The following is a 72,089-nucleotide window of genomic DNA, read 5'->3' as shown; positions in this document are numbered from 1 at the left end:
TCGTGGTGGAGCTTGGATAAAACTGTGCGTTGGCCTAACATATTGATTATTGTACCCTAGAGGTGTGATGTGTTGGTTATTTCTCCAACCGAAGTTGGGATTTTGTCTCCAAGGGGCGTTAGGTTCACTATTAATGGAACAAGCCTGTTCATAGGCTATAGGACAGTGGAAGTCGGGATGCTCAGGGCTCCAACAGAAACTACATGGATTTGAATTTACATTCATGACGGGGATAGGCTTTTGTTGAACAGAAACGGCCTCTACCTTTTTAGTGAGTGATTCGATTAGAGTTTTAAGCTCGGGATCGTGTTTGATTGCAAACATACCGGCGGCCTTAACGGTATTAGAAGAACTAGAGGAGCGGTGGATATTGTCACTACCCCAGTTGTTATTTAAGCTTTAGTTTGATCCTCTATAAATTTATAAGCCTCTGAGGCTCCTTTACTTAAGAAACTACCCCCATTCATTATGTCAAGGACTTCTTTATGGTGGTGTAGAAGTCCTTTGAAAAAGGCACGAACTAACGTGTCTTTCGCTAGGTTATGATGTGGACACTCTATAAGGAGATCGGTGAAACGATTCCAAGCCTCACGAAAATGATTCATGAGGATTTTGTCGAAAAGAAATGAATCTTGGAAAGCATCTCATCCGTCTTTAGGGGTAGGTAAAATGTTCCATAAATAGCTGAACAAGTTTAGCCCACGAGTCCAGTAATTAGGCTTTGGGCAGTTAACCAAGACGCCGCTTTATCGGCTAAGGTGAAAGGGAATACCCTCGGTTTAATTTGTTCCGCACCAACCGTAGGATGATGGAATGTTGTAAGGACTTGTTCAATCCTACGATGCGTGTGTTGATAAGGTTTTTCATGGTCTAAACCATGAAAAACGGGTAACAAATTAAAATATTTGGGGATTCGGAAATCCCCCAATCGGTCCGCTAGAACGATGCAAGATTTGGGGCTATCGCTCAAGGCTTTATAAAAGTCCGAGAGAGGAGTCTCTCCTTCGTCGGGCATTGAGTCAGGTAGAGTATGTGGAATAGTAGCTACAGGTGCAATGAGTGGTATACTAGATAGGCGTGCTTGTTGATGTTGCTGTGTAATTATGCTCGGTGTTTTTGTTCAACCAGATCTTAATCACATACAAGGCTAAGACCAAACTTAGCTAATTACATCAACACTCCAAACAATCCTGATATACTAGTATAAACCTCTAACAATAGATGTGAGGTGTGGAAGAAAGGAATACTTGATTGCGTCCTTGCTTCGCTTATGAATAGCATCTTGTTTACGCGTGTTCAGTGTATATAACAAGTTAGAACACTGAAAAACTTGAAAAATAGAAGTTCGAATCAAACCTGTGGAAATCATGCAAAATTCAGCTCAGGGCGCGGGTGCGCTCACTTTGGGCGTGGGTCGCGCTCAGTGTAAGTTTAAGTTACAGTGTTTGGGCGGGCTCGACTCAATAACACAGGCAAGTAAAATCCTTTTAAGCGCAGTCGCGCTCCGTACAATTTTTTTCTCGGAAGTTTTCAATGCTGAAACGGACAACCACAGTATGAATCAAACAAGAGTGGGTGAGTTTAATGGGACTTTAAGAAGAGTACTTATACTACGAAAACAATGCGAAAGTGAAACTAAGATGGCAGCGGCGCCATTTGATAAAACATAAAAATGAATAGTTTACCTACGAAATGAACTATAAAACTCAAAACGTAAGTAAACTAAAACTATTTTATGTGCCTAAGATTTATTAAAGATTTCTACTGTCAATCCTATGAGATATAGTGGAGTAGAGTGATTCGTTCCACTCCTAGTCCTTCCCAAGATGTTTGTGTTCTCTACACGTATAAGTAAACTTAACTAAAGTCTAATGAGAGATTTACGAAATGGCAACTAGACTACGATGCAACTACCCACAAGATGCAACTAGTCGACTATTAGAACAACTATGGGAATGCTACATCGATTCTATGATAAGGAGTTGAGGGGGATTGATTCCACCTTAACTCGACTTAATCCTACTAACGACGAATCGTCGTAATTCGAATTGAACTGCTTCTCAGAACAATCTGGTTACTCCTAATCCCTAATTACACATGGCATTTCTACCCATTCATAATTAGCATGTGAACGATTACACCCATTCTCATGGTGAACTAATCATTTCTAGAGTGGAAAGGAAAATTAATACGACTCTAACGATAACGGGATCAAGCTTTCATCAAGGCTTCTCAACCCCCTCAAATGGAGGTTTAGCCGAGAATCATCACGCTATCATTCCCAATGGAATTCAAACAAGACATGATATAAAGATTGAAACTTTGCTTGTTTAAACTCAATTCAAAACTACTAATGAAATAATTGAATTAAACTAATAATGACAATAATTAAATCTACGAATTGAAATTAAACAATTAATGGAAATGAAACTAGATTATGGAGAACACTATTTTATTAATCTAATGAATAATAAAACAATGATTCAAATACTAAATTAATAATCTAACTAATCTAGGTCTAGATATCTACGTAATAAGGGAATTTAGATCTAAACAATTGTAAATGACAAGAATCGAAATTGACAAACTAGCTATTTTATTTATCAAACTAATGAAGAACAATGATTATAAAGATTAATCTAAAACAATAATTGAATTTAAACTAAACTTAATTTTATTACATGAAAACTAGATCTAGAATTATCTATAGTTTTAGGTCTAACTAGCTACCATTAACAAAGAGTTAAGCTTTGGTTTTTATATTTTAAGATCCAAAAATCGTGTATGGGCTTGGAGCCATGTTTTGGGCTAGAGAATCAGGCCCAAAACCCAATTCTTTCAGTCCAAAAAGGCTTCTTCAGCTGCAGTTGGCTTCAACAGATTTTTTGTCCAGTTCTGCTCCTCTGATTGGATCAAGGCTTAGACCATTGGAAATCTTTTTCCGAGCCGGTCGTTTTGACATAAGGTAGGCCCTATTCCGAGGTCTGAGTCCAAAGATACGGCCTTTGGAAGTTCTGTTGACTTGTGTGCTATTTCTGCCCGCGTCGACTTTTCAGCTTTTGACCGGGCTTTAGAAAGGCTTTGTCTTCTTGAATCTTGGCCTTTAATCACGGAACTCCTTAGTAACCGACCTTTGCTCCTTTATCTCGCTAAAGTGGCACATTTCTGCACATAATGGACTTTGAAGCCTGAAATGCATAAAGACACGTAATCAGTGTTAACTCTTAATTATTACTCACATAATTGGTCTAAAAGTATGACTGTTACAGGGTTAAAACTACAGTTTTGGGCTCTTATCACCCCCAAGACAACATTATCTTCGTAATTAAAGCAAAAAATGGTGCAATACTCTTCCCAACTCCTCTAATCAAATTTATCAAAAACTCGAGGATACAGAATTCATACCTCTTCTCTTGCAATATCCAGATAACGTGCATACATGTCAAACCGATGTTGCTCACTTTCTCCTTCCTAATGACGTTTTTACCGATCCACTGAGCTACAACCAGTTGGTTGGTTCGTAGTGATGACTGTCGAGCACAATGATAATTCGGATTGTATTGACCCTCCATGAGAGTGTCTTTCATCAAAGCAGGAACTCCAGTATATTGGGATTTCTGCACGGTGGCTTCGAGGTGGCGTGCAGGCGTAATGCCTACAATCTTAGCCAACTTCTCTCTTGATAATTCTCTCCGCGTCCCGGCCACCTTAACAAAAATCATATGTCCATCCAACTCCCTCGTCCTATAAAATTGTCGGACCAAATCTTCGTGGTAGACATCATCTGTCGAGTACCACAACCTATTCCAATTCCTCCTAATCATCTCGTCACCATAAAATGGTGCGAAGCGGCCGGCCGTAAAAGCTTGTTCCGGTAAAATTCTTCGTCTTAGAGCCACTAAAAGTTTTGAAAGGATTTGAGGGTTTGTAGAAGGTGTAGGAAACAAGGTGAAACAACCCTACAAAAAAAACGATGGTGGTGGCGCGTGGGTGGCGTGGGAGTTCAAATTTTGTTGATATTTCAAATTTTTCTAATGTTTTTGGTGGTGGAAATTGGTGGGGGGAATGATTTGGAGAAGAAAATATGTTTTGGGAATGAACTTGGGCGTGGGCTAAGTTAGGTTTTTCTTTTTTTTTCTTTTTTTTATTTGGTTAGGGTTTAAAGCTTGTTAATGGCGGTGGTGGGAGATGGAATCATGAACTGTTGGTGATGAAGGAAAGGGACGCACGTGCGCGCGAGTTTGAGCCCAAGCCCAATTTGATTTTTCAATTTTTGTCGAGTTTTCGTGCAACTTCAAACTAAACTTGCCGCTTCGTTACCGGCCCGATTTTTGCGAATTAGCTATGGAAATAATTAGGAGAGAATTTCCAATCCAATGATGCATAAAACATTCTATTCTGACCGTGGATGACATATAAGAAGATGGAAAATGCCTCAAAGTGCGTACATGACGTAAGTTATGCTAATGAATGAAATCTAATTTCATAGAGAATATCAACTCGAGTCGGAATACGATGAAACGGTCTAAGCAACACAAATGACAAGTTGAACAATCCAGTACGGAAAACGAACACCCCACCCCCAAACAAATTTCAGACAACAGCGTTCAGAAAATTTGTTTTTAAAAGTGGTCTTTTAAAGTCAGATTCCTGAAACTTCCTAAATTACTATGTTTGTGATTTTAACAATTTTTATTTTTTTATGAAAAGTATTTAATATAAGAAAAACAAGAAAACAATAAATGCATAATTCACACCATAGAGGAACATGACTCAAAATCTGAGAAAACATGCAAGAGTGGAAAACGTGAATTATGTTTAACGTGGACTTAGGATCCGGTACTTACAACCACACACTCCATAGGGAGGGCCCGGTTATCTGAATGGTGTACTTACCAATATATGGACTTGTAAGGAAGTACACTAAAAAACAAAATGAGCCGTTTATAGTCAGATACTCGAGACTTTAATAAATAACTGGATATATATATATATATATATCCTATAGTTTTCCATATATCAACAACCTAAAGAGTTGTGGGTCTTCCCATAAATAAATAACATGGAATGCAACCCCAAACAGACTCAAACACCAAGATTTTCTACGACGCAACTTAGTGAAATGGAAACGAAGTCTAATATATCTAGAACGTAACCGCGCATACACCTTCTTTTTCATCTTTAAACGAGAGGGTGTCCAAGTGAATGATCGTGAGAAAATGGATGTTTGTGGAAGATATGGTGGATATGGATGAATTTTAGACATAAGGAATGGAAGAAATGAGAATGTGGGTTTGGCACAAAACTCATTCATGGTGTAGGTGGGAACTGTCTCAATTCTGAAAATAAAGGTGTCAAGTGCCTTTCCCTTGGAAATTATTTCTGTATTAAGTGGATTTAGAAAATCATTAAGCATCGAAGAAACAAGAGGGTCAAGCGCAAACTCTAGGTTCCGTTGAAAAGGTGGAAGGTGGGGAAAATTGGTGATAGAAGATGAATGAGTGTCAGCTAGAGCTCTTAGGTCTAGATCATTAGAAGCCTTTAGATATGCCAGACATTCCTCAATAGGTGGGTCAAAAGAATCACTGGGATATAGGGTGAAAAATTCATCTTCCGTCATAGCGTCAAGGGATAAATGGATGTTGGCAGGGTGGGACTCGCGAGGTGGCAGGGAAGAGTTGCAAAAGAGTTGAAGGAACTCTTCCTCAATTTCATCTACGTCCAAGGAGTCCTTGTCGAAGTTTGAGCTTCCAAAGGAAAGGAATTTGTGCATTTGATCATCCGGAAACGTGGTTTCGAAATAATCACGAGCTAAGCTCTCGATCATGCTAACCTCTCTATCGATATTCATATCAGGAAACTATTTGATTGTTTTAAAAACATTGACCTCAACGGAAATATGGCCAAAGGATAAGGACATCGACCCATCGCGGCAGTTTATAAGCGCGTTGGCAGTTGACAAGAAAGGGCGCCCTAAAATGATCAGAATAGAATCATTAGCGACTTCTGTATCGAGGATAACAAAATCCCCAGGATAGTAGAAATCCTGAACTTTAACCAGCACGTTTTCCACTACACCCTTAGGATACTTGATAGACCTATCAGCTAATTGCGACGTCATTGTTGTAGGTTGCATTTCCTGTAGACCTATTTGTTTATATAAATAATAAGGGAATAAGTTAACACTCACCCTGAGGTCTAATAAAGTAGTGGTCGTGTGAGTATCCCCTAAGGTGCATTGTACAGTAGGACGACCAGGGTCCTTGTACTTAACGATTCCATTGTGTTCTTTTAAAGTTGGAAAATGTTCAGTTAAAAAGGCGTCTTTAGGAATCTTTGTCTTACACCTAGTAGTGCACAACTCTTTAAGAAACTTAGCATGGTGAGGTAACTTTTTAATCGCTTCAAGAAAAGGTAAGTTTATCGTTAGATTTTTAAAAACTTCCCTAATCTTGTCAAAATTTGTATCCTTGTTTAACATAGCTAATTTATGAGGAAACGATGGTTTCTCTCTATATTTAGCATATGGATCAACATGATGTTTAACCTTACTTTTATGTTTCTTAGGCTGTGGTTTAACTGGTACCTCTACAGGGGCAGGATCTTCAGTTATTATTTTGGTATCTAGTTCGATATCCAATGTAGGGATTACTAGTGGGGTAACTATAGACATAGTTACTTTGTTATCAACCACTCTGCCAGAACGGAGATTGGTGATGGAATTTATCTCACCTATGTTTGCATTTTCGTTACTAGTATTACCGTTTACCTCAAAGACTGTGTTTAGTGTTTTAGGATTAGGTATCGCTTGTCTTGGAAACACACCTTTGGGTTGTACTTTCTCTTGAGCTAACTGCTGTAAGGAAAGTTGGATAGCTTGTAAAATCTGTTGTTGAGATTGCATAAAGGTATCGAAACGATATGGTTTTGGAGGAGTGTTAGCTATAGGTTGTGTGATAGGAACTATGTCACGTTGATTATTAATGGGTGGATTTTGATAGTTATTATTATTAACCGGAATGATACCTCTATTAGTGTTACAATTATTATAATTACCCTGACCTTGTCCTTGTCGTGGTTGAGCTTGGTTGTTATAATTATAATTACCCTGACCTTGCCTTGGTGGACCTTGGTTGTAATTGTTTGTTGGCCTAACATTTGGGTTAAACAACTTTGGAGATTGTTGATTATTTCGCCAACCGAAGTTGGGGTTTTGTCGCCAAGCTACGTTAAGTTCGCTATTAATGGAACAAACATTATCTTGTTGTGATTGTTGTTGTTCATAGACGAGAGGACAATAGGAGTCTGGATGCTCTGGACTCAAACAGAAATTACATGGATTGGTGTTGACATTCATGACGGGAATAGGTTGTTGTTGAACAGAAATAGCCTCTATCTTTTTAGTGAGAGATTGGATTAAATTTTAAAGTTCTGGATCGGGTTTCATCTCAAACATACCGGCGGCTTTAACTGTTGTAGAAGAACTAGCGGAACAAGAGATATCGTCACTACCCCCAGTTATTATTAGGCTTAGTTTGATCTTCTAAAAATTTATAAGACTCTGAGGTTCCCTTACTGAGGAAACTACCCCCATTCATTATGTCAAGCACCTCCTTGTGGTGGTGTAACAGTCCCTTGAAAAAGGCACGAACTAGCGTGTCTTTCGCGAGGTTATGGTGTGGACACTCTATAAGTAGATCGGTGAAACGATTCCAAGCCTTTGAAAATGATTCATGAGAATTCTGTCGAAAGAAATGAATCTTGGAAAGCATTTCATCGGTCTTCAGTGGTGGGTAAAAATGTTCCATAAACAGTTGAACAAGTTTAGCCCACGAGTCCACAGAATTAGGCGCTTGGGCAGTTAACCAAGACGCCACTTTATCGGCTAAAGTGAAAAGAAATATCCTTAGTTTAATTTGTTCAGCACCAACCATAAGATGGTGGAATGTAGTCAGGACTTGGTCAATCCTACGCATGTGCTGATAAGGCTTTTCATGGTCTAACCCATGAAAAATGGGTAACAAATTAAATATATTTGGGGGGATTCGGAAATCCCCCACTGGGTCTGATAGAACGATGCAAGATTTAGGGCTATCGTTCAAGGCTTTGTAAAAGTCATAGAGAGGAGACTCTATTTCTTCAGCCATTATTTCAGGTAGTGTGTGTGGTATATTAGCTAGAGGTGTAGTGAGTGGTATACTAGAAAGACGTGTTTTTTTACATTGCCGGTTAATTACGTTAGGCGTTTTTCTTCGGCCTAACCTTAATCTCATGCAAGGCTAAGCCAATCTTAATAAAGCACAACAACACTCCAAACAATCCTGATATGCTAGTATGAACCTCTAACAGGAGATGCGAGGTGTGGAAGAAAAGAGTATATGAATGCCTCCTTGCTTCGCTTATGAATAGCGTCTTGTTTACGTGTACTCAGTGTGTATAACAAGTTAGAACACTGAAAACTATGAAGAAATGGAAACTTGAAACAAACCTGTGGAAATCAGGCAGTTTCAGTAGAGGGCGCTGGTCGCGCTCAAAATAGGCCTAAGTAGGGTGCAGTCGCGCTCAGTCAGTTCGGAGTTTCCAGGTCGCGCTTTGAACTTAGCTTGCCTGTATGCTGGTCGCGACTCCGTGTAAATCATGAGGAAAAATTTCAAAGGTCTTTGAAATGGACAACCACAGTGAGAATCAAACAAGGGTGGGTGGGTTATGGGACTTTGGAAAACTAACAATTCAAAAGAAAACAATACTAAAGGGAACTAAGATGGCAGCGGCGCCATTTGATAAAACGATAAAATTGAATATAACTCTACTTATGAATAAACGATGAAGTCTCAAAACGTAAGTAAAACTATAACTATTTTACGTCTAATGTTATCAAAGTTTTTCTACTCTCGATACTATTGAAGTAGAGTTAGAATAGAAGATTCGTTCCACTCCTAGTTCTTTAGCATTCGATGTTTTCTACGACTATCAATCCTACCAAAGTCAATGAGAGTTTTACGAAGGGATTATACTACGATGTGAATTCTAACAACAAGATACTAACTATAATGATTCAACTACGAAATGCTACGAAATACTAAAGTTTGAATCTAAAATAAGAATTAGGGGGGAATTGAATCCACCTTGAATCCAATTTAATAAACTAACATAGATTGTTGTACTCCAATTCTTACATTCTTACAGTAAGAATTGGTCGTTCTAATCCCTAATTATACATGGCATATCTACCAATTCATAACTAGCATATGAGAAAGTCCAACCCATTCTCATGGCGAATCAACGACCTTCTAGAGTGGAATAGACTCTTACAACGATTCTACACTACACAATCAAGTTTTCATCAAGGTTTCATCAAACCCCTCTAATGGATGTTTAGCCTTGATTCATCAAACAATCATTTCCAATTGAGTTAACACTAGACATCATATAAAGATTCTAACTTTACTAATTTAACTAATAAATAGATTCAAATCTAAATTAACAACTAAGAAATTATTAACAAACAAGAATTGAAATTAGATCTAAGCAATTTTAAATAACAAAATCGAAATTATCAAGAACTAACTATTTTATTTATGTAATGAATGATAAACCATAATTCTAATAACTAATCTAAAACAAGGAATAAAACTAAGCAATGGAATGAAAACTAATTAATTAACTAATTCAAAACTCAAAAACTAGATCTAAAATATTCTCTAATGGCTACCTTCTATCCCAACCTAATTGATACTTAAGAGCTATGTCTTGTGTGTGGAAATAAAGGAGACCAGATCCACATTTTCGTGTATGGGCTGAGGGTCCATGTTTTGGGCTGGAAAATCGAGCCTAAAGCCCAATTTCTTCAGTTCACAGGGGCCTTTTCAGCTGGTTTTGACTTCAATAATTTTTTCGTCCACTTCTGCTCCTCTTATTGGGTCAAGATTTAGACCATTGGAAAGCTCTTTCTGAGACGGTCGTTTTGACATAAGGTACGCCCAATTCCGAGGCCTGAGTCCAAAGATACGGTCTTCGAAAGTTCTGTTAACTTTTGTGTGCTGTTTCTGCCCACATTGACTCTGATTTTTCAGCTTCTGATCGGACTTTACAAAGGCTATTTCTCCTTGAATCTTGGCCTTTAATCATAGAACTTCTTAGCAACCAACCCTTGCTCCTTTATATCGCCAAAGTGGCACATTTCTGCACATAATTGACTTCAATGCCTGAAATACATAAAAGCACGTAATTAGCATTAACTCTTATTTATTACTTGCATAATTAGTCTAAAATTATTATTGTTAAATTAAAACTACAGTTTTGGGCTCTTATCAGTTGCCATCATATGCCAAATTCTTGAAGGATGCATGCAACATAAACAGAAGTACTCATGTTCCAAAGCGAGCATTTCTAGCTGGACAAACAACATCTATTATCCATCAGCAAGCTCCAGTCAAGCTCAAAGAACCAGGAAGTCCTACAATATCATGCAAGATAGGAGAAAAATTTATGGGTAATGCACTTTTAGACCTTGGTGCTAGTGTTAATCTCTTGCCATATCATGTGTACCAAGCGTTGGGCCTGGAGAACTTAAAGTCTACAAAAGTCAAATTGATGTTAGCTGACCGTTCTACCAAGATTCCCAGAGGCATAGTTGAGGATGTTCTTGTTCAAGTAGCCGATTTCTACTATCCAGTGGATTTCATTGTGATAGACACCAAGGAGGCCTTTGATAAAATTCCAATTATTCTAGGCCGACCTTTCCTCGCTACCGCAAAAGCTTTGAGAAATTGTCACAACGGTGAAATGAAGATCAACTTTGGTAAGATGTCCATGGACATAAATATCTTTCACATATTGCATAAGGATTGTGATGACACCGAAGGTGGAGAGGTATACTTTCTTGATAGCATGATACAAGAATCTTTCCCATTCGAAGATACAATTGAGAGTACTCAATCTACAGAAAATTGTGATGAACCTGAGAACCCTACCACAGAGGCGTTGCTAGCCATGTTCTTGGAATCTCTGTAAAAAATTCAGGATTTAAGTGAGCAGAATGGAAAATTGATAGAGAGAGTATCATATAACTCTACATTTCAAGATGAACAACAGACTTCTACCCAGAAAAATCAGTTGCTAGAGAATCAGCTTAAAGAAGTTTTGGAAAAACAATAGAATCTAGAAACTGAAATGAGTCTTCTGAAGCAGAAAGTGGACCATATTGATAAGAATCATTGCCCTGTTGAAGCCTCTTCTACACCATCATTGTCTGAACGAGAGAAGTATGTGAACCAGTCTACCGCCCACCTTGAAAGACAAATCGACCCGGACATCCATTATCATTATTGTGGTGGTAAAGGGTACATCAGATACTATTGTCCTATTAGAAAGAAAGATTTTCATCAATCTTCTACACAGAGGAACCACAAGACCTATCACACAATTATCAAACCTGAAATAGTTCAAGGTAGAAAAGCAACTTCACCAAAAATCTTTCCATCATATCAAGGAGTATTTTTGACGACTTACAAGGTGAGACCTCCTCGTCCTCCAAACATTCATCAGATTTGGGTAAGAAAATCTAATCTCCTCACTCCAAATTGATAATGCATGATATATAGTCTTAGGGATCTGAGTTAAAAATACCTAACTAAAAAAAAATGGTAAAAGGAAATGTTCTTATTTTTGGGATTAATTTTGATATTCGGCATCAATGGTAACATCTTCCCTTTTTCTCATTCATTTCATTTACTTAATTTCTATACATTGAGGACAATGCATATGTTAAGTTAGGGGAGGGAGAAATGAATTTCGAAAATTAGTTTTCAAAAACAAAAATATTTTTATTTCTATATCAGTAGCATGAGAAAAATGAATTTTAATGATGAGTCTGGGATATAGATTCTATACTGCTTAGTGTTGAGTTTGATAGATAGTTGATATTATTGATTCCATTACCGCTTAGACTATTTATTTTGCTCAGACATAATTCTTGTTGATAGAATTCTTTATCAAGGCACCACCATAGTACTGGGTCAATTTTATATACTTTTGCTAGAAGAGAGATTTAAATCCCTAGTAAACTAGAAGTAGAATTTTTAGACTTAGCCCGTGAGACTTGAGCTTTATACCTATTCTTTGGAGAATTCTTACAAAAAATCCGAGTCTTAGTGACTCAACATCTTTCAGTTTTTTATGTTGTTGTAATATAGTCTCATTATTCGTTGATTTGGTTAATCATGAAGTGACATCAACTGGGAAGATAGCCATTAGGTCTTGTAGTCTATTCGAAATAGAGTATCATACTGATAAGTCAAGTAGTGAACCCATTCAACCTTTATCCCACCTAGTAGGACCATCATGTTAAACCCTTTTGAGCCTTACATCAAGCCATTTTCTTTCATAAACTCTTTACCCAACTCCAGACAAGGAGTATAGCCAAAATCTTTATCAGTCATACCCAAATGTTTCTGAGAATACGAGAGGCACAAAGAGGAAGAAAGAGCACAAAAGGAAGATTACAAGAAAATATCAGAGAGATACAATGAAGATCATCATTCTGTTCAAAGTGAAAGAAGCTAGTGGAAAACAAGCATATCCAGTACTAATCAAGGATATACCACTGTGCTTTAAAAAAAAAAGTTGAACAGAATGGATGGAAAAGCTAAGACAAAGGAAGAATTTTCTCTGCAATACAGAATTTGAATAAATCTTCCAAAGAATGAAGCAAAAGCCTTTGTGTTTTTCAAAAACAACATTTGAATCCTTTTTACCTTTCCTTCATAAACCAATATCTAAGCCAAGTTACAACCTATGACCTATCACTACAGTATGGTACGAAGTCTAGAATAGGTAAGAGGATGCTAAAGTGAAGGACCCGACACTTCATATGTGATTGACATTCTTTTCATGAGACTACTTTCATCCAGAAGTCCGTTTTTCAAGGTAGTATGTGGGATGTTCGTATTCATTATTCTTTTCCCCACATACATGAGGTAAAATAGTATTCCATCTTCTGAGAGATTCTTTTATGAGAGTATGACCAGTGAGGATTGAAAGTCGAGATTATTTGTCTAAAGGTAAACTAGGGATTCCATTTCTTGGATAGGAGAGTATAGGAGATTGACTAAGTACACACACAGGCCTTGATTAAGAATTTTGTCAATTTTTACTATCTCCCATCATAATCTATGAGTCTTTGCAGCAATGTAGTTAGCGGAGTAAGCACTAAGTGGGTAAGGAATTTCTCTCTCTGAAAAATACTATCATTCTTGAACATGCTATTGATTGATTTTGTAGGTATATCATCTGAAAACCATCACGAGACTATAACTTGTCCTTTTTGGGGAACTTGGGGAGATGCTTGCGAAAGTGAGTTAGGATTTTATTTTTGTTATTAGGATGTGATTTTGATCAATTATCTATTTTTTATCTTAATTGCTAAGAGACTAGCAAAAGGCTAGTTGGGAGTTGTGATAAGTGCTCAAAAAGTGCAATTTAACTCTCGATTATGGCTCTTGTTTAGCCATCTTGGTAGACTAATAGTGTTTGTAAGTTATGTTTTATGATTCTATAGGTAAAAAAGAGAGTTTTGTGGAATATTAGAGAAAAAAAGGCAAAATAGAGCAATTCGGAGCATTAAGGATGACATGGGAAGCCCGTGGACAATCATGGAGAAGGCCAAAGAATTGAAGCTATTAAAGATGCGACTTGGACTTATTTTAAAGCCTATTTGGAAGCCTAAGGCCAAAGGATTCGTTGCTTGGACCAAAGCCCGTAAAAGAGGATAGAATGATAGAGCAGAAGAGACAAAACAGACTTTCGCGTCTGGGACGCATGGATCGAGCATCCAGACGCATTGGTCGTGTCTGAGACGCATGGATCGTGTGTCCAGACGCATGAAACGACACTGTAGCCAATTTCTTCTCAATTTTGGAGACGAAGTTGGACTCTGAAAGAAGTCTATTTGTATTAGGAAACAAATGGCGGTTTGGAATGCTTCTAGAACTCACTATAACCTCTATAAATAGAGGACCTAAGTGCCTCATGTAATTTGCCAATTCACTTATACTCTTGTCTCCAGAACTTGAGGTAGAGAGAGATTAATAATAAAAGATTCGGTTTTAACTAGCTGAGTCTTAATTATTCTTTCTAGTTCTTCGACTCTTCTTCTTCTCGTTCTTCGTGTTCTTCCTTCTTTATGGAAGGCTAATCTTCTCCTTCAAGGGAGGAGATGAAGCCGGTGCTTAGGATTTAATGATTCTTTTGGTTTATGGTGTTCTTCAATCAGGTTAGTTCTTTATGTTTTTAGTTATTAGTTTCATTGCCCAGACCAGGGGATGGAAGTATAGATTAAGGTTTTTAGTTATTAGTTTCATTGCCCAGACCAAGGGATGGAAATATAAATTAAGGTTTTTATTTATTGCAATCGAATATCATGCTAGTTTAGGGTTTTATTTATTGCAATTGAATATTTGCTAGTGACATGCTTTTATTTATTGCAATTGAATATAATGCTAAAATAGGATTTTATTTATTGTAATTGAATATTATACTATTATTCTCTACTTTTATTCTAATTGTGTATTGTTTTAGAGTAAGGAAAGTATTCCTTGTGTTTGCCTTAGATGGTAATTCATTGAATAGCTGCTCAAGCTCACATAAAATGAAAGAAGATATTAATAGCATAAACATAGGAACAACCTTAAGTAGAGTTATTCGTTAACGATGTTTCATCCAAGAGGGCATCGGCACTCGCTCGATTGCCTAATTGTAGTCAACTTGTGAGAATAACCATGAAGCAAAAGATCATTGAATAAAAAATATCAGTGGATTCTAATCTCTTGAATTCCCTCTCTTATAAATTCTCAATAGTTTAGTTAGTTTAGTTTAGTTTAGCATTAGAATCTAAAATCTAAAATCTATAATAATAGTTTTTAATCCCTCAAACCCCCTTTCCAGTCATGTCCTTCATATAAACATACACTTAAAAGTGGACCGATACCCTACTCATCATTTACTTATTGAGGAATAATTAGGTTTTGATACGCTTCTATTTTGTTCAACGACCATCATCTATCTACATTATCCACATCTCATCCAATAAACACAAAAAAGAGGCGAGGTCACCACTTGAGGAGATGAATGTTATAAAAAGCTTATGAAAGAGTTAATTCGCCAATCAAAAAATGTGAAGAACATAGCTTTTTCTTCCAACATAATAGTGGTTCATTGAGAAATCAAATAATCTAATGCAAAAAAAAAAAAAATAAAAAAAAAAAAAAATAAAAAAAATAAAAAAAATAAAATTGACAATGAATAGTCAGAAGATAGGGAAGATCAATATATTGACCATGATTGATAATGATCGATTGTGCATATTAGACCTGGAGGTGGTTGCCCTATAGACTCTCTATGAGGCAACGGTGTACTTTGCAGAGTCATCTGATGCTATTTTTGTTAGTAGTGATGACTGGCTAGATTGTGATCTATTGGCAGCTAGCAAATCTGGATGAATAATATTGTTTTGTAATAGAAAGCATAACCAAATATTTTACTTGCTGATAGGAAGATTATGGACCTTCTTCCATGACTTCATTTTGCTCGAGAGGCTTTGCAATGACAATTGTGAAGTTATGTCGAACAGATGGAAAAAGAGAGTTCCTCGGTGATCTAGCTCTATACCCGTACTGATCCCACTTTTACAGTACTAATTGAAAAACGTCAGGTGAACTCAAATCTAAACTTCATAATTCTGAGCCCCTCAAAAAACATAAAAATAAATCAAAGTTGATGTGTGTTGTAATTCATGTCCACCTCTAGTCACCATCAAATAGTTGTTCGTCCATGCTAAACTATGTGATCAAGTACAATATATGAAATAATCATATGGTAAAATGCAGAGTGCTACTAATTCAAGTACAATAATTGCAATACTAAATGAAATTATTCCTATTTTATTGTGTCATTTAGTCTCAAATGAATATAACAACACAATTGGTTCTGAGTGGTGTCAGGATTAATCTTGGGAAAGCCAAGTGGTGGTTTAGATCTGATCTCCTGCCTCACAAAGCAAGTAAAATTTTATAAGAATTATTCAACCACTTCGTTTATTGACTTTTACATGAGTCAAAGCTATTATATAGGAAATATAGCATTTAAATATGAATTCCTATTAAGACAGGAAAAACAATCTAATTAACGAAATATGAATAATTTTTAATAAGGAAACTCCCAATAGTAATTATATAAACCCATCCAACCAATGAGACCAAGATTCATGGAAGATTAACTTGTACTATGGAACAATATTAATAATTTCTACCATATAAAGGCAAATTAATCTTTTAACGTATGTAGTAATTGGAACTTGCAAGGTTGGATTTTATCAATGTTTTTAGCTGTGAAGTGGTAATTAAGCATGCAATCTGAGTGAAAGTAATAAATGAATTGCATGTAATTTTTTTGTTAGAAAATGGATGGGCAATTGAAATTCCAAAGTGTAGTAAACATATGGGACTTGGATTTGCACAAATCCATCTATTGAGAAATGAATGAGTAATTTGTCTCCTATATTATCCCATTTGAAATGAAATAAGTGTGGAAAATACAAAGTCTCACATTGGTTGGAGTTACTTATGTTTATAAGTCAAAAGCTAGTGACAAAGGATGTGCCCTTTGGGTATTAAAATGGTGAAGTGAACTAGGTCGAACTAAGTCCAGAAAGCCCACAAATAAACACACGCAGACGTGCCACTAGCCAGTCGGCTCGGCGTGGGCATGGCTAGGCTTATGGGTAAACATTCTTTTTGGACAAACAATTTCTTAACAAGGCCCAATCTGTTTGGGCACATAAAGCTTAACAGTCTCCTATAAATATCGGATGTTTTTGCATGAAGAAGTATCCATTTTCTGTCTCTCTTCTCCCAAACTGTTCTTATACAAACACAATGTTGACTGTTGAGTTTGCTGATTGTGTGAAATTAAAGTGCTGACTTGCCATAGAGGGAAAAATCCGCTCTATCTTGGGAGACAGTTTCCCATCCAACTTTGAAGCACCGTGAGGGAGGAAATCTGTCTTAAAGACATAGTGATCATCACTAGCCTCGGATTGATATTTTTGTATTTGGTTTAATAGAGAAACACGTTTGTATTGCTGTGGTAATTGGTATACAGTAAGTATATTTTGAGTTGTGGTTCCTAACATTTTTTTGAAAGAGCAAGGATATAATTAGGAGCGTATAATATCAACAATTAGACTTGAATGTAAATAATGTTTCTTTCTATTTCGACGTATTGACTATGTTGTATGATCGAGTAAAACTAAAACAATTAAAAGAACCAATTAAGTGTGCTAGGGGAAAACGTTAGTATCTGAGTGATACGTGGGGGACTAAAGACCGTACCTCAGGCCTATAGATTCTTATAAAGAATAAGAACTACCAGATCACTCTAATGAATGAATAGTAACCTCATGCAACTCACGTGACTTTAGTGGCACGTGCCTTTCACGTGAGTTAACCGCCTTTAGGCTAAAGATGTTCTTCGAGTAGTTAGGGCTTAGGAACTGATTTAGAATGTTGTTTTCAAAGGTCGTCACATGTAATTTCTACTTTTCTAGTACTTAAAACAATCAAATCTATTTAGACTCTCTTAATAACTCCGTAGGGACTCCATATCTTACGTGGCATCTAAATTATATTTCTCTTTCCAATAATAAAAAAAAACAAAAAATTAAAATAATTAATAACTTACTGCCGGAAAAGGATGTGACAAAGATGCACTGAAGTTGTTGTTCAATGGGTTTATATATGCAGTTTGGCAAGAGAGGAATCGAAGGATATTTAACAATAAACAAGCAACAGCAGATTACATCATCCAATTGGTGATGAGTGACACAAAAACTAACAAAGCTCCGATCATGTCAGTTCAAGATGAAAGAGGGACCGAACAAAAACAGAATGGAGGAGATATGGAACATCGAGATAGGAACAGAGAGGAGGCAAATTAGGTGGTGCAAATGGGAGAGAGATGAAGAGGGTGTATACATCCTGAACACAGATGGAACACAACAAGGTATGGAGGGAGGATGGGCAGCGGCTATAAGAGATCATAATGGGCAAGTTGTAGCAGCAGCCCATGAAAAGGCAGAGCAGAATACAGTTGCGCTTATTGAGCTGCAAGGGTTGATGCAAGGGATAAAGCTAGCAACATAACACAACATAAGAAGGATCCAAGCCCAAACGCGAAGTACCCATGGCAAGCAAAGAATATGATGGACGACATAAACCATTATGTAGGGCAGCTAAATGATTTCTTTATTGTACATATTTATGGAGAGGCTAATAGGTTAGCAGATGTTCCTACTCTAAGTTTCTTTGAGATTGTACCTAGTTCATTCTCAGAAGATGTCAAAAAAATTGTATATGAGGATACAATAGGAAAAGAATATGCAAGGATGTAATCAGCTCATTTTATTTATGAAAAGGGGTAAAGGACCTCTCTAAAAACCCTGCTTATCTACCAAAAAAAAAAAAAAAAAAAAAAACTTACCCAATTAAATAACTAACACCCGAAATAGTAACAAATAAATAACAAAAATCTTGTCTATATTTCCACAAAAAAATTAAACAAAAAAAAAAATATAAAGAAAAGTAAAAAAAGAAAACCCAAAGCTGCCCTAAAAAAAAGTTGGGCGCCCAAAAAATTCACCTTCGTCATTTCCCTTCATTCTCTTTCTTGTCACAAAATTTTAGTTTTTATCATTTTAGTTTACATTAATTTTGAATGGAGGAAAAAAAAAATCCAAAAAAATCCATATAATTATTTATTTTTTTTTGGTGTTTAGGTTTTTAGAGAGGTCCCTACCCCTTTTATTAGAATAAAAGTTGTAATAAAAAAACTTGTTACATTTCACTCTCTCAAGTATTGCTTACCCCTCGCATCATCATATATAATACTTTTTACATCTTCTGTAAGCAATGTCGGCACTAACTCTAAAAAATTACATGATGGAATTTTAGCTGCAATAGCATCAGCTAGCTTATTAGATTATCTATCTATTGACTTAAATAAATGTTTGGATGGTTATGTCAAAAAATATGATGATTTAATTCACAAGTGCACCCAATTCATCTTTTTTGGGGAATTAAAGTCTATTTTTCTTTATTTTCTTTCTTTCTTTGATTGATTTGTTTGTGGGAATATAGGCAAGTTTTTTTTATTATTTGTTATTTTGGTTTTAGTCATTAATTAGGTATGTTATTTTGTATTAATTTATTTCTATGTTTGCTTTTTGAATTTTGGAAAGAGAATAGGATTTTTATGCCACTTAGGAAATGGAGTCCTGAGGGAGTCAGAGTAGAACTACTCTAAAACACTTCAGAGATGAAAAGGATAACAAAGTAATCCAACCAAAATAGGAATGTTGTGGTGCAAATATAATGTTTCTTTGTATAGGGTACAAATATATGGTATATTTGTTTTTCAAGCTTCCTAAAAAGAAAACCAATTTTCCTATAAATCAATAAATCAAGCACAGATTTAGGGAGAAGTAAACAATCAAATGGCTCGTTCACTCTCCCAAACCTTTTTTCTCATCCTAACTGCCTACTTAACCCTGACAATCTTCGTTCATGGCGTGATCGGCCAACCCGGTTCAGAACAAGAACCAGATGAACTCCTTGAAGAGACATGCGAAGAGATTCATGCTTATGTGAACCCGGAAGTGGTGGATTGTCAGCGAGACCTAAAAGCCAAAATCCCCAAGAAGAACCGAACTACTTACGAATCACTTTGTTCGAGTGTCTTGTCTATAACTTTAGACAAAGTAAAAAATGTCACAACATCCCTGAAAAAGGCCCTTGGGGGAGATGGGTTCGGCGTTTCAGATTGCCTTCGAATATATACTTACGCAACTGAGGATATTAAAATTTCAAAGCAAACCTTCGACCATCCAATTAATCAGACTTATTATATGAAATATCAGACTGCTTACATTAAAATGACGAATGCAGTGCAGGCGATGCCGGATTGTAATACAGTGTGGGAAGACTTCAAAGTAACGGTGGAGAGGCCGGATAGTAACTCAGAAGTTGAATACAATGCATATGCCAGAATAGCTCAAGGCATTGTCAAAATGGTTCGTGGTGCTTATCTTCTATAATTCTTCGATGTGTCAAAATCAATAACGAAATGAAAAAGATGACGGTAGTTCTTTAATTTCTTTTGACTTTCCTAATTTTGTTTATTCTAAAAGATAGTTATCCATCCTCCTGTGGTTTCCAGGCTTTCAAAATTAGATGACTGGTGAAACACATTTTAAAGACAATTAGATGACTGGAATTTTCTTCTTTTTTTATAACTATTGCAACCGACTTGTGCATTGAGAGATTGAAATTTTTTAGGGTTAGTTAGGGATACCCCATTATTAGTTGCAATTACTGTTATCCCCAATTTTCAAAAATATGAGGGATAATCTCCCGCCACTACCAGACGAAGTTCTGCTACCTCTACCTGATGATGTTCCACTCAACTAGCGGACGTTGTTCCGATGTCCCAATGATCGTCTGATGTATCCATATTATATATAAGGCATTGTTCGAAACCACCTCCATTTGTAAGATCCAACGGTAATACTTCTTAAAAAAAAATTCATCTTGTGCTTATTTTCTAAGGGGGTTACACTAATTGCAACTAATAATAGAGGATTGATGTTCTTCTGCCCTGCCCTTGAAACCTATGTTTTTGTTGCGATGAAGACATAAATAGTATAAACCATATACCATACTTAGTTAATTACAATTATACGATGCTCGCAAGTCCAATACAAATTGGTAGAAGAGTACTCACTGGTAGAATGGAATAAATGATTCATTCATGCGTAATAGTATTCATCATACCAAAACTAGAATTGGGGCCCTAACACGAACTTATTATATCTGACTTAGTAGTTATCCAATTACTTAAATCGCCTCTAAAACCAATTCTATCATAGCCTTTTTATTAACAAATTACATTTAGGAGACTGAAACCTCTAAAAGATTGTATTGTGAGGAGTTGGCTCAGTGGGCACTACACAAACAGGTCACGGATCCTCTACCTGCTTGTATTAAGAACATGAATCTCGTTCCAGGTATCAGTTAACCATATATATATATATATATATAACATGTTGTTAGCAAAAAAAAAACAAATTACATTTAGAACTACAACGTACTAGTACAAAGGTATTTGATCTGGGTAGCAAAGGTTTTCGTTGGATTTGATCTATAACAACCAAAGCCCTCATCATTGTACTTTACCTCAAACTTGTACAGTTTTACCCAATACCCAAAGCAAAATCAAGTCCCTGCGCAAACACAATGGTTATACTCTATTTTAAAAAACATCCTCAGAACAATGTTCAGTCCACTTGGCCATTACATTGATAGACATGATATATTGATATCAGAAGTACACCTCAAGAATCTGGAATGGTCGTCACTGAGACATATAAGCCCGAGTGGGGGAGTAAGTATGTCTATCGATTGGTCATGTTATATAAGCCCGAGTCGGACATCCAATCCACTTGCTTCGATTTGAATTATCCAGAGGATATATTATATATATATAAAAGATGCACAATCAAACCTATTTCTCGATTCCATAGAAGCCCAAAGAAGTGAATATGGTACCCAAATAACGAGAGATATGTAAAAAGCAGGTCTGATTACGCCTATTCCTAAGCCTAAATGGAATGTATGAGTCGGTATAAAAGCAAAAGCAACTCTGCGTCCAGAAAGGGGGCACTACTGATTACTGAAAGACTAAAAGTGCCTACTGCTACATCTCATCATCTGCTACAACCAAAAACGAATTGTTCCGATAGCCAGTTCAATATCCCGGTGCCTTTTGCTTATGGAAAGTTTGGCAGTAGGCTACCTAATATAGAACGTAATAATCCCTGAGATTACATTGTGTTCCACCCCATTAAACACACACCCATTTCTTTAAGCCAAGTTCAATTGCTCTCAGACTGCAAACATTGAACTCAACCAGAACATACGTCCTTTCCACCAGGTGGGGTTAAGTTAAAACCGTTATAGTTGCATCTAGGTCACCAACTACCTTGACATTTCAAGTTCTACGCAGGCGTCAGAAACCATACATGGCTTAACAACATCCAAGAGAAGTGTTTTTGGTAAAGTCGCCCAACCTTGGTCACTTGCACACTATGAGGCACCCCTTCTCGAAGTTACAAGCTATTTTGAAGAACATTGCATTCCTTTACCAGTAAAACTGCTCAATGAATGTTGTTAAAATTACACATGAAGCCATACGGGGAATCCATCATAATTTATGTTTATTAAATCAATGAGCTCAAAGCACAATATGTTATACGACTTCACTTCATCGAGCATTCGCATAGTACCAATAGAGTTTCACCACAAACATAGCAAAATTATATTTAGCATATTAGCAAGGCATGTAGCATCACAAATCTATCCCTTTCCATAATTTTCCTTAGAAGAATAGCACGTGATGACCATCTCAGCCAAATGAACAATTATTTCATATAGCCAAAGAAGTTCCCCAAGATCAACCAACTCTATGCGGAGTTTTGACCATTAAATAGCAGAACACATTTCACATTCATATCAGCTTGATACTCGACATTTCCTACCATTTCATTTGTTAAATAACAGAAAAGGCAAAGGTTCAAAGGTTGAAACATCCTTAATACACATTATTAGGAATGAATATAACAATGTTATAAAGGTAACAGAAAAACATCGAGAAGCTCCAAGGCTAATAAGTTGTGACACAAAACGCTCTCATGACCTTTCAATGAAGTTTAACAGAAATTTCTAACCATATTCTATTGCAGAATATGATTAGATAACAAGAAGTACACTTATGGAATGGTTCTCTGGTAGAGAGGCAGTGCTCCCAAGGCCTCACGCTCTTCTCTCTCCCTCCTTACCTGCAATAAAGAAATAAAGTAAACTTTATCAAAACTGAAAACAAACGCTGAAACTCATCACAGTTGAAAAAAGACAAGTTATATATCTAAGCGAAACAATCATTGTAAAGCATGCCCAAATCAATTAGTAATAAGTACACTGCAATACTGCATAATGAGTAGAAAAAAGAAACCCATTACAGTTGGCTACCAAATCAAGAGCACCAAGAGAGTTTCATAGTATAGCAAGCATAAGAATTGAAAAGAAACCCATTCTAGCATACAGGTGTTTCGATTAACATGGGAAGATATTCAAATGCAAACGCCAGTCAAATGGAATTCTGAAAACAGTCTGATGATTTCTGCACCGCCCCGCCCCGCCCTGCCCCACCCCCCTGCAAGCTGAAGATCAGTTAAAACATATTTCATTCTCATACGACACCACTTTTTGCGGTCTCTCGTGACAAACGACTATCATGGAACAAATATGTATGCTCACTAGGAAAGCAGTGACAAAGAAACAAGCAGAGGCAGCTTATTATATTATTTTCTGTGTAATGCTAAGCACCTATCCCTTTTAAAAAAGAGTTGGTTATACTCTAGAAGAAACTTTGTCTTGGGAAAGTAAAAAGAACATTCAAATCATTCTGTCATGGGTAACCACATACATAAAGGATCTCTTTTAAACAGGTGAGCATATTTCTTTTCTTTCAAGGGCAAGAACCATAGTAGTTCTCATATTTTATACCATGATCTGATGCTATTATTATAAACTTCAATGCAAGTAGACAAATTACGACACAAATCAAAAGAATGTGTGCCTCCACTTTAGAATCCTTCTGAAGAAACCATACACAAGGCAAATGGCTGTTTTATCTAGAGGCCTACGACCATGTAATTTTGATCATCTCATGACCCAGTAGGAAACCACAACTGGATGATGACCTAAAAAACCCTGTTCATGCACCCAAGATTTTGTTTTATCAATAAAATCCATTTTCTCCCATTCAAGTTAGAAGCTAACATCAAATTACAAAACCCATTAAATGAGTCTCAAGTAGCAAGGAGCTACTAGACCACTCAAACGTGAACAACTCATGTTACAAGAGTGTTCTGATTACAAATAAAGCTAGGTTACATAGACACGCCATATTTTGAAAAAACTCCTTGTCGGATAGTATCCACATGTCCGTGTCGGACACATATTACATGTAATTTATCTCGAATTTTGATATTTTACCGTGTCCGACAATTCTTATCCGTGTCCGATACAGAGTGTCAATGTAACCTAGAAATAAAGCCATTAAATTCCACCCCCTTAAATGTCGCAGAAGCACAAACTCAATCATACAATGTCTCTAGGACCTTCTCCACAACTTTGTGCAAGGCCATCTCCTTTTGTTTGAAGATCCTCAAGTTTCTCTCCCTCCAAAGTTTCCAAACATATACACTTGGAAGATGACCCACTATCCAATTGGCTTTCGTCTAAGTGATCCCTCTATCCTTGATATGGGAAGGTGGTACCCAAGGTTTGATGAAGGAGGTGAAAAATATATGCCATACTTCGAATGCAAGTGAACAAGTCACAAAGTGATGATCCCCACTCTATTTTTCTCCCTTAGAAAGAGCGCAAAGGATTGAATGTTAATGCCTCTCCGGATTAGTTTGTCAATAGTTTCAATCCTTCCCAAATACGCTAACCAAAAAATAGGCAACATTGAAATGTTAATGATCACCTCTCCAACACCAAGTGCCTCCAAAGCAAACTTTTTAGCCAAAACTAAGTAGAAAGATTTCACCATGAACCCATCTTTCTCCACCCAAGTCCACCTCCCCAAAAGTACTCCCCTCTTGATAAATGGAAGCTAAGAAAGCCTCAAATCTATCCATCTCCTAATCAATTAATCTTCTTCTTAGTACAGTCCACACCACACCATTATTATCCATTTCCATATAATTCGACACCAATGTTTTTTTGTTGCTTACCAAATTTTAAATATCAAGAAATTGCTCTTTGTGTGGGTTAACCGATTAACCCCTACCCAAACATCCTCCCAAAAAGAAATAGTATCACATGTATCGGGCACAAAACAATTTTTTTATTTCCGTCCCTGGTCATGCCCCCAGACAAATCCAATAATGCAAAAAAAGAGAGAAAAGCATCTATCGCAGATTCGCAGAAAACAAATGCAGCTAGAATACTGTTTTTTTAATTGGTAAATATGATGTCGCAAAAATTCATCGATACCTAGTTATCTAAAAGTGCACAGATGGTTGAATTCTGACGGTGGGGCACAAATTTTCTAAAGTGCATCATCTTTTGATGAAACAACCTATTCTGGTTGTCTTTTATCCAGATAAAAATCAAGTACAGGTCATCTTACAACAATACTGATCTGACTCTTCAAAAAATTCAAGGCCTTGTGGAGGTGTTGGAACTGTTTGAGATTCTGAACATAATATTTTTATTTCTCCGGTAGTGCAGATACCAACACTATGGCTGAGGCAGTTGCCTCTTCTTAAATTTTCTCTAAACATATTTGCTATTTTTTGAGGGGCGAAATAGGCTGGAAGCCTCTTAGGCGATTGTTGATTGATATAATGGTTGCAAGAAGTGACCTTGGATTTTTTAAATTATTCAAGCAGATGTTGAACATGACAACAATTAGTTGGGCAGCTGTAGATTTGTCAATGATTATAACAAAGGAGACATGGTCTACAGTTATTAACTTAAGATAACTTATATACTAATTAATATAGATCTTACTGGCGAAAGCTTCAGTTTAATTGAATCTACACTTTAATTGAAACACAATTAAAAAACGACCTAAAAATCACTCTTTTATTGAATCTCTCAATCACAAATCACACACATAAACACAACTACTGAAACCCTAACTACAAGCCCGTTATTTAAAGTAAACCTAGAAAGCATAAACCAATAGGAACACGATATGTGCCCAACTAACTAACGAACTCGAACCATGGGCTTGGACTCAAGTAATGTTCTACATCACTCTCCCCAACCGAAAAAAATTCGTCATCGAATTTCTAATCAACAAAAACTTCAGGTAAAGAGAACCACGTCCACAAGCTTTAGAAAATCGGTCAATACCCCAACTGAAAGGAATCCGACCATGAATTTTTCCTTTGTAGCAGCTTTCCTGGCTTAAAATCAGTAATCCACAACATGCTCTTGCACACAGATTATGAAAACAATAACCAGAAAATGCACCCAAAAAAATCGGTACTAATAGCTCGTCTTGAAAGCTTGTAACTTCACCAACATATGTGACTTTCTTTAAGGAAATCCAAATCTGTAATCGTGCTTTTATGAAAAACAAATTACTTCGTTTGTCAAAGTGAGTCACAAAATTTTCCCAAATCGGATCTTCGTACTTATCAAAAAGAGACTTACCTTCATACCTATCAAAGATTGGTGGAGCGCCCAATAGGGAGGCTTTAACACCTGTCGACAGCTGAGCGGCGCCATCATTGAGGGGTACACCCTCACGTTCCTCATTGAGAGGAGGTTCCCTGCTGGTGTTATCTTTCATGCCAACTTTGTTCTCTTCGTTGTTTTCTGGATCTGTAGGCGCAAAAAGGTTCAGAAGAGGGATTGAATCATCAACCTGAGATGCATCATCAGTACTAGCTACTGAACCATTATTCTGTGGTGGTGGAGGTGGTTGTTACATCTCTCTTTGGACTAGAAACTTTGCTTCCATAAGATTATGGAACATCTGTGTCATGTTTTTCATGCTTTCTTCTAAACGAGACATACGAGTATCTATGAATGGAAGACAACCTCGAATTGCTTTGTTATTCACCATAATAACACAAAAAAATTTGACTTTTCAAGAAAAAAAATTCGCTGTGAACAGTAACCTGGGTGAACAGTGACGTGGTGAATAGTATCTGATGACCAGTGTTTCGTGAACAGTGTTTTTGGTGAACAGTATCGTGAATAGTAAACCCTGGAATTAATAAGCTCCGATACCAAATAATGTAGATCTTACTGACGTAAGCTTCAGTTTAATTGAATCTACACTTTAATTGAAACACAATTATAATACGACCTAAAAATCACTCTTTTATTGAATCTCTCAATCACAAATCACACACATAAACACAACTACTAAAACCCTAACTACAAGCCCATTATTTAAAGTAAACCTAGAAAGTATAAACCAATATGAACACGACATGTGTCCAACTAACTAATGGACTCGAACCATGGGCTTGGACTCAACTAATGTTCTACATCACTAATAGTCATTAAACATTAACAATGATTGCACAAAAGAACACTGAACAGCATTAGGACTCTTCAAACTCCAAACAAAGATCCATATTCTACCCAGTAAGTATTATTAAGAAGCAACTATATATATCAGGACAGTACTGCTAACATCTAACATATTCAATACCCAGACAAAATAACAAATAAATAAGTACGTAAGTTGTCCACAGAAATGAATTTATTCAGAAAGTTATAAGCAAGTGTACAATCTAAAGCTGTCAAAAACAGTAATGTAGCATAACTAAAAAGAACAAAAGAGATGCATAAGCAAAATGCACAAAAGCATACCGAAGTCAACATCTTAATTAGAATATAATTACGTAAAAATATATACAAAATTAAAAACCACATACAAGAGCCAACATATCGTGCAAATAGCTCCTAAATGGTGTCTGCCTTGCCTGTGAATAACAATACAAGAGAATTGCTTATCAGCTGAAACTTTAACTTAGACCAGACAAGAAAGACAAATAAAAACGACCCTTTTATATGTAGTCTAGATTAAAAATTAGACAAATAAATAAAAAGACAATAAAAATATACCTGCAAATCATCAGAAAGATACTCGTGCTTCATGGAAAGATCCATAGCACGCTTGAGGCGCTGATTCCTAGCATCAACAATTTCACGAGGAAGCCGAGCTAACGCTTCTTTGATATCCAGATCTTCCTTCTGGTCATACAGATCTTCAAATCGAAGCCCTAAAAAAAAACACACAACACCAATCCAATTAATCACATGTCTAAAAACCCTAAAAAAAACAAAAAAAAGCATACCGTAATGTTTGAGGCGACGGGAGACGGATTCTTTGTGCATGCGGGCGAGTGGGTTCTTTTCAGGTGAAAGCAATAAAGACATCAGCTTCGACATGGCTGCTCTCTCTTGTCAAACACTCTTCTCTTTTCTCAATCGAAAACCCAAATCATTTTCTTAAACTGGTTTTTTGTAACACTATTTATCGGTAAATATCTGGTATTTCAGGTTTATATTTGTATGGGCTATTTGTTTGGGCTCAAGTTACTTACTTCTTTGTGTGTTAGAGCATTTGCAATGCAAGTCATAGTTTTCCCCCCCTCTATCACCGCCACCTCATCACTTTTCACCCCCCTTTTCACCAACCCGGTGAAAAACAAGGTGAAGTTGTGCAATGCAGAGGTGATAAAAAATATTTCGGACGGGATGTTGGATTCCGTCTGGAGGTTTTTAATATGAGACGGAATGTAACATCCCGTCTGATATTTTATAACGAGACGGGATGTAACATCCCGGCCCGATAGCTCAATATCAATGTGACGAGCGCAGGGCTCCATTTTCACTTCATTTCCAGCCAAAATTCGATTTTGTAGCCTCCATTAACAACCTTTGAACACAAATTTCCATTCATAATGACTTCTCCACCCCCAACCCATCCCCACCAACCTCACCACATGAAGAGCATTCCCGATGGTTTGGAAATGTTAAAATTTCCAAAAAAAGGGCAAAAAGGATCGTCGTCGAGGACGCTGTGAATGTGGGCGAGGAGGACTAAATTGAACTTGGGTTTAATTTTCCACAGCGTTATTGAAATCGAGGACCACCCACCATTAGCGTCAACATCGGTCCGACACGAGCAAATCGAAGTGGCGGAATCTCAAGTAAGTTTTGATTTTTTTTTATGTTAATTATTATTATTTATGTTAGTTTATATCAAGTTTGTTGTTGTTTGAATTTGTCGTATTATTTTAGTTTGAATTTGTATTAGTTTATATTAGTTTATTTTAGTTTGAATTTGTCGTATTATTTTAGTTTGAATTTGTATTAGGTTATATTAGTTTATTTTAGTTTGAATTTGTCATTATTATTTTAAAAAAAAAAAATAGTTGTAATTATATCGTATTGCGGTTTGTTGAATGTAGGAAGTACACTTATGGAAAGTCGTTGTGCACTTTCAAATGTTGTGTCGTGGTGGCGTTGTATGAAATCAAAAACGGATCCTAATTTTGTCACGGTTACCGATATTATATCCGCCACACCATTTGGGAGTTTTTTGAATTCTAATTTGGGACAAAATGATCAGGCGTTGTTGTTTGGGATAGTTGAGCGGTGGTGGCCAACTACCCACACATTTCATTTCCCATGGGGTGAGCTTGGGATTACCCCTCTTGATTTCACAATGCTCACGGGTATCCCAATTGGTTATGGAGATGCCGTTCCTTTTGATGAAACTTTAGAGGTTTTTACTACGGCGATGAGTTTCTTTGAAGGTTTTGATTTGGTTGAAGATGATGAGCAAGACGAGTTTTTGAGATTATCGGCTGAGCAGTTTAAGGGAGGAGCTATAAATATGAGTTGGTTTACTTCGAGATATTTGAATAGACTCAAGGAGAAGTTCTAAAGACTATCATATTGGTGAGGAGTCGATCCACGAGTATATGCGTGCCTTCCTCTTCTACTTTGTTGGTGCGGTATTATTTGGATATGCTGATAGTTATTTTTACGATCGGGTGGATGGGCGCTGTCTCTCGCACGTGAGAGAGGATGTGGGATTATGACCGGGTCAATCCATCTTGGCATACCTTTACCTGGCTAGACCTCTCATGAGTTGAGACGAAAAGCCGCTAAAGGCAATTTCCAGCGGCTTTGTTTGGATTATACCGTAAGTCTTATTTATTAAGTTATTGTTTCATTTCATTTATTTATCTAATTATTAATGTTGACATGTTTATATATATATTGATATTGTATTTTATCTATTGATGACAAGATTGGTGGTACGAGCATTTTCGTGTGATGCATCCTGTGTTGAAGAGGTTGGAAGAGGATGAGACTCATGACCTGATTCCACGATTCAAGCATGGGGGCTTCATCGAGGCGAGAGGGGTATGGGGACCTATCACATAATATTCATAACACTCGCCGCCAGATTGAGCTTTTAGGAGCTAGTCGAATTGAGTGGCAACCCGGGCGAGTCCTTCATCTTTCTGACCCCCCTATGCGGATTTTCCCGATGTTCCAGAGAAAAATTGAGTACCGTAGACTATCATATATGTGTCATAGAGCAAGGTTTCTTTCTCGCTTAATGATACTTATAGGGTCAGTCACTGCATGGTACCTTGGGGACAGATGTTGGCGGCAAGTATCTGGAGAGATTGTTATACCTTACCCACCACCTATGGATATGACAGCCTCTGATATTCTTCCTGCTGTTCTTTCACACTATAGAGCAAACCCAAATGAGTGGCCAGACGCATCAGCTTTCAGTTTTACGGGCGACTATGACTTATATTGGAAGAGGGTTGGTCGAGGTCTCTTGCTAGGTGCGTTATACCGGGGCACCAATTTTGAAGGGGTTACTTCGGAGCATTGAGGCCCGACATTCATTTCCCAGGGAGGAGTGGAGTTGCCACAGTCACAGCCCAGGGTGTTTCATGATATTCAGATGCCGCAAAGAACTCCACAGATATTTGATGATGATGACCTTTAGCATTGGAGCATGATTACTTCCGGGGGCAAGATATGAGAATACCTATTCTACCAAAGAGATGCCGCAGTGGTAGCAGATTTGTCAGTACAGTTCGAGCAGTTAGCCGAGGTTAGTATGATTTGAATTTATTTATGATTTGTTATTATTAGTATTCACTATAACCCCTAACTTGCATTTGTTTTGTTAAACAGGATGAAGTAAGGTCAGAGCTCCTTAACTACAGCTCTCTCAGTTATGCCATGCGTGAGTCCTTCATGGAGTCCTCTCGTCGTAGTTTTGAGTGCTTACAAGAAGAACGTAATCGAACTTTGCAGCTTCAGAGACGTGTGCAAGAGTTGGAGAATGCTGGAAGTGGAGTACCTCAAGCTCAAGCTCAACCACAGAGGCGACAACAACGTAGGGGGGAGAGCTCTTCGACCGAGCCTTCTCGTAGGGGGAGGAGGTCTCAGTAGATATTTTTTTGTAGTTTGTAATAACTGTGCGCCATTACTTGTCTTATGGCGTTTGGGATTGTTGTTTGTAATGAATTTTTGATTAGCAGGTTTTTCTTTGATGATTTTTGGATATGAATATGTCATTAAACAAAGGAGGTTATGTCCAATTTTTTTTAGAAATTATAAGTTAGTTTTTTTACCGAGTTTCTGTGTTAGACTTGGGTGTTGTTCATGATTGTTGTTTGTCTTATTTATTATTTTCAAAGTATATTAGCAGGTTTTTGATATGAATATGTCAATAAAACAAATGAGGTTATGGCAAAAAAAAAATTAAAAATTTATAAGTTCGTATGTTTCCAAAAATGGAACATTCGTTTCGCTCGTTTCACATTCGTTTCACTCGTTTCATATTTGTTTCACTCATTTCCTGTTTTTGTTGAAACAGAAAATTTTTAGTTTGGAATATCACTCATTTTTGCACAAGGTGAAGTTCTGACAGGTTCTGACAGGAATAGTGTATGGGGATGCCGAGACGGAATGTAACATCCCGTCTGGGTTTTTTTGACCGAGACGGAATGTAACATCCCGTCTGGTTTTTAAGCCCTCCTCCCTGCACATTTTACTATTCCAAATAATGCAATTTTATGGAGGAATTATTGAGGGTACATTTGGATAGACATTTGGATACAATGTGTTGTCACTTGGAGAGTGAACAAAAATCTAATAAAATGTGTTGTCAATTGGTAAGTGGACCAAAATCGGAATTATTGAGGGTACATTTGGATAGACATTTGGATACAATGTGTTGTCACTCGGAGAGTGAACAAAAATCTAATAAAATGTGTTGTCAATTGGTAAGTGGACCAAAATCGGAATTATTGAGGGTACATTTGGATAGACATTTGGATACAATGTGTTGTCACTTGGAGAGTGAACAAAAATCTAATAAAATGTGTTGTCAATTGGTAAGTGGACCAAAATCGAAGTATCACATGTGACCTTATCATATGTGACCTTACCTTTCATATTTCGTTTTACTCTTCTTTCTTTTAGATCAAACAAACAACACAGCCATCTTCTTCCCCACAACCAAGCTAAAAATAGGAAAAATGTCTAGAGAAGAAAGAATTGCATATAACCAAAGGTTATGGGGAGGATCTAGTAGTAATAGTTCGTCTTCTGGTTTCACCGGGTCGTCTTCTGGTACTTCTACTGAAGATGACTACATGGAAAGAGTAAGAGATGAGCATAATGATATGATGAGGCGAAGGAGGAGGAGGAGGTTGCAGTTATTATCCACTGCTGGGGCATTAATGACTCAAGCAGCCATTGAAATTGAAGATGTGGATACAGACAAACGCGGTGGATCTGTGAAGGGCAGAGAGTACACGTTTAGAGATGGTGGTGATTTCAGTAAACAAAAGATAATGAGGGATTACTTCACAACACCTTGTAGGTGGCCTCCTCATAAGTTTAGATGAAGGTACATGATGACAAGAGAGCTTTTTATGTATATGTTGCATACTGTTGCATCATTCGACGATTACTTTAAAGACAAGGTGGATGGATTGGGTCGGCAAGCAATTTCTGGGTTACAAAAGGGACTAGCTGCAGTTGCACAATTAGCAACTGGTAGTTCTTCTGATTCAACGGATGAGTATTTACAAATTGGAGATTCCACAGCAAATGTATCTATGAAGCGTTGGTGCAAGGCAATTATCACGGCGTTTGAGGAAGAGTACTTGAGACAACCAAGTGAGGCGCATTAATCGCTAGGATATTAGCTGAAAATGCGGCAAGGGTTTTCCGGGGAATGCTTGGATCAAATCGACTGTATGCACTGGGTGTGGAAAATTGCCCAAGTGGATGGGCTGGAACACATGTAGGGTACAAGAAGGAACCAACTTTGATACTTGAAGCCGGTTGCAGACAAACATTGTTGGATCTGGCATTGCTTCTTCGGCCTACTACCAGGTTCGCATAATGACATTAACGTGCTTCATCGTTCTCATGTTTTTGAACCATTAGAGCAAGGTGAGGCTCCTGCTGTTGCATTTAATGTGAATGGTAATGACTATTATATGAGATATTATCTTGCTAATGGTATTTACCCAAAATGGGGCACATTTGTTCAAGCCATTCGTTATCCAAGAAATAAGCATGAAAAGATCTTTACTCAACGTCAAGAAGCTGCAAAAAAGGATGTTGAAAGGACGTTTGGAGTTTTGCAAGCACGATGGCATATTGTTAAGGCTCTGCAGCGTTGTCATAGTGTTGTTGTTCTTGGAGATATAATGAAGGCATGCATTATAATGCATAATATGATTGTTGAGAATGAGCGTGAAAGTGGAGTTTGGAATTGGAAAGGTCGAGGAAAGAAACAATACTGGCGCTCTTTCGGAAGATGATGGTTTTCATTTTGTCTATCAGATGATTGAAGCAAGAAATAAGATCAGAAATGAAGTTACACATACTAATCTTCAAAAGGACTTAGTTGAACATGTTTTTAATTGGACTGGCATTGAAGAAACAGCAGATCCGGTACCAATTTATGATCCAAATTGGTCGGATCCAGATGAGGGAGAAGGAGGCGAAATTTAAAATGGAAATGAAAATGTATTTCCTATGTATTTCCTAACGTGAACTATTAAGTTCCAACGTATTTCCTATGTATTTCCTAATGTATTTCCTATGTATTTCCTATGTAGTTCCTAATGTATTTCCTATGTAGTTCCTAATGTATTTCCTATGTAGTTCCTATGTATTTCCTAATGTATTTCCTATGTATTTCCTAATGTATTTCCTATGTAGTTCCAACGTATTTCCTATGTATTTCCTAATGTATTTCCTATGTAGTTCCAACGTATTTAATCAGTTGTATTTTAATGAACTATATTACAATGTATTTTAATTTTATTGGTAATTGTATTTCTATGAAAATAATTATATTGAATGAGAACATACATAGTGCATTAATTAAAAAAAAACAGTTAGATAAAAATACATAGTTCATTAATTAAAAATACAATGAAATTAAAATACATAGTGCATTAATTAAAAAGACAGTGAAATTAAAATACATAGTGCATTAATTAAAATACATAGTGCTTTAATTAAAATAAAATACTAGATAATTAAAATACATAAGCTTAGTTAGAGCTAGAACCACCTCTAGCCCTTCCCCATTCAGCACGTATTTTAGCTTGTTGTTGCTCGATTATAAAAGCGGTATCGGGATGGAGGACACTTGTATCGGTCGCTAAAATCTTAGCTTCATATTGCATCTTTTGAAGCCGATTTTTTTCCAATTGAACCTGATTTTTTTCTGCTTGAATCCGATTTTTTTCTTCTCTTGCCATCACAGTTCTTTAACCATATGCAAGTTCCCTTTCCCTAAGTTCTAAGCATTTTTGTGTTTCATTTGCATCCTGTGAAAATGTATCCTCTAAACGTGTAAAGTAACCCTCCAACATACCAATTGATTTTTCTTGGTTCCTTTTGGACTTGGCTTTCTTCGATCCAAGAGGGCGCTCCATTTCTTTTTGGACGCTCTATTTCTTGAGAACCCTCCAATTCAACTCCACCAATACTTGGTGAATTAGAAGTTGAATCTTCACCATCATTTTTGCGACCTTTTCCTTTGTGGGGCGGCTTGACCTTGCCTCAAAAAGCGTTACTCCACTTTGGATTATCCTTGAGTATAACGTAACAATGATCAAGTGAAAAAGCCGATTTTTTTCTTGTAGTTGGTACGTCATCCTTGCCTCGGACAAAAAAAAAAAAAATGGTGGTAATTAGACTAAAATAATCACTAGGACTAAGATAATTAAACTGCAATAATAATTAGACTAAGATAATAATTAGACTAAGACTAAAATGGAAATAATAAATACACTAAGATAATTAGGCGAAGACGGAAATAATTAGACTAAGACTAAGATAATTAATAAATTCCAAATTGACAACGTTGTAATTACCCGGCTTTGTATTGTTGTACCACTTGCATGTCGAGCCTCCACCGTGATTCACAATTGCAACAAATTTGTTCATCATTTTTGAAATATATTTCCACCTTCCGCTAATTGAATCGGAGACCTATCCGACCCCGTGCTTGATTGAACTCGTTTGTTACACGATTCCAAAATCCTTTTGCATTTTGGAAAGCACCAACAATAGAGTCTTCACTAATTTTTATCCAAGCAAGACATAGAGCTTGATCATCGGACATGCTAAAGTGAGCTCGCTTTTGCTTGAGTGCTACCACTTGCTTGAGATGCTTGAGTTGATGCCATTTGATATTTGGTTTTTAAGAACTGATTTTAAAGAAGAAGAAATATGAAGTTCTGATTGTTGGAAGTGTGAGTTGAAATGAAACAAATGTTGTATATATACCAAAGTTTTTTATTTTGACCGTTTTGACCGTTCGACTTTTTGATTTGTTGGTAAACTAGCCGTTAGGACTCCGGACGGGATGTTGGATTCCGTCTGGTGATTTTTGTAATCCAGACGGAATCCAACATCCCGTCCGAAGTTAACAAGTCAGTGAAAAACTCGGTGGAAGGTTTCACCTCGTTTTGAATTGGGGAAAATTATCACCTTCATTATCACCCTGCATTGCACAGCAGTTTTGGACCCAAGTAGGTGATAGTTTTCACTACCCCCTCTCTATCACCTGCATTGCAAATGCTCTTAGGGGCCATTTGTTTTTGCCTCTTATAAGACATTGATGTATTATAACCTCTTATAAGATGTGGCTCAGTGATTTTTGACATTTTTTTGGTTTGTTTTTTGCCTCTTATAAGAGGCATTCTACTAGAAATGTCTATAAGAGGCATAATTTCTGTAAGTACCAAAATTAGATCTACTACAATTTTGTAAGTCTTGTAAGTTGGAAAAAGACACAAACGCCCCAAACACACTACCCTTTGCCCTCGTTCTCTTCTGCCTTCTCTCAAAACTCATTTCTTCCTAACCCAAGCCGCAACACCCATTGCCTCAATTTCTGCTCCACCGTGCGTGCGCTGCTGCTGCTCCACCGTGCGCTCGTTGCTGCTGTTCTGCCACCAATCACGAGCTCATTTCTGTTGTTACTGCCACCGTAAGTATCTCTAGATCACCACTTGTTTTCTTTTCGTGGTGTTAAGATTAATTTCAACAATCCTATCGAGGTAGTGAATGATAAGATTGGGTTTTGGTTAATTTCTATCAGCTATCTTAATATATGATAAGATTAATTTCTGTTTGTGAAGATCATTTTGCACACGGTAGTGAAGAACACTTCAGCTGTTACCTTAATATATGTCAGCCCTCGGTGGCTCGGTTAAAGCTTAAACTTCATAGTGACGTTGGAAAGTTAACCGGTTTTCATCATCCGAAAATGAAATCAGCCCACAATTATCATTTTGCTTTTGTAGATAGCTGGATTTGACAAATAGAAATATATTTTGTTGCTAGTTTCTTGATCCTATTATGATATTTGAAATAGTATGAGTTTATCCACTTCATTTATATCCACTTCAGTGAGGTTGGGTTTTGGTTCTTTTTGGAAATGGTAATTTGGGTATTGTTTATTTGATGTGTATTGAAGATAAATAATTGTTGGCTTGCCTTGAATGTGTCCTCTAAGTTCCCGCAATTGTTGGCTTGCATTAGTGTACTCATTTTCCTGCATTCTGTTATCCAGTCATAGCCATTTTTTTAACAGGGAGAAACAACAATATTTCAGTTTGATTTCATGAGTCATCTTATCTTCTCAAATGTGTAGAGAAGTTTGAACTTTGAACTACTTAAGACTGTTCACGGATAAAAGCTTAATAAGCTGCAATGCTTTCTTCGATATAAACGGACAATAGCTTTGTAGCTTCAGCGTCATTTTGACTTGAGAAGTCCTTGATGAACTGCTTGTTTATCCTAAGTGCCTTTACTCTTATGGAGGTGTAATTGCTTAGAGAGAAGATTCTTAAAAGTGGAGTCTGCTCATTGTGCAAGCAAACATATTGCCAAGTGTCTTGTCAACATAAGCTGCCACCAATGTGTCTTTTGTACTCCTCAAAGATATCTTGAGAAGCTCCTGCAACCTAATATTTGCTAGTCATCCTCACTCGGTTGACAAAGAAATTTGGAGCTAGCATGCGGTCGACTAGAGCTATTTGTTCATGGAAATGTCGGTGACCCGATTGTGAAACGCAGCGGGCGACCTCATTTCTTAACAAATTGTTTATTAAAGTAGGCATGCCGGCATTAAGATTTTAATTTATAGTGGCATATATAAATTTTAGGGAAGACAATAGGTTGGACTTGTGCGTAAGATCCAAGTTGGTATATATCGCTTGAGTTGATTTCACGATTTGTATCAATATATTCCTAATATAATATCTTTGAATAATTTAATTGGATTGATCGTAAATCCATTACATAATGAAAATGCCTGATAAGTTGATTTGTGTAGTAATGGTGTTGATTTTTTTTTAGCAAACTGTGATTAATAAATTAACCTTTTTTGGATTCAAATTTATAAGGCAGTCCAAATTTGGTTTCTACTTTCTATAGATACAAGTATAGTGTAAAAGAGGTGTTAATTGGTTTGGGGACGAGCTTAACAAAAATACCAACATGAGCCCTATTCCGGTGGCTCGGTTATGCTTATAAACTAATGCTTATAAATAAGCAGTTATTTCACTTATGCATTGTTATTTAGATTTTCTAAGTGCTAAAATAATCTAATGAACTGTTTTTCTTTTTTGTTTTTTTTAAGGTACTTGCTTGTTTACATTAGAACATATATATCATGGCTAATAATGTCGACAATGCGGCTGAGGGCAATACTGAGGGTAGTACTGAGAGTAGCGCGGCCAAGGTTCACCATGTATTTACCAATGTCCCTGGATTAGCTCAAGCTTTCCTAGACTTGTGTTTGGAAGAAGTTACGAAAGAGGGTTACCAAGGTTCATCCCTAAAACCTATTAGCTGGAAACGCGTAAGGGATACCTTGAATGATAAGTTTAAGTTAAACTTTGAGCAAAAGGCTTTCAAAAATAGGTGGGATGCGCAGAAAAAGAAGTATGTGGCTTGGAGGAATTGTGTTGGCAAGAGTGGTCGAGGAATCAATTTTGCACTTGGGAGTATTAATTGGCCAGAAGAAGTTTGGGCTGATGTTCTTCAGGCAAGTGCTATTATATTGTATAATTTGTTTTGTAGTAATTCAAATTTGTTTTTATTTTTGTGCTAATTATGTTATTGAATTATTTTGTTTGGTCCAAATTAATATAGAGGAACCCGACTGCTATAATCTATAAGAAGAAGCCTATGAGTACTGCAGAAGAGTTGTACAAGTTGTTTGAGGGCACTTTGGCGACGGGGGATGCTGCTTATGCTACTGGGGAGGTTGGGTTGCCAGATGATCATGTGGTGATTGATGACGATGATTCAAATATGGTGAATGATGATACCATTCCAATTCCAGACCCAGATGTGGAGGTAACTGATTCCTATTGGGATAATGTACACATCAATACTCCTCCTGTTAGCGCACAACCTAGCACCCCCCACTTTGAACAAGGTGGAACTAGTAGTGTTGCTAGTGATGGTTCAAAAAAGAAGAGGAAGAAGGTAGTTGATGAAGAGGAATCTGATGGTGTGCAAGAGTTAATTGGTGTGGTGAAGAATCTAGTGACACATATGGAGCTTGAAAGGATTGAAGTGAAGAAGAACATGGAGTCCTATTCTATGTCTATATGCATGGGTATTCTGAATTATCTAAAAGAAAATGAGCAGATGACTATGGATGTGTATATGGGTGCAATGGTGAAACTTGCTGCAAATAAGGAGTTTAGGAAAGCCTTAGTTGAATTGGAGGATATGGAGGATAAGAAGATTTTTCTCACGGGATTGGTTAGCATGGGAGTTTAACTTGGTGGGGATGTTTTAAAACATACTCGGTCTACTTTTTTTATTATGTTGTAATGTGATACTTAATTAGTTATGCATATGACAATGCATTATCATTTAAGTGGTTATGAAATCTACTTTTTTTATTATGTTGTAATGTGATATTTAATTAGTTATGCATATGACAATGCATTATCATTTAAGTGGTTATGAAATTAGACGTGAATTGGTACTATGTAATGGTATGCAAAGCAGGGTTAAATTTGTCAAATAACCATCTATAAGATGTTGTATGTTTGTTTTTTCTTTTTCTGCAAGTGCTTATAAGAGGAACTTAAAATAAAAAACAAACCAGTTTATAAGACCCACTTATAAGACCCTCTTATAACTTAAACCAAAAAAACAAATAGGTCCTTAGTGTGTACAAGTGATTCTCAGACGAGAGATGAAAATAGGAAGGCTGAGAGTCCATTGGAGCATTCCCAATGCAAGTGTTTTTCACCTCCACGTAGGTTTAATTTCCCCTTTTTGTTACTGTTTTGGTAAAAAGTAAGGTGAGGGTTCCAATGCAGAGATGACTTTGAATCTTGGACAAGATATTTGATTCCGTTTGAATGTAAAAATCGAAAAAACATGCCGGACAGAATCTCTTTCCCTACTAGTCGTTTTCATTCTGTTTTTTATTTCAATGTAAACAAGTCTTTAACTGATAATTTAAAGAGTGAGGTCACCTAGTAACAGTCAATAGTATACATACCAAGAAGATTCTTCTTTTTTTTGAAGGACTTATGAAGTCAATTGGTGAAGCTTCTCTTATATTACAAATGGACAAGATGAGAAGTGGAAGACCAATTCGTCTTAGCTTCTCTATGTATTGGCTTTCTGCAGGGAACAGTCTAAAGAACAAAATTTCTTCCAAGACAAGCTAGTTTGAGGGGCAACAATTATCCATTCATAACCATTTAATTTATGCTACCCATCTCCAAGAAGGTAATTCCTCTCTCAGCCGCATTATATTATGTCACACCTCTTCTCTACACACACACATCAGGGATGTCTTGTTGAGAATCTGCAAAAGTGAACAAAAAAGATTTAATTTGATTCTGGTTACTTTTTTGTATATCTAAAATGCGAGGATCTAATAAATCTATCTATTATTTCCTGTCACTTTGTATATTTATATATACTCAGCGTATTCTTAACTTTAGGCAGTTAAGAAGGAAGAACTCCATTTATTTGTGGAGGATGTACAAGGAACTGAATATGTAAGATCTTGAGGCTGTGGTCTATCTTAAACCATAACCTTTTCATTAATAACGAAATGAGGGAGGAGTGTGTGTGTGTGTAACTGCACCACTTTTCTCTACTAAATGTCTAAATCATCTTGGGGCGAATTCAGTTTGATTTTTCTGGCCCAATAATTATTGTGCTTATTAATTGATGTTATACTGTAGACGCTGTTTTACTATTTTCTTTTCCCCCACAATTGCAATTTCAAGGTCCACTAAAATGGGAGAGGAACTAAACGGGCTAAACCATATTTCGATTACAATCGATAATAATGAAGTCTACAATGAAAATACCTTTACAAATGAAGACTTGTTTCACCGTATCAGAGGGAAGATCCATCCTATTCCTTCCTCCCAATGCTGCATCTATAGAATCCTAGAATGCCTACGTATACTTTCAGAAGAAGCTTACGTACCTAAGATTGTCTCAATCGGCCCATTCCACTGTGACAAAGAATGCTTAAAGGCCATGGAAGAGCAGAAGAATTGGTATTTGCATGCCCTTCTATACCGAACGTCAGCACCAAAAGAATGCTTGAAGGACTTTCTCAAGGCCATCCAGGCAATGGAGGTACAAATTCGTGCTTGTTATGCAGAGCCCATTGGCCTCTCTAGTAATGAATTTGTGGAAATGATATTACTTGATGCTTGTTTTATCATTGAGCTATTCTATAACTATGGAAGGGTGGAGTTGAGAGACAACAATGATCCAATATATGTTACAAGTTGGATGCTTAGTAGTTTGAAGCACGACATCATACTACTCGAAAACCAACTTCCTTTCTTCGTTCTTGAGCAATTGTTTGACATGATTAGAGAATCAAGAGGTGGCGATCTTTTCCTTCAAGAATACGTGCAGTACTTCTTTCGTGACGTACTACCTCCTGTTATTACGCAACCACTTCTTTCAGTTTACTGGGCAAATGGAGGTAGTAGATTATGCGTATGATATGGGGATCAACTTATCGAATCTGCAACAGAACTTTTTTTTTTCTCAGTAAGCAAAAATTTGTATTGATGAAAAGTGGTTGGGGAGGGGGGCGAGTACACGAGGAGTTACTTACATTCTACGCACAAAGTAGCACTATAAGAACTTAACAAAACCTATAATAAACATGCTCTGGAACCTCCCATAGTCCCATTTGGTTATCCATGAGGGTTTTACAATAAAAATAACTTGATCATTGTCTTGCAAACTGACTGAGTACTTTGCTAATTGATCTGCTGTGAAATTGGCTTATCTCCAAATTGGAGTCAATTTGCAGTAGTCTAAGAGTTCTATGCATCTCTGCTATCTCTGCTTCATACACCAAGGTACACTTGAAGTTCTAAAAGCATTAACTGCAGATGTCGAGTCTAACTCCACCCAGACCTTCCTCCAATTTCTCTTAATAGCATACTCCACCGTTTCTAAAATTGCTAAACATTCAGCTATGAAATTCGTCTGATGCCCAATATTCCTGCAAAGAAATGCTAGGAACACACATTCATAATTTCTAAAGGGCTGAAGGGCCAGGATTACCACAAGAAGCCCCATCGACATTAACTTTTATGATGTCACCCTCGGGTGGGTACCATTTGCAATCCTTGATCCTAGGTGCCCTCCGTGGCTTGTCTTGCAAACCCCAATTCTTCAAGATACGAGACTCACTACCCCCTCTTTTCATCTAACCTGTAGCAAGGTAGTAAGAGAAATGGATATTAGTCCTCAATTGTACTTTTCTTTGACATAGACTCAGTTGTTCCCCTTCAAAGATGCATTGATTTCTACTTCTTCAGTTGATGACCATGCCTGCTAATACCACTGACACCCACAACTGCTTAACGAGAGAACCGCTTCTTCTATGTAACCTGAGTGCTTATAAAAAATTTGCAAAATTGTCGTTACATCCAAACTGAAATCCAGCCCATTCCCATAACTTCTTTGCCTTTGTACAATCCCACAAAATATGTTGGAGTGTATCAGCCGCATTACATCCCATGTAGCATCTGGAAACTAATTTAACACCTCTTTTTTGGAGAGACTCATCAGTAGCAGCACAGTTCCTCAATAACTTCCAAGCAGTACCTGAGATCTTGGTTGCAACCAATTGTGCCACAAATGTTTGCACCACCAAGAGCCTGATGCTTTCCTTCTAATTGACTCAAATGCAGATTGAACCGAAAATTGATCTTGTTGGTCAGGCTTCTAGATCGCATGGTTTGCCCCATTGATAATAGGCAGCTGATTTAAGTTAAAACCTGCAATCATAAGAATGTCTTGAAGAGATCGAGGGATATACCATGCCCCATCAGAGATAATACTGCTAACCTTAGCTCTACAACCCTTAAGAACCTCTGGTTGTAATTGTAGCCTCTGTTGAATTGATCGGTCCCCGATCCAACAGTCTCTCTATAGATCTACCTTCTCACCTAAACCCAAAATCCACTGAGCCTTGCAAGAAACTTCAGGCAAAGCCCACTTAATTCATGGCCATATAGTAGACTTTGCATAGTAGTTTATCTGTTGGGTATTGTGAACCTGAAATCTTATAGTCCCACATGGGAGAAGAAATGAGTTCATCTATCATGGATTGATAAAGTGGGAAGCTCACTAACTAGTACCGAGGCCTTTTCGGATAAAAACCCCACACCCATGGCCAAGATGTGACCCAAGCCCAATGGGTGGTTAAGTGGGGGACAATATCGGTACTAAGTTATCCCATGGGCATGAAGGCCCGAGGTCAGGCTGTGTACCAGGCCCTAACAAATGGTATCAGAGCTGATGGTTCGGCTCGGACAAATGGCACAGATCATGTAGAATTTGAAGATGAAGTCATTCAAGGTAGAGCTGCCAAACGATGGCGCAACTCAGATGGAGTTGCGCCCCTGTACATTATGGCGCTCTTGGAAGTTGTGGATGCTCGAGAGAGTGTACCTCGAGTGGAATCCAACGACATGGAATGATCTTCGAGGTGGAGCTAATCCTCTCAACACCTACAAAGTCTGGCATGATATCGTGCAATGATGATGAACAAATGAAGATCCTTGGATTTTGGTTCAAGGTGGAGATTGTTAGGTATTGTGAACCTGAAATCTTATAGTCCCACATGGGAGAAGAAATGAGTTCATCATGGGTTGATAAAGTGGGAACCTCACTAACTAGTACCGAGGTCTTTTCGGATAAAAACCCCACACCCATGGCCAAGATGTGGCCCAAGCCCAATGGGTGGTTAAGTGGGGGACAATAGCGATACTAAGTTATCCCATGGGTATGAAGGCCCGAGGTCAGGTTGTGTGCCAAGCCCTATCATTATCAACTCCCATCTCTAGTAAAGAACTTCTTTCTCATGAAAACAGCGTAATCATCATCATTAAACCTTATATGCCAAGTTAATTTCATTAACAAAGCCAAATTTAACTCCTTCAATCTTCTGATACCAAGACCACCCTCTTTCTGAGGTTTGCAAACTTTTCCCCACGAGGTTGTCACTAGTCTTTTCGTAGCTGAATTGCCCGTCCAGAGAAAATTCCTTAACAGTTCTTCAGTTTCTTTTTTAATGCTTACATGCCACTTGTAGACTCCCATGTTGTACACCGGAATACTAGATAGGACCGACTTTATGAGAACACCGTACTCCTCCCTTGAAAGGATAATAATTTTCCTCTCTAACCCGTAATCCTCTTTTTAATCTTGTCTAGCAGGGGAGCTAACACAACTCTAGTAACCTTACCTTTGATCAACGGCACCCCCAGATATTTCTCGGGTAAAGCTCCCACTTGAATATTAAAAATATGTTGCAAGTAATGTCTTTTTTCCATATTCATACCCTCAACAAACATCCTACTCTTATTCTTGTCCATCCTTTGACCCGAAGAAGTTTGATATCTCTCCAAAAGTTCAGCTATGTTGGTCACACTTCTAGCATCCCTTTTGCTAAAAATAATGACATCATTTGCATACAAAAAGTGAGTAGGGCTAGCAGTCCCTTTAACCTAAGCCTGTCACCCTTAATATGTTGAGACCCCTGCTCAAAGAGTCCTATGCTAGCGCAAACAACAACGGGGAAAGAGGATCCCCCTGCCTTAAACCTCTTTTTGGAGCTATAAACCCAATAGGACCTCCATTCAACAAAATAGACAACCTAGCTGTGCTAAGGAGAGCTAGAATTAGCCTATTCCATTTTTCTGAAAACCCAAATCTTTTCAAAACCTCGAACAAGAAATCCCAAATCTTGGAAATGCTGGGATGAGATTTGTAGCATCACATTTTGCTGATAGTCTGTTGGATATCACTTTAAGTGAAGATGGGGTGTTTAAAATCCCTCTTTTCTTTTTTGAGGAGACTGTTAGTTGTCTTCTTGGAAATCTGATTGCTTTGGAGCAATTTGATAATGATTATGCGTCATTAGTCTCATCATATATTGTCCTTCTTGATAGCCTTATCAGCTCCCATAAGGATGTCAGATTACTCCGCCGAGAAGGAATTATGGACAGCTTTCTGCGTGATGATGAACAAGTTCTTCTTTTCATAAAAAAGATTAGCAAGGGTGTCATATTTGTTGGAATCTCTAGGAGTATTTCTAAATACTAGTTTCGGTGTCTAGTTGGTTTCTTCTTATCTGTTGGTGAAACCGACTTAGAGTTTGAGGATGAGTCTTTATCTCTTTAGAGTTTGAGGATGATGACGAGTCTTTATCTCTTTAGAGTTTGAGGATGAGTCTTTATCTCTTAGAGTTTGAAATCGACTTAGAGTGGAAGTGTGAGTTCTTATCCTATCTGGAACTGACCACCTTACCTCTATAAATATAAGACCTTGCGTCCATATAGAGTATCCCCATAAAACAGCAACTCACACCTTCAGAGAAACAGAACTCAACCCCATCCTATTCTTCTTCTCTTCTTACTGTCAGCCTCCAGAGAGAGTTATACTGCCGTTCTAGAGGGTAGTTTGTTCTAGTGCAAAGTCAAACTACTGTTAACCATTGAATCCTGTGAAGAAGACGCCACTGCTGCCTTTCTGCACCATTGGAAGGGGCAAAATCTTTCCTTAAGGACAGCCTAATCCGCGCCTTAGTTATTACCTGTTACTTCTGTCCTTGTCTCTCATTGTTTTCTTTATTCGGGTACAACAATATTTTCAAAGTTTTATTTTGCCGAGCTATGTCAACAAGTGAATGCATATTATCAAACTGATTGGCGCAGATTTAGAGCGGACTTGAAGCGTAAGTATATCAATACCTTGAAGAGTGATTATTTCAACACTCCATGGGCATTTATTTCCTTTGTTGCTGCCGCTTTGCTGCTAATTCTCACCATCTTACAGGCCTTATTCACTATTCTTTCTTAAGTTTTGTACTGTTGATTTTTATTTAATATAAAAAATTAAATTATGGGGAAGAACTATATAAAAAATTATGGGGAAGAACAAGGAAATGTAATGTAATCCCTACTTATTTATTTATCGCAAGCTAAGTTATAGTTTATACTTTATACATAGTGACTCGCCGTAGTATTGCCTTTGGGCTAAGGGATTATCTCCTTGAATTAGAGCCACACTAAAATAGTAACCGTCCAAAAAGACACTCGAATGGGTGTGTGTTTTCCAACTAAAAGGTGGAGGCAAACCAAACAAACCCAAAAACGAGGGAAAAAACTTATGATCCCGCCAAAATTAACAAGTCTTCTCTTTTAGTTTTGTTTTTGATAATAATGGAACTGGTAGTTCCTCCTTTTTGTGTGATGAAAGCAATAGTTCTATCAGTGGTGTCGGATTTTTTGAAGATGCTTTTATACAAAAGACAGTGCATATATACTGTTACATATTCCCAAGATGAGAATATACAACTTTTGTTGACACAAATCTCAATTCATGTTATATTATTCTTAACAGCGATTGTTGCAAAACCAATTTAAATCTCAAATTTCATCTAAACCAGGTTAATTTATTATGTACCGCCAAATCGACGACAAGCTCAGACTGCTTTTTTTTCCCCTCTTCTCTAAATACTATGTAGACTGGCGTCATCTGACTACTTTGGTTGTATTAGCCTCTTGATATATCCCAATATCTACTTTGACGCAAGGCCCAAAATATCGCCGATATATCTGATATATCGCCGATATATCTCGGTAAATTAGTACACCGATATCGATATTTTCGACATATATCTACCGAATATTGAACCCCTTTTTTTCCGATATATATCAGAATTTCCGATATGAAACTTTATATCGCCGATATAATCGATATTTCTGATATAATCGATATATATCGATTGACTTTTTGACCATTTTTTAATATAAATCCGATATTTTCAATATATTTCCGATATTTCCGATATATCCAATATTTTTGATATTTTAAATAGTTTGGACTGGTCACAAAAAAAATGGATATATCCGATATATCCAATATATATCGGTTTTTGGGTACACCAATATATGAACCGATATCGAAATTTTGGGCCTTGCTTTGACGGTTGTTAGAGAGTGCGCTCTAACGGCAGGAGAGAATAGGCTCTCCTCATTTGGAGTCATTGCCTCATACTAAGTGAAGGCCACAGCGATGCAAGACGTGAGGGGAACAATTGTATCAACAGTCTCAAGCGTGCAGTCTCATCCAACCTGTGTCCTTTTGCTGTTGTGTTGGAAGTTGGGACAATAAAACTGTTAGAATCTCAGTGCCAAAGGAAATGGTTAGAAAGAATGAAGTTCAGGCTTTTTGGTATTCTTAATTGTCCATCAAGTCATCAACACTACGAGGGAGTGGTATTCTCATTTAAGAATATCAGGCATGTGTCCAGCATAACAGAAATACCATACCAACCTCATGTCGTCCTCCGAACTAGTTTTATAGCGACTCACATCATCAACTCGCATACCCGATCTACTTGATCGCTCCAAAATAGCTCAACTCGCACACTCTTAAGCAGAACGTTCCATATAATGGCATCATCCATCATCTAGATGCAATCATTACCAAAGCCATACTTACACAATCCATTACCGCAAAATACGAACCACTGTAATCACTCATTATCATTACGGAATTCCTACCAACACCATCCATACACTCCTTCTCAATCTCAACCATACATCTATGCTTGTTAGTGCACGTGTTGTGTGGATCCTCATGTCAACAACTATAAATACTCCCTGTATGAACTACGCCAGACCTGATTCTACTCTCCCCCCAGAAGTGAGAGCTAGATACGTAAGCAGTTCGTTACAAACGAACTCGGTCTTTCCAATCTACAAACCCCTTCTCCTCCACCTTAAATACATTTATAAAGCCCAGACTAATTCAAACCTTTACATTGGTTTGATTACAAGTTTTGAAACTATTGAACTGCCACCTACGTGGAAACCAGTTCGTTTTGTATCTTTGCAACTATAAAGAAAGACAAACTGCCCAGGCAAGCCCAGGACACCAGTTCTATTGTTATACAATCAATTAAAAGCTGAAACCAGGAACGATAATTCAAACATAACCGCACAACTTGTACCAAGGAAGAAGACATATAGAAACAAGGCTCAAGCATCAGGAGTAATGTGCTTATCGTCAACAGGCGCATCAGCTTGCTCCGCAGGAGCAGCACTGGCCGATGGAACGTTACTCACATCTCCTTGCATGACAAGCACATTTGTACCCATAGCCCCACGATCGCGCTCTTCTTTCAACTCAAAGTACATCTCCTCCAGCATTGCATAATCTCCACACACTCGGTCATACACCCCATGAGCCTTTCGTGCAACTGACTAGCAATGTTTAGCTTACTTAGTCACTACAACAAGCTTCTCCCGCAAATCAATCATCAAGTTGACCAGCAGCGACTTCTCATCTACAGCGTCCTGATGTTTTTTCAGCAAAGCAATCAATTTCTTCTTATCAACCTCCCACGCGGCCTGCATGCTCACTAGCTCTTCCTTGGCTGTGCCCACATTACTTTCGACATTATCAACACATTGGAACTTGTCATACCCAGCAAGGAACTGCAAACAGAACATCAATGTTACGTCCGCCAATAAAACAACAAGAAACCAAACAAGGTGCAGAGCTTACCAAGCAACACGCCATGTCCATGGTCTCCAAAGTCTTCCCCAAGTCTTCATCTCCAAGCTTTTCCTTGTCACCATCCAAAACAATCCCCTCCAGAAGACAAGTCGCTATGGGTGTCGAGTGGAAACTACAATCAGAACGTTTCACCATACGCTTCTTCCCGTTTTCCCAATATAGAATAACCACCTTCCCAAGTCGTTAACATGTTTCCCCAAGGACCCAATCACAGAGCTCTCACCAGAAACACCTTTTCCCTTGCCCATTATGCTACGGTCCTTCGTGTTCAGATCGCTCCCACCCTTATGACTAGGGGACCTAAACACTACACCTCCAGTTCGCTTGCGCGAACCAGAAGTAAAGCGACCCTCCACTTTGGACCGTTTGGTACTCCTCGAGCCAGAAACAACCGCCTTCCACTTACCATGATAACACCGACAACGAGGCACAAATTCAATCTCATCCATCATAAGGGGGGAGGCCTCCCTCGCCCCTCCATTGCCATGAGCATTTTTACGTCGCCTGCCCATCGTGCACTTTAAAGACAAACCAACGTTCAACAAGTCAACAAGAAGGCAAACCCCTCTTATTAAAAAGGAAAGAAAAGCAATTAGAGAAACCGACCTAGAACGATCAAAGAGCTTGGACAAGAACCTTGGAGAACAACTTGAAGAAGATGCAGAGCAAATACCCCTAAACTTCTTACAACAGTTCAGTTTATGTTCAAATGTGCCCCTTCCCAAGACACACCATCAATGCTTCGAAACTCTAAATGACGCGTCACATGGCTCACCGCCTCTTCAAATTCCACAAAATCGGGCGATTACTATTTTTGGCTATCCAACTGTTTGTATCCCCACACGTGCCATGCGCGTGCTAAGGTCCTCTCTCACCAGAATGCTCCGACATGGAAAGCGCTTCCTACAAGCAAGACGTTCACCCGACCTCTTAGGTTACATAGCCTTAGCACCTTTCACTATTCAGACCTACAACGCTAGGACCGATTAAAGAGCAGGACACTCAGTCAGGATCACAAGCTACTTAGCCTCACCAACTCTTACTAGGGGAAGCCTACAAAGCTAAGCAGGTACAACAACATCACGAAAAGAGCATTCAGAACATCACAGAAATAAGCCAGAAAGAAGAAGCATGCATTTCATAAAGGCAACATAACGAACTGGCTGAACAAACTCAGGCACTAGTTCGTCTACTAACCGAGCTGCTGGGACATCCCAGAAAACCCAACTCGGTTAGCCAGCATTCAAGGTACAACAAAGACAAACCAATATCTAAAGCAAGCTGCATAGGTTTCCCCAGGAAACCAACTCTAATGTATCGTAACTTACAAGATCAGCACAAGCAAAAACAATTATAACTCTCCAATTCAAGAAACAACAGCCAAATTCTCAGTAGACAATGGCTCCAGGTCGCCTCCCGCTGTGTTCCCATCACTGACAACAGTTGACGCACCAGTAACATTCACTTCCAAGGACCCACCAGGAGCGACCTCCTCGCTATGAGGCTCAATGACCTCCAGAGCAGTTGCAGCTAAGACATGAGCATCACATGCATTTTCCAATACGTGTAACACTGGTGCACTAGAAGCTTCGCGTTCATGCTCCTCCTTTGAAGCCTTGTATTCTGCTTCCAGCTCAAGATAGTCAGCATCCAGAACTTTGTAAGCCTCAGTAGCCTTCTGGGCGACGTCCTTACTATAGGAACCGTTATTTCAGAATGAATATTTCTACAAACTGTGAAAACCACGCGCAGCGGAATTAATGGTCTCACAATTTTGGATAGAAAACATACTTTTTAGATCATCTTCTTGATATCTCTGAGAATCCAATAGCTATGAAATCAAATCAACAATCAACCCCTTGATCTTCTGTTGTATTATTTTCAATAGATTGGACATTGTGTGGGCAAGGATCTAACAACCCCCTTCTTTCTCACAAAGCTAGATCCAATTTTGGATCTATCTTTCCTTGCCTCTCTTTTCAATCAAGATGAATAGTAAATTTCGGCCAGGAGAGAAGGGATTCTATTTATAGGCTACAACAGGGACCATGAGGAGAAATTAGGGTTGGGCCTCCTGACGGGCTTGGGCTTCCCATGTTCGCCCAGAACACACGACCCAAGTCCGTCAACAAATGACTTATTCCACTAAAGACTATTGTTGCACTACCGCCCTAATCCCAAATTACGTGTCAGCGTTTATGGGCTCCATATTATATGCTCGTTGATCTCCCCGTGTTTAAGATGCGAATGTCCGTTGATTAAGTCAAGTTACTGATAACTACATTAATCAACTTCTTATGTCCTTGAGTAGTACCACTCAACCTCATTGTTATGTCGGAATAAATCCACCTGCAGGGTTTACATGACAATTTTTTTGAGCTCCTCAAGGGGACATCATCAACCCGACTTCTTGCGGGTCACAGATTCTTTCTATAATCAATAGCACACCTTATATATAATGTCATTATCCAATCCATCGAGTTATTTGTTTCACAAATGAATTTCACTCATTGATGATTTAAAGCAATGTACAATACACATAAGTGCCCGTTATTATATCTGGATTAAGAGGACAAACATCCATAATAACAAAAGCGTTTGTTCTCTTATATAGTCAGTATAAAGAGAAACAACCTCACTTAGTCCTATTCAATACACACAAAGTGTACTAGTGTAATCCTATAGTCAAGATAGACTAATACCAGATTATACTACAACCATACCAATGGTTTGTCCAAATCCATCTAGGTTGTGAACGATTACTTATACTTTATAAGGTACTGATGATATGATCTTCTATGTGTCCACACTATATCATCTATAACATAAAGTATTAGACACATGCATATAACTAATATGCATAACATTTGCCCATATGATTCTCATTCAAAATATAAAAAATTAAAGTTAATACAAAAGTAATGCTTTTAGTATATAACCCTATCACTTACAATGCTGACATAGCCAGTCACCCTGTCAAGCTCCACCCTCGCCGCGCTAAGCTCCAGCTTCGCCCCTTTAAGGTCGTTGCTCATCATGATCTTCTCCAAGCACACGTTCTGGTGTTGTATCTTCAGTTCCTTGAGCTCATTGAGGTCAATAGAGTGAACGTCCTGGGCATTCCTCAAATCCTCCTTCAGCTTTGTTATGGACTCCTTTTTTGATTCAGCAATCTGAGCGATCTCTTTCAACTTCTGGTATCCGCTCACAAGCTACACAAGGAAAAGTATAACAACAGTCAGTCTCCGAAGTGAACGTAACGAACTAACAAGTAAGCCCTGTGGAGTGTCACTTACCAAACAGTGAGCAAGATCCATTTGCTTCAGATTTTTAGCAAGGTCCTTGGAATCCAACTCCTTGCAATTGCCATCCAGAGCCATATGATCAATCATACATGCCACAATCTTACTCGACTTGTAGCTAACATCAGTTTGCTTCACCGTTTGCTGCACCCCTGGTCGTCCACATACACCACCTGGCAATCCAAGCCGTCCTCCCCTGCGACAGACTTCCCACTCATCTTACTCGGGACCCTCACCCTAACTGTCGAGCTGCAGTCTCAAGGCGTTGGTGGCTGGCTCTGCCCGACCCTAAAAGTTTCCAGATCCAAGATACTCAGGTCGGGTGCATCCCTCTACCTAGAACTACGAGTTTTACCCCCAACTCATTCACCACTAGTCGCACCTCCAGCACCGGAGCGGCCCCCAATAACAAGTTTCGTCGCCCTGGCAACCTTGGCAGCTCTCTGCTCAGCTGCATCAACCTTCCTCTTCACCGAGATGCTTCGCTTATGAGGCGTGAAGTCGATCTCCTCCAAGTCAAAAGGAGCGCTACCGGACCCCCTTCCCCCTTCAGGTCGCCTACTCGACCCACCAGCTCCCGAGGCCCCAGCACCTCCCGTGGATCGCCCCTGACTAGGAAGAGTTCGGTTTCTTTCCTCCCTAGTCACCAGCTCATTATTGCTCCTCTCCATCACTGATTCACTGGAAGCTTCACAGATAACTAGGCCCCGAGCCCTTTTCTTTTGATTCTTCCTTTTCTCCCTAATCACGTGACCTCCTCTTTCCACAAAGTAGTTCGCTACTTTGGGCAGTTTCTCCCATTTCTGAGTTCGAGTTAGCTTTGCAAATTTCTCTATCACCCCACGTTCGGTTCACTTTTTGATAATGACCTCTGCAAAACCAACATAGAAGCATGTCAGATGCAAAATCAATAATCAGAACATCACAACAATGAGACAATACACTAGTACCAACCCGCAAAGTTGCTTACCCTAGTGTGTACACCAAATCTTCTGGCACAGTAATTCTCAACTAACAACAACGGCCTTCTCTCCTAAGGCTCATTGTTCACACCGTCCAGCATGCTAGATTTTTTCGTCACAGTTTGCAAGCTAAAGTTATGAGCGTGAGATCGATTTACAAAGAAATGCTCAATAATATCAACGACCCCTATGCGATATTCACCACTCGCATTCAGCAGGTCGAACACCCTAAGCAGCTGCTAGGTATTACCCATAAACTGGCAAGGCGCTTTCTCACAAAAGTTCAAAAACTCACAAGTCAACTTCGAGAATGGTATCCTCATACCAGCCCTCAACTGCCCCTCACAGACTACTACCCCATAGTTCGATGGTATGTACCTCTTGATAAAGCGCATAAATGTTATATATTTAAGCTCAATTTTATATTAGTTAGTCCGTTTATTTTATTTGTTTGATTTAGTTAGTGTGTTTTTAGTGATTTTGCAGGATCGGAGTTAATTTGATTAAAAGTGTTGAAACTGTCGAGATTCGAAGATATTAGTACGTGTATGTTGATCTAGTTCAGTGGAGGTATTCCAGGTTGGTCAAGATATTGTTTGCGTGCATTAGATTTGGCCTTGTTATCTGCTGATGAGAATTTGGACTCGGTACTTTACTACCTCAGCGCCTGATGATCAGTAATAGAGAAACAAGGCTATAGCTATGAATACAAGGCACATAAAGACGAAACTTAAGTGGAGCCAGCAAAGGGTGGAAGCTTGTTTTCTGCATGAGCCAAGGATCTCTTGACTAGATGGTTAAACATATATATGAGCAAAGGCGTGGATCTGTTTGTTTAAATTATGGGTCGAAATTAGTTATGGCCCATGAGCTTAAGTAGTCACATGACCAGCAATGGGGTGGACCAAGAATTACCCAACTAAAACTAAAGCCCATAACCAAACATCAAAGCCCACATTAGTACCTAGCTACCGGACCATTGTATCAAAATAGTTTTCTTCTCCAAATTCATTTCGCACAAACAGAACCAAAAATCTCCTCTAGTTCCCGCGACTAAATCGAAACTTCCAGAACCAAAACAAATACTCCACCTACTCCTACTACCGAATCAAAGCCATTTGTTATTCTCTATTTCACACAAGTCAAAAGAGAACTAACAGTAATTAAAGACCGACTTCGCTATTTCCGATCAAATCGCCCAATTACCGAATTGCTCGCAAAAACCTTTTTAGTTCTATTTAAAACACTACTTACCTGAACAGGAACCAAAAAAGAGAACCAAAGACCGAAATTCCTTGTTCCAATCAAACTGATCCAATTCGAAACTCTCGCTACCGGATTATAGAAACTTCGAATTCCATTCCAAATCAAACTCTCGATGTTAATCCATTATATATAGAAGAGAAAAACCAAATTTAAGGGGGGGGGGGGGGGAACAGAAGACAGAGAATAGGGAGAGACAGAAAAGTGGAGCTCGAATTAGTACGCGGATTAAAGCTTGGGGACAGAACGAATTAGAGGAGAAGACTTCAACGCGAGACTACGGTTTTTGCAATGATTAATTCTTCTTTTGATTTCATTTTTCCGTTCATTGTTATGTATAGCTAAACTCCAAGTCTAGGCAGATGAAATCTTAGGCTAATGTTGTGTTTGTTGGGATTAATTTTGATGATTTCCAGTTAGTTCAAATTGCTATATTCTTCTAGTTTCATGTATTGATAGCTAGCTTATATCTTTCATATAATATGTCACGCATGCTTTATAGTTCAATATTCGTTGCTATTAGTTAAGCTTGTTTTAACTGTTGACGTCAAATTTAGATATTATTCGTGCTGTAAAAAGACGAGTAATCTTTTAAGTTTGATTTGTAGTGCCGAAACTTTAGAAGATACATGTTTAGTTAAAAATTGTCACGATCATATTTTCGAGAAAGCAAGGGTTACCTTTCCCTCGTGCTACTCGTATTAAATATGGAATATTAAAATTACTCCTAGAAATATAAACAGAAGTCTAAGGTGGATTCAACAGTCCTAGAATTCTCTCCATTTGATAAAACCCAATTATTTAGTTTATAATTTTTGTAGTTAAAATAGTTTAGTGAGTAGTTAATTTAATTTTTCATAAAAAGAATATTGTCTGAATTAGTTAAGTATAATTTTAATACTCGTTTGTCCTAAGTAGCATTCCCTGTGGGATCGACCTGTTTGCCGTCGCAACTATTTTCAACGATAGCTGTGCGCTTGCGGTTTAACTAGGGTTAGATTAGTCTATTTAATTTAGGCCGACTAATTTCCTATCAAGTTTTTGGCACCGCTGTCGGGGATTGCAGTGGTGCAATCGAGCTTTAAGGTCTTACTTAACGTAATTCATAGTTTAGGTTTAGTCGTAGTTTAGTTTTATTCTGTAGTCTAAGTGTTTGCTTTTGATTTTTACAGGTTTAAAAATATATATATATATATATATAAAAATATATATATATATATATATATATATATATATATATATATATATTATTAGAGCATACAAGTTCGAAGTTTAATAGAAAAGAATCAAAGGAGCTTGCTTGTCGTCACCTGGCGTCACAAGTGGCCCTTGAAGGCTCACGCCGGAGGTACGCTTTTAACTTTGTGGGGTTGAACTTGTGTGTTTGTCTATTTTCGTATTTTTTTCTTGCATTTAGGATTGGTTAAGTCACCTTTGACCAGCCTTAGGCATATTGCATTAGGACAAGTTTTAGCCCGCCTCACTAGGAAAGCTCGTTTGACACGTGGATCGAGTGACGGTGTTTTTAGCACAAGAACTGGGAATCGTGTTATCCGGGTTTAGGAGCACTTATTTTAAACCTTAATTAAAAATTCAATTCGGTTTGAGATTTGTTGCTTATTTTCTGTGATTGTGCATCATCTCGCATCTTTCATTTTACGTCCGTTGTCTTTCATTGTAAAGTTAAGTTTTCATCATCTAGAGTCAGAGGTTGTGTATGGTAGAAACACATTCTGAAACTCTGTGTGAAGTTATTTGATTTTTATGCCTATATGTTCTTTTAAATGATTGCATCATGTTCGTGTTAAGTCTGCAACCTATAGCTCACCGTGTATTCTGCAAATGCAAAATGACTGAAATTCACTTAAATACAAGTTGTTAGTCGATTGTGATGCTTCTTCTGAAAATGAGTTGACATTGCCATATACATGCTTTAATCTTTATGCCATTTGTATCTGGCTTAGCTTTCATATACTTAAACTATTTAAGCATATTTATTATTAACAGAGCTCAAATCATGTGTACAACAAGGTTTGTCCATGCTTCATAGGGTCTGCCCCGGCCTATACATCAGGACTTTAGACTTTCTAGATGCTTGCGTACCTGTGTTTGTCGATGGAACTCTATAATGGTGTGGAGAAAATTTGTTTGTCCATCTATGCATAAAAGATGTTGATCCTCATAGCTTCTTTTTATTTTCTTTTTCGCCACATTTGTAGAAGAAATGCTCTGAGAGAGAGTTTTTTGTTTCCACACTGAACTTAGGTTTTTGCTTTATTAGTATTCAATATATGTTCGTGTGGGTATATATATATCTTGGAAGTGAATTTATTTGTCCAAATTATTTCTCTGGTGGTGCGAGATTATTTCAACTGATACCTCAAGTTGTTCATTGCACGAAAAAAGTCTGTTTTATAAAAATTATATAAAGCGCAAGCAGTATACATCTTCATGATTTAAGTAAGGGCCTGACCTCATGTTGAGTAATAAAATTAACTTTTGTTCATGTGAAATATACATCGAGCATTATTTTCATCACAACGACTCTTAAAGTTTGAGCAATGTTGTTATCTTTTTGAGTGAGGGTATTGTGTTGTTTTCACATTCCAATAAAGTTGGGCATGGATTTTTTTTTTCGTGAAATTGTATGGGCATGGAATTTGAATTTAAGTTATTTGTTAGCAAGCTGATTTATATTGAAATCATATTACTGGTTAAGAATATTAGAAAAGCTTTGGAGAAGTGCCTATGCATTTGTTTTCACGGATGTTGATAAGAGAGATGGGCACCTATATGACATGTGAATAACAAACAACAATGACACCAGAGTATAATTATTATCTTTTCTATTGTTATCTTTGGTTCTGTTTAGCGAACTTCTACACTGAATTGTATGAATGTTTCTTAATTAAGTTCGTGTCCTTCCATATTGTTTGCATTATTGATCGCCCATTTTAAGAGAAATATGGAATGGGATGACTTGAAGGGAGACAACATTTAACAGACCAACTTTAGGTACTTCAGGTGAATCAAAATTCATTCCAAAGTGCTGCTTCATGTTTCCCTTCAGAAAATGGTATTCATTTATGGTGTTTTGACATTGCTTTCTTTGACAGACATATTCACTTCAAGGAGGAGCACTTAATTGAATTTATCATGCCTATGTTGATTCTTATATTGTTCGCAGGGTATGTTAACTTAGGAGTGTACTGTCTCAAGTTCTTTTGACTCTATAAATGATTTGAGGACTTCTCAATTCTCAAAATAAAATAATTTTAAATATTATATTCAATATGTGATATGCTGTTTTTTCTACTTAACATGGTATAGTGTGAAAATTTTCTATTGATAATGCCGGTCACTATGAGTGTTGCCGTGTACATCTTCTGCAAGGTTGGAATGGTTTATGTTGCTTGACCAAGATTATCTTGAAGGTCGAGTCGAAAGTTATCTCTGAATAGCTTGGCTTAGAACTATCTTATTAACACGTTTTGGGATATGACAATGTTAATAGGGCATGTAAGGCGTTATAGGATTCTATTATGCAAGGTTATTTTCCTGGCTAGAGGACCTCTTTTACACTTGCAGACGGTCTATGCTGAGAGGGACAGTTGGATAAAATGAAATCAGGTTTTAAAGTACTTTCCTAAATGTCTCGATGTTATAGACAAGACACTCAAGTTATTGTTGTTAACAATTGTCAAAATATGTGACTAGATTAACAATTACAAATTGTCTTTTGCTTTTCAACGTGTATATTTTTTTTGAATATCTTGAATGCTTCGAGATCAAAATGTTAGTTATGTACTGAAGTTTTGACTTCATTTTTTCAGCACTTAGTTATTTTTTCAGCACATTTAACATTTTTTCGTTATATTAGAGGAATATTTGCTTCAGTGCATTAATTAATATGTTAATGAAATCATTTCAAACAATTGCATTGGTACCTATCTGTAAAGGGGTGTTTTGGATTTCTTGTTGGGACCGAGTTCGCTTCTGAGCGAACTACCTACGTATCCTCTTCTTAGTTTTTCTCCTTTTCTTTCTTTTGTGGGAGAGAGGAATCAGGCCCGACGTAGTTCAATCAGGTGGTATTTATAGGCTTAGAGAAGGATCAATCTAGAAGACACGTGTGTTTATGATACACGTGTAAGGTCGAGATCGTGAATGAGTGTCGAAATTTGGTTATATTATAAGTCATGCACTCATTGGGTCTCGATGAGGTTATCCCTATTTTCGGGGATGGGTAATGATTACCCCGATGGTTATCATTACACGGCGCTCGCCATGTGCTTTCATCTTGAAATAACCGTCCCTCCTTTTCGTGGAGGTCGCTCTTGGAGGTCGGAGTGATTACCCCGATGGTTATGATTACACGAGGCGTTCGCCATGTGCTCAAATCTCGACATAACCGTCCTCCTTTCGTGGAGGTCGCTCTTGGAGGTCATTTGCATCGGGTGTTTTCGAGGGAGCTGCTCCATTTCGGTCTCGAGGGGTCGGCGCCCCGAAGTTCGCTTCACTTTACGCGTGTGCATAATAAGATATCGCCCCTACCACAGCCCCCTCTCGGTATAGTGTTTATGTCATAGGAAACATTATCTTTGAGAAAGAATGTGTGGAACGGAGCGTGAAGCGGGTGGACGACTCGACTAGGACGACATGACTTTCGAATTCACGCATGCTGATGCTTTGGCGGGAAAGGGAAGTTATGTCGTAGCATGCACGTGATAGAATCGTAGTAGTTGAGAGAGAAACGTGTCGCCGCATTATTCGAAATCGCTGAAAAGAAAAGCATTACCTTGGAACACGTGTGTGTGGGCTATAGCCTAGGCTGTAATCATAACTTTTTGGTAAGCTGAGCAGCGGTTTATACAAAATCGAATTTGGGACATTGAAAAGGCATTGCGTGTTTTCTTCTTCCACAAAAACGCAAGCTAGGGTTCCTCAGGTGAGTGCTTCTGCTGCTATTATCTTTCCATTTTCAATTTGCTTTCCTCCCTGTCAGTGCGTTTTGCTAAATAGGTAGGTCACCATAAAGGTATAGGGTTTCAGCTTGAGTAATTGGTAGAAAAAAGAAAAACTTGCCATAATGTCTGACTCTGATGACACTCGATCGGAGGAGGTCCGAGAGATATCCTTGAGTTGTGGAGAGTACGAGGATGAAGAAGCAGTGAGTGTTGGTGTAGAGGTTGATTTGGAAGAAGAGGATAGGATAGGTGAGGGTAATGCCCGATCTAGGTCAGGAGGTGACGTGGCCAGTACGTCAGGTCGAGGGGATATGTCGTCATCAAGCGATGTGCCCCTTAGAAGTGTAAACCGTCGTGCTGCTAACTCGTTCCCCGAACTGAGGGCAGCATATGATATTAATGTCCCTGACTTGGAAATATACGAACCACGATTGAGTGAAAATGTTCGTAGTGAGGGGTACAACCCGCCGAATGGTGGAATAATAATCTGTGAGGGCCAGCTGAGAGCGCATATGCATATACCGTTCTCGAAACTGGTATGCGACTTCTTGGCGCTTTGTTGGAAGTCTCCCTGTCAGTTCGTAGGTAACACCTGGCGATTATTTAAGGTGTTCGACCTGCTGAATGCGAGTGGGGAATATGACATAAGGGTATCTGACATAGTGGAACACTATGTGGTACGGCGATCGGGGAACATGAACTTTAGCTTGCAGACCATGACGACGCGTTCTGCTGTGATCGATGGAGTAAGCAATGAGGCCTGGACTAAGAGGCCGTTGTTGCTAGTTGGCAACTACTGTGTGAAAGGGTGTATACTGCAAACTAGGATTTGTAACATATCCGGTGGGTAGGACATTTATCTGTTGTTTCTTGTCAGAACGTTTGATAGTTACTCTAACAGGACCTTGTTTTACTTTGTCCGCAGAGTTTTCTGTGAAGAAGCGAACTGATCGTGGGGAAATAGAGAGGTTCGCGCGGTTGACTCGTGAAGAAAAGCAAGCGAAGCTGCCTGAAGTTGCGCACTTTTTTGTGGAAAAGGGTGGGCCTGCGATCCGGGAAAAAAGGAAGGCGCAAAAAGACCGAGCTCGAGGTCAAATAAGGGAAGAGCTGATGGAGGCGCGAACGAGTGACTTAGTAACGCGAGAAGAGAGGCATCGGGCGCATGGCGGTGCGAGGCGACCTGCTAGAGGTGGTCCCTCCGGAGCGGGAGGATCGAGCTTCCGCCCTGAAGGAGGTTCGATCGATACCCCTGTGGAGTTGGAAACGGTGGCTTTCAATCCTCGAGCGAGGAGCAGGTCGGAGAAGAGGCCGCGCGACGCCTCGGAGCAAGACGCTGCCCGAACTACGAAAGTAGCGCGGCACGCTCTTGGAGAGAGCTCTAGCGCCGTGGGCGGTTCTGATGGTGGCCCAACTCGGGCTATGGTTTTCGCCGGAGTGGAGAGCCGCGACTGGCAGGTCATGGACTTGGCCACTTTCGGGGCCGGGTCTAGTGCGCCCCGACGAAGGCGTGAATCCAGTCCACCAGCGAAGGCGAAAGCTCCACGTAAGGCAAGTGGAAAAGCTGTTATGGTGAGTGACGACTTAGAGGGGCAGTTCGTGTTCCTGGATGAGAATGGGGTGCAACGAACTGTGAAGCGAAGTGACTGTAGCTTCAGATCAAGTAAGATATCGGGTTGCCTACTAGAACAGATAGCTCTGGATGGCAATCGTAGGGAGCTGGATGATAAAGGGCTGGCCGATAATCTGAGGCGAATGGAAATTGCCCAATGTTTGGTATGCGTGTCTATCTTTGTTTGATGTAACTGTCTCCGTATAGATGCTATTGTGTTGTGGCTATTAACCATACGTATGTATTTGCAGCTGGTAAGTGGGTTTCAAAAATTGAAGGAGATTGCGCAGTTCGCGGAGGCAGATAGAGAGACGGTGGTGAAGCTGTCTGATGAGCTGAAGAACGTCCAGGAGGCCTCGAAGATGGAACGCGAGGAACTGGAAGGTCTGAAGAAAACTCATCAAGAGCCGAAGTCCGCCAAGATGTTGAAGGACATGAAATTTGAAGAGCCGAGGCAAAACTACTGTGGAGCTGGAAGAGAACGTCCTGGCAGCGACTGTGGAGATTGGTAGGTTGAACGATTATGCCTTACACTGCAAGAAGGTTGCTCAGGACGCTACCAAAGCCTATGATGTTCTGGATGCAGATTTCGTGGAACCGAGGCCGACTACAACGCTTTGAAGACGAGATCATGCACGCCGCACGCCTTACCTCGGTAGAACGGGTGCCGGGAGGAATTAATAGTGCTCCCTGTTACTTCAGAGGTTTTGCCCGCGATCGCGGATATCGCGAACCGATGCTACCGCGGCGATGCATTGATGAGTTTAGAGCTGGATGGAGTATCCGCGGATAGTGGGCACGGATGCGGATGAGATTGATGAATCGCCTTCAACCCGGAGAGAACTAATTATGGAGCCCGAGATGGCGATTTGTAATTTTGCTTTTTAGTCTTTGTCGGCGCCTTATAAGCCGCGGATACAAGAGCCGGGTTTCGGGTAACCCGGGCGATTCGTCTTTGTTACCTGTATGCTTGGCACGAAGAAACGACACGGTGCTCCGTTAAATGCGGGGGTATTTTCAGTGGTAACGAAGGTTATTTAGCCGGGTTGGATTTCTGAGTAATCTCGAAACCGGTTAACGTATTATTTTGCTATCTTGCTAATATAGATCGGTGCTTGTGCATTATGCCATGATTGTTGCTTATTGCTTTATTATTGCTTGCTCAACTATAATTGTGTGTGGTGACGGTGCATGTGGCGAAGAATGGTAGGTATGTTGTAATGACAACTTTCGACGCCTGGTGAGATGTTTGCATGGCGTAAATAACGTGGGGAACGGGGATCGGATCGTTGGCTTCACTCTGCGGATGCAAGTCGAAACGCCGTGTTCGATTCGCCACTAACAGAAGTGTTCCCTCGCGCGTGCGACCGCGTGGAGGGATAATGGCGTTCAAGGAACGTAATGATGGCGGCAGATGGCGTTTGGCGCCTCAAGGTAATTAAGAGGCTTTAGGAAAAGACGTTTTCTTTTGAATAAAAGCGCTTATCACGGACAAGACAAGTATTTGCTTGCCTTCTTCCCAAAGCTTGGTCGCCTACTTGCTCTGCTTTCATTTGTTGTGCCTCTCCCTCCATTGCCGCTTATCCGTGCACGTTTATTCTCTTACGTGAGGATTCTCTTGTTGATAAAAGGTGAGGGTAAAAACTATAGCTCGTGGTGACAATACGCTTTGTGCTCTAGGTTGTTATCATGGCGTAGATGTCGTCCCAGATGCGAGGGGAAGGAGCGATGAGGGAAACTTCTCCGCTGATAATGGAAGAGATGGAGTTTCAACCGCACGTGCATGGTGATCGCGGGAAGAGGAAAGCTGATGTTGTAGAGATGAAGAGTCATAAGCGTTCTAGGAGGGTCAAGGCCCCATCGGGCGGCATTGTCTTTAGGTCGCCGCGAACGGTAGGCTTATTACATCGGGTCGCCACGCCGCGGAGTGTAGCGACTGGGGCAAAGGCCACCACCCGATCGGTGAGAGCTCGTCCCCGCACTGTGGTGATGTGGGGAGCGAGTTCTACTACGTGGGGAGGACTGGGAAGAAGCGTATGGTGAAACGCTCAGACTGAAGCTTCCACTCGGCACCCATAGCGACTAGTGTCCCGGGCGGGATCGTCTTGGATGGTGACAAGGCAGAGGTGAAGGATGAGGACATGGACACTCTACTGGGGACGATGGATATGGCCGCTTGTTTGGTAAACTCCAGACCTACTGAGTTGTTATGTCAGTTACTAGGGTGAACTGATTCGTTAACTTGCTTCATGCAGTTTTTTGCAGGATATGACAAGCTGAAAGATGTTGTACAAAACGCGGAGATGAATGGCAACCCTCACGTCGAGCTAGGATGTATGCGAGCTGCGTGGGGGGCAGACAAGAGAAAGCTGGATTTGATGACGACCAAGTATCAGAACGCCACTGCGGAGAATGCCGCGTTAGTGACTGACGTGACAGAGTTAGAGAGGGAACTAGCTGTGGTGACTGCTTATGCGAAAAAATGTCAGAAGGTGGCGCGAAAAGTTTAAGAAGGCGATATCGAAGCCCAGACGCCTGGCGCCGCTACCGGACGAAAAGTATGAAAAGTATGACAATCGGGCGGATGAAGGAGGGAATGAGATGCGTGTGATGCTGAGGTCAGCTCGGCATACTGCTTCGACTAGCGCAGCCCCGGAAGATAAGCATGTCATCACTGAGAATCGATAAGGTGATCTTCATTTGACTCTGTTGGTCTTGAGTTGTAAGTTTAGTTCACATTTTTCTCTCTTATACGAGAGTCAACAATAGAGCTGTGTTTTCAGGCTTGCCTGAGCAGTTCGCCATTTTTATTCAAGGAACTGGTTTCCACGAAAGTGGCAGTTCCACACTTGGTTAATTTTTGTAATGATCATCGATCTGGATTTCCTGGGTAATCCCAGCAGATCGGTGGATGTAGCTATTATGATGCATGGTTATATAATCTGATTGGAGATGTTCCGTATGTATATTGCCGTGGACTGGTGTGTAATTAGCGCTCTGCTTAGGAATCTAGTAATATCCCCCGGCCTTGTGGACACCCTAGAAGTATAGGTCGTCGACGTGACAGAGATTGGAGGGGTCAATGGATCATGCGGGCTCCAGGGAGCGATCTACTCATGGGGAGCGTTCTGGTGTAGTCGATCCTAAAAATATAGGTTCTCGACGTAACAAGACTTGGAAAGGCTGTAGAGCTGTGAAGCTCCAGAGTAGCAGTATGCTGGAGGAGTTCTCTCGTAGTCGATCCTAGAAATATAGGTCCTCGGCGTAACAAGACTTGGAAAGGTAGAGCTTGTAAGCTCCGAGAGAGTCAGTATGCTTTCTTGGCGGAGAGCGTTTCGTGTAGTCGATCCTAGAAATATAGGTCCTCGGACGTAACAAGACTTGGAAGCCCGAAGTAGAGCCTGTAAGCTCCAGAGTTTGTATGCTTTCTTGAGAGCGTTCGTGTCTCGAGCGCAGAGAGGCTTTTGGTTGGTTGAGAATGGTGGACCCAGTAAGCATGTTGTTTATCTATGCTGTGTAAACTGGTTGACTTGTCACTACAAGTAAGTAGATTATACCTTACTAGCTAACCCAAGAAACGTAATTTTCATTAATGTGAACATAAAGATATACTACGTGAATATCGTTACTGGTAAATTTTTTTCAGTAGGTAAGTATTCCAAGGGCGAGGCAATATCTTCCCCTCTTGGGTTCTCAGCCAGTATGCTCCATTGCCGACGACGCGTTCCACGATGTAGGGGCCTTCCCATGTGGGTGATAACTTGGAATCGTCTTACGTCTTTTTGAGCACTAGGTCTCCAGGTTGAAAAGACCTAGGATGAACTTCGCTTGTTGTAGGAGTTCTTCAGAGTTTGCTGATAAGATGCGACTCTGATGGCAGCTAAGTCCCGTTTTTCTTCCAACAGGTCGACTTCTCGTGCTAACACGGAGTCGTTATGACCGACTTCGACCCGGTTTCGATCGAAGTCGTAGTAATCGTTAGCTCGGTGGGAATTACGGCTTCGTGCCATAGCATAAGGAGAATGGTGATTCGCCGGTACTGGATCTAGCTGTGGTGCGGTGAGCCCAGAGAATATTCTCTAATTGATTTGGCCATTGGCTCTTATTCTTTTTAATCTTTTTCTTCAAGTTTTCCAAGATTGCTTTGTTACTGGCTTCTGCCTGACCATTACTCTAAGCGTACTGTGGAGTAGAAAATGCGTGAATGATCTTCCACTTGGCTAGAAACTCTTTGACCGTTCTGCCTTTGAACTGGGGCCCATTATCCATGACTAGTGTGTGTGGCAAGCCAAATCTGGTGATGATGTGGGTCCAAATGAAGTTTCGGACATGTGACTCTTTGACGTGTGCTAAAGGAATAGCCTCGACCCACTTGGTGAAGTAGTCGGTTGCAGCTAGGACAAAGTTTAAAGCCGATTACTCTCTCGTGGGGACGAATGGGCCCATAATGTCCATGCCCCCACATGTGGAATGGCCTACGGGCTCGCTATGCTGATCAGTTCGCGAGCAGGTTGGATGATATTGTGGCCAAACGTTTGGCATTTGAGACATTTAAGGACATATGCTTTGGCATCGATCTGCATCCGAGGCCAAAAATATCCTTGAGAGATGGCCTTGTGGGCTAACGAGCGACCACCGGCGTGATTTCCACATTCTCCTTCGTGGATTTCTGCAAAAATCAACTGACCCTGTTCTGGGGTAATGCACCGTAAGTGCGGGCCTCCAGCGGATTTTCTGAACAATTTGTTATGAACCAAACAATAACGTCGGGCTTGGTAGGGGATCCGCTTAGCCTTGGTACGCTCCTCAGGGAGCGTGCCGTGCTGGATATAATCAATGATGGGTTGCATCCATGCTTGACTCAACTGAGTGGCGGAGAGAGGAAATAGGTCGCTTATCATCAAGGTGTAGTCGACTTGGTATGCAGGTCGATCGACGACTTCTATGAGAATTTGTCGGGGAACGCAGCTCGGGGTCTGGGTAGCCAAGTAAGCTAAACTGTCTGCGTGGCGGTTCTCCTCACGCAAGAAATGATGTATGTGTACCCTTAAAAGAAGGCAATAATCGATGAACGACTTGAAGATACTTGAAAGGTTACCTTCATGGGTAGTGTACTTTTTGCAACCCGGCGAATCCACCGGCCATGAAGTCACTAAAGACTTGGATCTCTTCGACGCCGAAGCCGCGCCATACTGAAAGTCCCCCGACCCCTCCAGATCTCCGCCTCATTGTTGAAGTGGCAAAGTCGATCGCGAACGGACTTTTCCATCACCGTTCCATCGGTGAAACTAAGACAACCCCGATGCCGCTGCGGACGGATTGCTAGAACCATCTACAAAGAGAGACCGGTGGATTTGATGTGCTCCTTCAAACACGGGAGGTCGGTCTCTTGTTCCCAATTGGGGTCATCAACAGGGAAATCCGCTAAAAAATTGGCAACGACCTGTCCCTTCTGGGAAATTCGTGGTACGAATTCCAGGTGGTGTTCGCCGAGTTCTTCAGCCCAAACTGCCATTCGAGTAGTTTTGTTTTCTTTGTGGAGAATTTTCTTCAATGGGAGGTCGGTAAGAACTTTGATTTGATGCGCCTGAAAGTAAGGCCTGAATTTCCGTGCCGAATATAACAAAGCAAGTACTGCTCTTTCCAGGAAGGAGTAATTCTTTTCGCCGTCGTGGGAGCGCCTTGCCAGGAAGTAGATCGGTTTTTCTGAATTGTTTTCCTCTTTGAAGAGAACCGAGCTGATCATTAAATCGATATCGCCGGATAGAGCCCCCGCAGTCTCTCCATCTATAGGTTTAGCTAAGACGGGGCGCGGGTGAGGTAACTTTTGAGAGTGGCTTAATGCTTGATGACACCGATCACTCCATGAGAACCGCCGCCTTTTTAAGGAGTTGCAAGAACGGTCTACACTTATCGGATGCCCTTGATATGAATCGGTTGAGTGCGGCGACCATGCCCGACAATTTCTGTATTTGTTTCTTCGATGCGGCGCGGATCGGGCATGTCTAAGAACGCCGGATCTGGTCCGATTCGCTTCGATCCGGCCGAGACACTTGATACCCTAAAAACTTGCCGAGGACGCCCAAAAGGCATTTCTCGGATTGAGTTTCATGCCCGCACGGGCGAATCGAGAACGCTTGCTCAAGGTGGGCGAGGTGATCACCGCTTTCTTACCTTTGACGACCATATCATCGATGTAGACCTCCATGGTGTCGCCTAACATGTCTTGGAACATGTCGCTGACTAAGGCGTTGATATGTTGCTCGCGTTTTTTCAAGCCGAATGGGAGAACGTTGTAGCAATAGATCCCTTTGCTCTGTTATGAAAGAGGTCTTCTTGATCCTCCCTCTGCGAGTGGGATTTGGTTGTACCCAATCGTGACGCCGTCCATGAAGGAGAGAAGCTCATGACCACAGTCCGGTCGACAAGTCGGTCAATGCGAGGTAGGGAAAACTGTCTTTTGGAGTGGCCTGATTTACATTCGTAAAATCGACGCATAGGAGAATTGTTCCGTTCTTTTTGGGTACGGCCACGATGTTAGCGATCCACTCGGATAGTCTACTTTTTCGGATAAAACCGACTTGCTTTGAGTTTGTCGACTTCGCCATTGATGGCTTTTGAAAACGCAGGGATAGTCGGCGGGTCGTTGGCATGGACCGGTCTAGCATGGGGATTAACATTTAATTTATGGCATGCGACTGCGGGATCTATCCCATGCACATCGATATACGACCAAGCAAAAACATCTTTATTCATAGATAAGAAATTTACAAGGTGAGATCTGAGTGAGGGGTCTAGGTTAGCCCCTACATATACAAACTTGGGGTCGCCTTCGTGCCAAGATTCACTTTTTTTTTTTTTTTTGGGGGTTTTACAACCGATGGGCTGGCACCGCTTGACTTCGCTATCGGAGAAGGTCCGAACACCGTGGGACGACTCGACCGGCCGGTGAGGGTGGAGCGAATTTGTTCGGCAAATACGCCGTGGGTATCCACGACCTGGAGAGTGGGACTTGGCTGCAAGCACATTGATGGTGCGGCTGCTGCTGTTGACTGTGGCGGCCTGACATGAGCTGGGACGATCTCTGAAACTTTATCTGACGAAGCTACTGTCATTGGATCAATGCTAGAGGTCTTTGCTGGCGCATTGAGGACTCGGGGAGCGAAAAGCGGTACCGCATCGAGAGAACTTCTGCTTGTAAGAGCCCCCAGCGTTTTGCTTGGCAGTTCGGGGTTGGACTTCTGCGACTAAGTCACGTGCCATTGTGTAGCTGGAGGGTTCCTGTATGGTGGGAAGCGATTCACGAGCGGTATCATCTGTTGATTTGACCTGGTTACAATGGTACGCTTCAAGTTGATTGCTTCTAAGTTCCATCATGCCTCGAGGTCCTGGGAAACGGAGAACTTGATGTAAAGTGGACGGTACCGCCTGCATCTGATGAATCCAGCGTCGTCCGAGGATGGCATTGTATGGCGACTTGCTGTCTAGAACGCAGAACCGTGTATTGCAGGTGATCTTGTCCTCTCTAGAGCCCACCGATACTGGAAGTATAATATCACCAATGGGATCGCCCCGATCCATTGAAACCACCAAGGGGGCGATCGGGTCGATGAGGACGGACTTGGGAAGGCTCATCTCTTGCATGGTGTGGTAGAACAAGATGTCACAGAACCGCCGGGTCGATCGAACGCTTTGCTTTGACCGCCCGGGCCGCTAATTTTGACATGGACAACCAATGCATCATTATGAGGAAGGCAGACTTTGCTTAAATCGGCCTCCGTAAAAGTGATATCGCCTGCGCTGCGACCTGAACCACGCGGGGCGTGAGCTGCCTGGGAGGTGAAATGATAGACTTCCTGAAGAGCGCCGACACGACGTCTTTTCTCTCTGGATGAGGTGACGGAATCATCCGGAAAAGTAATCACGTGAATGGTTCGATCATTGTCACGATCGGATGAGTGCTGCCGGCGCTCGTGGCGCGAACGATCTCGTGGACGTCCTCTGCTGCGTGGACGACCTTGAAACTCTTGGGAGTGGCGGCGAGATGGAGATCGACTACGGACTCGACGAGCCATCAGTTTGTGTCGCAGATCGCCGTCAGGAATGCGAGTGTACTGTTTGATGTGGCCGGCTTCCACTAGATCCTGGAGATAGTGTTTAAGCCCCCAGCACGCATCAGTTTCATGGCATTTGGCGTTGTGAAATGCGCAAAATGGCTTGTTAGGGCGATCTACTGGCTGCCTCACTTCGGGCCGGAAGAATGGGGCTCGCTTTAATTTTGCCCGAGAATCGTAGCGGGGAGCGGCCGATGGCTTAACTCTCTCATCGTTTTCTCGAGCTGGTGTCTGGCCTTTGGTGCAAGCGACCTAAGCGCTTTGCCCGTGGGTGTACGATCCGAGATCGCCGCGACCTCGTGGTTCTCTCGCTAGACCGTGGAGTTTTAAAGTTTCCTCGCAACTTGATGTATTTGTCCACGAAAGCGTAGAGCTCGGACAATGTCTCGGCTGTTCCTTCATCAACGACCTAGCGAGGTCGGTGTTTCGCGACTTCGGCAAGCATTGGAAAAGGCGATTAATGGGCTAAAGATTCTTTCAAGCCACTTTCCATGCACAAAGTTCGCCTTGAACCGCCCTAGGAATTCACTTAATAGTTTCGTTCCTCCTTGAATGATAATCTGAAACAAGGAATCAAGATCTGCGCTTCTTCTTCCATTGTGGACGACCGGGCCGGGCTTAACAAATCGATAAGAAGTCGTTGAAGGTTTTATAGAATCAGATTCAAGTGAAAAGAACCAATCGAGAGCGCCATCCTTGAGGCTGGCTGGAAATAATCTGCAGTGGAGATGATCAAACTCTGGTGAGCTGTAAAGTGCCAAACTCTGAATATAGCGAGCCACATGCTGACCAGGGCACGTGCTGCCGTCGTACATGGGAAAGCGTGGCTGGATAAAGTCTTGTGGAGAGGCTTTATTGAGGACCTCTGCGGTGAACGGAGATGCGCGATACGTCTTAAGCATCTTGTGCACAATCTGTGTCGAATCCTTCTTTGCGGCGTTCTGGCCGATCCTTTGGGATAACTCATTAATCTGCTGATTAACGTCATTGATGCTGTTCTCTGCTCCGTTGCCGACTTGTTGTTGCTGGTAACTATCCACCTGAGCACGTAAAGTAGCATTTTCTTCCCTGAGCAAGGAAATGCTCTCATTCGTTATTCCCAACTGGTGGGCAAGGTGCTGGACTTGATCTTCTATGCTAACCATGCTTCGTGGGCTTGAGAGTTAGAGATGGATGAACTGATCTAAAGTGGCTCTCAAGTAATCGAAACCACAGACGGCGCCAATGTAAAAGGGTGTTTTGGATTTCTTGTTGGGACCGAGTTCGCTTCTGAGCGAACTGCCTACGTATCCTCTTCTTAGTTTTTCTCCTTTTCTTTCTTTTGTGGGAGAGAGGAATCAGGCCCGACGTAGTTCAATCAGGTGGTATTTATAGGCTTAGAGAAGGATCAATCTAGAAGACACGCGTGTGTTTATGATACCGTGTAAAGGTCGAGATCGCGGAATGAGTGTCGATTTGGTTATATTATAAGTCATGCACTCATTGGGTGCGCGATGAGGTTATCCCTATTTTTCGAGGATGGGTAATGATTACCCCCGATGGTTATCATTACACGAGGCGCTCGCCATGTGCTCAAAGATCGAAATAACTTCGTCCTCCTTTCTCGTGAGGTCGCTCTTGGAGGTCGGAGTGATTACCCCCGATGGTTATGATTACACGGGCGCCGCCATGTGCTCAGATCGACATAACCGTCCCTCCTTTTTCTGTAGGTCGCCTCTTGGAGGTTTGCACCGGGGTGTGTTCGAGGGAGCCGCCACGCTTCGGTCTCGAGGGTCGGCGTCCTGAGTTCGCTTACGCTGCACGTGTGCATAATAAGATATCGCTCCCCTACACTATCCATCTAAATGTCTCTCTACAACAATCATTTGTAAGAATTCATTTTATAACCTTCCATACTACTGCAAAATATGGAAGTTCATTTGCAAAATATAATCACGTGCAACGCTGTGCATTTTGCTAGTAAACCTATAATCTGACGTCTGTTCGTGTTCTAAAAGGCAGTGCAAGTACTTTTGGAAATTGGAAAAAGTGAACATCTAGGGAGAAGGAGAGAAGAAGACATTAACCAACATCTGGTCCCGCTCAATTGTTTTCTAAAGCTTTTGTCTAGTGGAGAGAGTAAAGATATCAACATTTTCTCTTTTCGAAACTGCCTAAACCTTCCAATGTGCACACATACAAGTTCAATCATTTTGCCAAGAACTTCCAATGTGCAGAATTGCAGATGAGCCAATGTCAAAAGAATGAAATGTCCACAATACCCCGAGCCTTTAAGAGCTCGCTATGTATATCCCCCATATAGTGGTACTTTGTAGTTTGTACTATGGTACAGGTCGTACAAATAAAGTCTAAACGTCCTTCCTCCATATATACATGAAAACAATGGCGCAAACTTGCTTCTTCCATCCCGGCCTCAAAGCAAAATTTTGATTGAAGCGAAATATATGCGGTAGGGATTTTGCAATTGCACATTTACACCAGCATGAAACTGCTAGTTAAACTTGCCACACTGACTTATATTCAATTGGCCACACATTAATTGGGTATGAGATTTGCAATGAAGCTTGGGTCATCCTCATCAAGAATTTCAACTAAGCCTCCGTATAGTAAAATTGTCTCATATAAGCAACCATTTCACACATTTGTTCCCATATAATTAAGGGTTAATTTGTCTAAACCCCCCACATTGTCACCAGTTTATAATAAACCCCCACATTTATAAACATTACGATTTCCTCCCTGCGCTGTCTGACTTCCATCCTAGTTCCGTTAGTATTCCAAAATTACCCCTAAAAAGAGCCGTTATTACATTTTGTTTTTTTTCCTATTTACACTTAAAAAAAAACTATTGTTAAATACCCATTATACTCTTGGTTCAGGAGTAATTTTGGTATTAAGTGAAATACCAACGGAACTAGGACGGAAGTCAAATGGCGCAGGAGGAAAATCGTGATATTTATAAATGTGGGGAATTTATTATAAGCTGGTGACAAATGTGATGGATTTAGACAAATTAGCCCTATAATTAAGCAACCATGCATTTATCAAATTAAAGCATTCCTGGACTATCACATAAGAATAGTACCATATATTCATTTTTACCTGGTAAGTATAACGAATAAAGTTGTTTGATCGTTCGTGATATTTGCAACTCTTAGGACACAAATATTTTTGGCGGGTTGAACCCCAACTTATGGAATTATTGGCATCTATTTTGTAATAAATTTCATGGTAGGTGTTTGCTGGAAGGTTCAACTTATCGTGGGTAAGTGTGAGGGAGTAATATACACTTACAGTATATTAAGCATGTGTCCAGCATACTAGGACAGTAACACCCATCTAGGCGTCCAGGTCGCTCAAGATCAGTACTCTATGGTCGGGCACCCTCGTCAGCACCCAGAACGCCACCCCCACAGAACGTTTGCATCTAGAATGGCAAGCGTCCAGAACGCTTATATTGTCCATCACTGCAATGGCTAGTAACGTATGACCTGGCTATCACCTTAAAGACCGGAA

The 72,089-nt window shown here is 39.7% G+C and overlaps 3 protein-coding genes and 2 long non-coding RNA genes across 5 annotated transcripts; 3 read left to right on the top strand and 2 right to left on the bottom strand.

Annotated features, from left to right (window-relative positions):
* Positions 1-22,637: 22,637 nt before the first annotated feature.
* Positions 22,638-28,182, bottom strand: LOC147497963 (cytochrome b-c1 complex subunit 7-2, mitochondrial-like). The gene is made up of 4 exons (XM_086560199.1): positions 28,004-28,182; positions 27,771-27,928; positions 27,581-27,628; positions 22,638-22,945 (listed from the first exon to the last, which is right to left on the bottom strand). Exons 1-4 carry the CDS (start codon positions 28,095-28,097, stop codon positions 22,877-22,879), a joined length of 369 nt encoding a protein of 122 aa, XP_086416325.1. The 5' UTR covers positions 28,098-28,182; the 3' UTR covers positions 22,638-22,876.
* Positions 25,740-26,513, bottom strand: LOC147497964 (uncharacterized). Its single transcript, XR_015195338.1, has 2 exons — positions 26,343-26,513; positions 25,740-26,241 (listed from the first exon to the last, which is right to left on the bottom strand). It is a non-coding gene; the product is annotated as an uncharacterized LOC147497964 (long non-coding RNA).
* A 1,788-nt stretch (positions 28,183-29,970) lies between the features above and the next one.
* Positions 29,971-31,461, top strand: LOC147497962 (uncharacterized). Its single transcript, XR_015194176.1, has 2 exons — positions 29,971-30,798; positions 30,882-31,461. It is a non-coding gene; the product is annotated as an uncharacterized LOC147497962 (long non-coding RNA).
* Positions 31,462-36,090: 4,629 nt separating this feature from the next.
* Positions 36,091-39,157, top strand: LOC147497961 (uncharacterized). Its single transcript, XM_086560198.1, has 3 exons — positions 36,091-36,222; positions 37,879-38,286; positions 38,394-39,157. Exons 2-3 carry the CDS (start codon positions 37,912-37,914, stop codon positions 39,030-39,032), a joined length of 1,014 nt encoding a protein of 337 aa, XP_086416324.1. The 5' UTR covers positions 36,091-36,222; positions 37,879-37,911; the 3' UTR covers positions 39,033-39,157.
* An 837-nt stretch (positions 39,158-39,994) lies between these two features.
* Positions 39,995-45,644, top strand: LOC147497960 (UPF0481 protein At3g47200-like). Its single transcript, XM_086560812.1, has 4 exons — positions 39,995-41,243; positions 43,016-43,170; positions 44,561-44,798; positions 45,399-45,644. The coding sequence occupies exons 1-4, from the start codon at positions 40,452-40,454 to the stop codon at positions 45,627-45,629; spliced, it is 1,416 nt and encodes a 471-aa protein (XP_086416938.1). The 5' UTR covers positions 39,995-40,451; the 3' UTR covers positions 45,630-45,644.
* The last annotated feature ends 26,445 nt before the right edge of the window (positions 45,645-72,089 follow it).

The sequence above is a fragment of the Coptis chinensis genome, chromosome 5 (genome assembly GCF_015680905.1).
Source record: "Coptis chinensis isolate HL-2020 chromosome 5, ASM1568090v1, whole genome shotgun sequence".
NCBI classification, from domain to species: domain Eukaryota; kingdom Viridiplantae; phylum Streptophyta; class Magnoliopsida; order Ranunculales; family Ranunculaceae; genus Coptis; species Coptis chinensis.
This window is presented reverse-complemented; position numbering and strand designations above follow the sequence as displayed.

Excerpts from the sequence above, each read along its gene's own strand:
- LOC147497961 (XM_086560198.1), top strand. The coding sequence starts at position 37,912 with ATGGCTAATAATGTCGACAATGCGGCTGAGGGCAATACTGAGGGTAGT. Across the intron at positions 38,287-38,393 it reads TTTGGGCTGATGTTCTTCAG|AGGAACCCGACTGCTATAAT; the intron begins GCAAGTGCTATT and ends AAATTAATATAG.
- LOC147497960 (XM_086560812.1), top strand. The coding sequence starts at position 40,452 with ATGTTATACTGTAGACGCTGTTTTACTATTTTCTTTTCCCCCACAATT. Across the intron at positions 43,171-44,560 it reads TCAGATGGAGTTGCGCCCCT|TCTGTTGGATATCACTTTAA; the intron begins GTACATTATGGC and ends TTTTGCTGATAG. Across the intron at positions 44,799-45,398 it reads TTCTGCGTGATGATGAACAA|TATTCGGGTACAACAATATT; the intron begins GTTCTTCTTTTC and ends CATTGTTTTCTT.
- LOC147497963 (XM_086560199.1), bottom strand. The coding sequence starts at position 28,097 with ATGTCGAAGCTGATGTCTTTATTGCTTTCACCTGAAAAGAACCCACTC. Across the intron at positions 27,629-27,770 it reads ATCTTTCTGATGATTTGCAG|GCAAGGCAGACACCATTTAG; the intron begins GTATATTTTTAT and ends TGTTATTCACAG. Across the intron at positions 22,946-27,580 it reads TGCACGATATGTTGGCTCTT|GTAAGGAGGGAGAGAGAAGA; the intron begins GTATGTGGTTTT and ends TCTTTATTGCAG.